Source organism: Myotis lucifugus, unplaced genomic scaffold (assembly GCF_000147115.1).
Source record: "Myotis lucifugus unplaced genomic scaffold, Myoluc2.0 scaffold_345, whole genome shotgun sequence".
Classification (NCBI taxonomy): Eukaryota; Metazoa; Chordata; class Mammalia; order Chiroptera; family Vespertilionidae; genus Myotis; species Myotis lucifugus.
In genome coordinates this window covers 424,860-489,115 of record NW_005871393.1, presented here as the reverse complement: position 1 = coordinate 489,115, position 64,256 = coordinate 424,860, and the positions used below count along the sequence as shown (strand labels likewise).

Here is a 64,256-nt window from a genome sequence, read left to right as displayed (position 1 = left end):
CGAAGAAATAAGTTCCACAATAAATGATAATCATGGGTTTTTTTTCTGGAAGAGTCATCCTCACGGGGGCAAAGAGCCACATGTGGCTCGCGAGCCGCAATTTGCCGACCACTGGCCTACAGCATCCTCCCTCCGAATCGCATACAATGATTAGCCACTCACTGTGCTTCCTTGATGTGCTGGCAGGACATTCGTTCTAGTTTGGGAGTCTCTGGCCCTGCTGGAAAGAGCCTACTCTTGACAGCCCTGCGGAGCACCCCTCTCTCCGTGTGCCCCGAAAGTCTGGTCTTCCCGTGCACTGGCAGAGCAGAAAGCTGGAAGAAACCGGGGCCCCTGCGGTGAAGGAGCTGCTGTATTTTTCAACCCTGGAACTGCTGTGAGACAATAAATTCCCCATAATGCTTAAACCAGTGGTCTCGAGCAAGCAAGATCCACAGAGGTGCAAGAAGGAAACATCCTATATAATAAAGAGCTAATATGCAAATGGTTGTCACCCCTTTGCGCCATAACGACTCAGACACTCAACACTGGGGAGAGAGGAATGGGGACCAGCCAGGCACAAGTGAGCTCGCAAGAGGAATGAGGACTGGCCAGGCTGTGGCCCGGGAGAGGGACAAGCTGCCCACCCCATGGTCCTGGGCGTCTGCCGCTGCGGCCCAGGCGAAGCTGCCCACCCATCGTCCCCTGCAGCTGCAGCTGGCCCAGGTCCTGGGTGCCTGCAGCCGCCAGAGGGAGGGAAGCCTGGGTCCTGGGGACTGCAACCGGCCGGAGGAAGGAATCCTGGGTCCCAGGTGCTGGGTGAGGCAGAGGTGGTTAGGGGTGATCAGGCCAGCAGGGGAGCAGTTAGGGGAGATCAGGCAGACAGGCAGGTGAGCAGTTAGGAGCCAGCGGTCCCGGATTGCAAGAGGCAGTCAGACATCTCCTGAGGAGTCCCAGATTGGAGAGGGTACAGGCCTGGCTGAGGGACCCCCCGCCTGTGCACGAATTTTCTGCACTGGGCCTCTAGTGAGTTTTATATGTTAAGAGTAAAGAAGCGTGGCCCATCATACACACTGCACGTGGTCAGGTAGCACGTAGACCTGAGGGGTCCCGAAAGCACTGGGAGGGGGGACACTGGTCCATTCTTTCAGGACACTGTCATTGGTGTGCCCCCCACAAGGCACTCTTTACAAGAGTTTATGCGACAGGAAAATTTAAACCCCAAAAGTGGTTTGCTGGTTATCTCGACACCAACATTCTTGGTGCTATTAAAGATGTATTTTTTATTGAAAAAAGACAAATGTTTGCAATTTGCCAATCTTTCTGGTGGTGATGACAAGTGCTTAACAGAAATATGTAATCTGGAAAGTATTAAGAAAAAAAGAAAAGAACAGATTTTATCTGATGTTTCAAGGTAAAGATGATAGACTAACAGTAAGTAGCTGTTTCTAAAAAAAACTCACGTTAAGTGCCTTGTGAAAAGGGTTAGCCATGCTTCAAGCTTTGTGAAAATGTCCTGCCAAAGATTGTTGCCTCCTCAAATTCCCCTAAGTGCACACTTAAGCTTGGGAAGTGAAATCCCAACATGAGTTCGGTAGGTCCTGAACCCCTTCTTTACCAACAGTGAACATGCCGCACCCCAGTTACTGAGCAAGAACAAGGCCTGACCGTGAGAGAGATTGACATTTATTATAAAGATTTCAGCAAACACTTTATGAGACTAGCGGATGGAATTGGAAATGAGCTGTTTTTCAGTAGAGCAGTCATTTGGAACCACAGACTGTAATGAAGTCGCTTTTTCAGCTACAACAGGCATGAAAATAAACTTACCTTGGAACCAGACATTAAATTGTCTTCATCATAAAGTGTTAAAACCAGGAGTTGCAAAAATAATGAGGCATATACTAGTATATTTTTGATTTCAGAGAGGAAGGGAGAGGGAGGAACAGCAATGAGAGAGAATCACTGATCAGCTGCCTCTCCTGCATACCCTCCAACTGGGGATCGAGCCCGCAACCTGGGCATACGCCCTTGACTGGAATCAAACCTGAGACCCTTCCGTCCACAGGCCAACATTCTATCCACTGAGCCAAACTGGCTAGAGCAATAATGAGACATTTTTAATCATAAGGCTCTCACTAAAAGGAAATTTTTTTATAAAGAGCAAAAGGTGCTTTTTCAACCATAAATACACACAAAAATATTTTAAAACATTTAACCTCGTCCTTTTTCTATTTTCTTACATATATTAGCATAGTACATAGACATTAATTTTAAAAGGTCCATGTACATGTTACATACACATACATACTGGGGGCGGCGCTCAGCGGCATGTGGTCAGGTGACTGGTTTACGCAGAGTTGTTTGTCATTGCGTGTATGCATGGAACAAACTTCTTCAGCCCCAAGAAAATATTAACTACGTTGTCTCCTAGCTTTTTATAACTTAATTGGCTTTTGTGAATGGTGCAATAGGAAATCAATTTAATTTTCTCCAGTTCTACTAATGCCTTTTCCTGAATAATCCATCATGGCTGCAATTATTTCAAAAAGCCATCTTAAAAGTATTTGGGTCTATTTTTAAAACCGTTTTCCATTAACTTGTCTATTTTTGCACCAGTGTAAAAAATTAATTTTTCTTTTAAAAACATTATTCTTTTGTTTTTGGTACAGCTAACTTCCTTTTATTCCCCTTTCAATGAAGGTTTTCCTACTTTCATGTTTATACTTCCATATGATTTTTTAAAGTCATATATATTTGCTTAAAACACATAACAATGATCTATTTTTTTGAAAAGCCATTCTGTGCATTCCTTTCATAATATTCATCCGATAAGTTCATTATGTAATCTTCTACAAGACCATTTAATGCCACCATTATATGGGCACACTACAATCTAATCCCTATTGTTGGGCATTTAGGTTTCTAATTTTTTTTGAGGTATAACTGACATATTACATTAGCTTCAAATGTACATGGTGGGTTTTAATTGATACTGAAATACTCGTTGGTATTTGTTTTGGCTCTGCACTGAATGCACCGCATTAACTCAAGAACTGACGTGTCATAATGTTCTAATTATCAAGTGCTTAGAGGCCCCCGTGCTCTTCAGCTCACCCCCCACCCCCCACCCCTCAAGGAAACCAAGATCTTGAATGCTGTTCATTCTTTTCTTTACTTTTACTACAGTGGGGCCTTGACTTACGAGTGTCCCAACTAACGGGTTTTTCGAGATACGAGCCGTCTCTCGGCCGATTTTTTGCTTTGAGTTTCGAGCTAAAATTCGGGTTACAAGCCAGCTTCAGATACCCCACTGCTAGTTGGCGCAGTGAATGTCACAGTGAACGCCACAACATCAGCCCAGCATCACGTGTCTCACTCATTCACTTTAAGATTTGACATACGAGTAATTTGAGTTAGGAGCTCCGTCATGAAACGAATTAAACTCGTAAGTCAAGGCCCCACTGTATTTATGAATCCCGAAGCTTTAAGTTTCTCCTGTTTGGGAACTTGAAGCAAAGGTGCCCATGCTGGCTGTATTTCTCCGACATGATTCTTTTACTCAACGTGATCCGAGATTCACCTGTGCTCGTGTACAAAGCTCTCAGCTGCCCTGACTGCCCCATAGAGTTCCATTGCACACATATACTTCATTCACTCATTATACTGTAGATGGCATTTGGCTTTCTCCTTCCCTTCTTTTTGGTTATTACAAATAATGGTGTTGTGACCACTCCCTACACGTGTCCTGGGTATATACACCACACAGGAGTTTCTCTAACAGCATAAATCCTGTACTGTAAGATATGCCTGTGTCCAATGTCATAGAAAATACTGTTTTCCAAAGCAGGTAGTGCCAATCGACACGCCCACAGTAGCAGATGAAAGTTCCTATTGGCACAATCTCTTTGATTGTTGGTATTTTCTAACATTTTAGTTGCTGCCAATTTGGTGGCTAGAAAATGGTATTTATGGCTTCAATATGCATTTCAATGTGCAACTAATGAAGCTGGACATCGTTTCCTGTTTAGGGGCCACTTCCCTGTCTTCTATGAAATACCTGCTGGTGTTATTTGCTCATTTCTCTCCCACGCTGCTTACGTTAGATTTGCACTCAGGTGCTCTCTGTTATGTCCATATGTGATGATCTGTCTCCTACTCCAGTGTGGGCTCATTTTTTCACTCTGTGGCATGTTTGGTAAACCAAAATACTATCAATGTAGCCAAAAAATTATCTCTGAGTTAACGATTTGCTTCTCTATTGCCTTGTAAAAGTTTTACAAATTTACGTTTCCTATGTAATCCTCCGATCCACCTGACTTTTGTCCCTGGTGGAAGGTCGAGGTCCAATTCGTTCTTTTCCTTTGTGAAGAATTTCCTTTCTTCCTCTTCATCTACTCATAACCTCTGTGCCATTTCCATCGTTTTAACCACTATATTTGATGTTACGTTCTACTGTTGAGGGGAGTGCTAGTTTCCTTTCACTCTTTTTAAGGAATGTCCTGGATATCCTTGGTCCTTTGTCTTCCATTTGTATTTTAGGAACAACTTGTCAAGTACCACAATGAAAACCGTTGGAATCACTTATGGAATTGCATTAATTTATTACCCAATTTGTAGACACAGGTGAGACCTACATGATCTTATCCACCACAGTCTCTCCATACATTTAGGCCAGTAAAGGTGTGTTTTTTAAAAATAATCATTTTCACATTAAAAGGCTATACCTTTTATTAAAATTCATTCTTAGGTACTTTATATTTTGTTCCTACTGTAATTTTTATTAATTATGTTTAAAAAGTTTAAAGCCATTATTGCTTGTAGCTGGTACATGAAAACATAATTGCCATTTGCATGTTGCTTTTCTTCTAGCAACTTTGATAAAGTCTCAAGTCTTCTAATTTGCCTTGTAGGCTCTTTGGATTTTCATAGACAATCTGATCATGCAATGTTAATCCATTAATAGATGAGACACATTAATTGATTTCCTAATACTAACCAATTTGCATTCCTGAGATAAATCCAATTTGGTTATATTTTAAATACAATGTTAGATTTGGTTTTCAAAAATGCTTATTTTCTTATTAGAGGGTACAATGGGATATATATATAATATATATATATTATATATATATCAGATCAAATTTAATAACTATGCTATTTAAATCTATGCTTAAATCTATCTATTATCATTAATTTTATCTTCTTCATGATCTATTAATTATAAGGATGTGTGTTAAAAACACCCTTTATGTTGGTAGATTACTCTATTTCTCCCTGTAGTTGTGGTCATTTTTTTCTTTATATGTATTTTGAGGTATATTATTAGTCACTTAGGTGCATACTTTAATAAGCTTAGAACTGTTATATCTTCTGGAAAATTAAGCCCATTAAATAACCTACCCAAGAACATACACAACTAGTTGAGACTAAACTCTTGTTCTCAGATTATATATGTGATATTCTTTCTACTATATCATGTTTTTTGAAATTCAAACGTTTTAGAATGTTGGATTATTGAGAAATAGGCCAATTGAGAAAATAAACAAACATGAATATATACTAAAAACTGGTTCTAGTAGAAAAGTTTTATGCTCAGTTAAAAAAAGAACGCTAATAGAAGAGAGGACTTAAACAGCTCCCTATTTGGGGGGAAAAAACAAAACCTGAAGGAAAAATGTCAGGTGACTTAAATGTAGAGAAAAAGAAAATGTAAAGTCACCGAATCTGGCTCTGCGTGGCCATCAGAAGCAGATACCATTACAGCACAGCCTAGGTTATTCACAAAGAGGGCAAGAGTCGGCATCTGAGAAGACTAGGAAAGGACACTTGCAAAGGGACAGCGAGGGAAACAAAACTGTAAAGTAAGATTTCAAAAAACCTTCGGGGAAATAACTGATTTCATAGCAAGAAAACACAAAGGCTTATTTTTTAAAAAGCACGGTATAATCAATGCAAAAAAACCCAATCAGAAGTTTTGATTAAAAGTCCACAATGGATCCAGGGTCTAAAAAAGAAAAACTACATATATATATGCACATCTGTACATATACTATATATGTATATAGCTAAATACACACACACTGTTTTCCATCACTGGTACGGAGGTCAAGATGGACACTCACTGCAGGCTAATGAACATGGCAGAACAGACGTGTGCTGAGTGTGGTTATCACTGAGGAGGCATGATGAATGTGCTGTGAGCAAAATCATGAAGTTCTATACTACAACAAAGTTCCGGTGAACCAAGTATCAGGAGAATAAGGCCACGGACATCTGTACAAGATTTCATTAACCACAATGTTTTGAGCGACAGTCTACACCCTAACACAGAAGGACTGATTCAAAGCAACCAAGAGTTAAAGGTCAGAACCCAGGTCGGTGGCTTTGAACCCCGGTCAACGGGAGCGTCACCCACCATTTCGTTTTGCTTGATCTATAAAGGAGCTGATGTGCAGGACATCTTGTTCTAAGCTCTACCACGTTTTCCAACCAACAAGCACCACCAGGGACTAGATGTCAATGCTTCACCCTCGCTCTGGCCATGCTGGTGGGCTGCACAGCCCCCTGTCTGCTTTGACCTTCCATTCATCATTAGCATTCCCGTTTCCAGCCAGATCTCCCCACCACTTCACATGTGAATAATCTCCCCTGGACTGCATGGCTGCAACAGTGACAAACAGGACTAATGACCCAATTACACTGCCATCTGTTCAACAAAACGTGCCCTTCTAAGAGAATATCCGCAGTCTTACTGCGTTTAGTACACAGTCACGAAATTAAATGACATGTGGGAATCAATACAAAATATTTATTTTTTTCAAACCACAGAATCCACCCCAGAGCCACACCATAAATTTCCCAGAATTGAAAGCTGTTAACATTTCCCTAAACAATCCAGTCCAACCAGAAATGAAGATCATTCCCAACCAGCAGGGGTACAGGGTCTTAATGTGCCTCTGATCAGCATTGTCTATAATTCTCCCACAGCCACATCAACATAAGCAGAAATAGTGTATGCACTTATGCCACTCGGCTGTGGAGAGATTCAAAACAGGGGCTTGGCCAGTGGAGGGGGGAACATGTCAATGACTTAGTTCATAAACAGTAGGGACAGATGAGGAATCATTTTCCTTGGAAAATAATAGGGGTTCTTTCACATACAGGTGAGGCAAAAGCAAGTTTACAGTTGTGAGTATGCGAAACAGAATTTATTTATAATTAATTATTGTAGTATTTACATACAAACAACGGTAAACCTACTTTTGTCCCATCCTATATTCTGGTGGCCAGAAACTGAGGCAAATGTCAACAAGGTAATAAAAATAATAAGAAATCCATTTCTCCATGAACTACTATGTTTAACTTCCAATAAACATAAACTTCATCTTATGCGATTATATTGAAAACAGTAACACAACGAAAAAGGTCCTATAAACCTCTTACAGGTGTCAGTCACGGAATTCACATTCTGACCTTAAACCTCAAAGTCCCCTTAAGAGGCCTAGACTTGGAGTAAAGTAAACATAATACTCTGAAGCTCAATGAGACACCATAAAAAAATCAACTGAAAACATCCTAACAGTGACTGGACAGCTAATGTGGGTTATCTTGTGTTGGTTTTTTAGTTGTAAAGTTTTTTAATATCTCAGATTAGTGTACACTCCTAAAACAATGTTCAGTTATTTTAACAATAGCTGCTTACTAAACAATTTGGCTTAAGGGCAATAACTCTTGCATGATAATCACGAAAATAATTGTGATAAAACAGAATAAATACAGAAGAAATTACAGCCAGCCTCCATAAGATGATGACCAACCCGGGTGAGTAAAGGGTTTATTAAAGACTATGATACAAGTGCTCCTGCTCACTGCATACCTGCAGAAACCATCGTGTCCCCTGGGTTACCATACCTCTGGCCAGCGCGTGTGCACCGATCGCCACTCCCAAGTTCTCTTTGTGCTGAAGGACGTTCGAATCCCTGTGCAGTGAGTACAGAATATTGCAAGGTGATGTATGTGCAAACTCTTCCTGAGGAATTCTTTGTGTGTGCAAATCTGCAACCCGACGAGAAGCATGGAGCAAGAGGACCGGCAGCTTGAGGGGGCTGCAGTGCTGGGGACGCACGTGCAGTGGTCACCGCCTTGGGCGTCCATTCTTCTGCAATCTCTCTTACTCACAAATAGGATTTCATCCTGTACCCCAAAGAAATGGAGGGGAGCTGCCTCAAACTTGTAAGAGGAATAGGAAAAATGTAAAATGTAGTAACGCACAACTCCTGCATCCAGGTTGGTGTTTCTTCTCACGGATTCTACATAAGAACTATGTATGTCAGGGTTTGCTTTCTGCCCCACAAAAAAACAAAGTAGTTGCTGGGCTAGGGTACAGCTGTGACAACAGAGGGCATCGGATGACACTGTTACTGAAGATTCAAGCCAACTTTAAAATAAGTACCGTCTCTCAAAACCATTATCATCTGTTCACACTTTTTCATGCCATGACTTCAATGTGATTGGACTGGCTTTCTTGTGGATGGTTTAGATTTAGGCTGCACACACACACACTAGTCAATTTAGACAAATCAACTTGTTGACCATCGACCTGCATGTACAATTTTCTGACTTAGGCCCCACAAAAGTCAACTGGTGGAGAAACGATATACTATACTGGCAAGAATACAGGTAAACATGAGAAAATACTTTCTGGCAAACAATGCTTCGTCAAAACAAAAATGGAGGACAAATCTTATTTCTTCTCGTGTTGCAAACTAAGAATTTAGCTAAGAACTCCAATTAAATAAGCAAGGTCAACTTTGGCTTGAAATAAAGAAATGGGTTCTTCATCCTGCAATGTACCTCGGGGGTGAAAATGAGAAACCACAGGTCACGTGCACCAGGAGGACGTGTAGATTCCTCCTACAGCGCCTTCCTCCAGCTTTGCAGGACCAAGCCCTGACCCAGGGCTGGCTACAGTCACTGCCGAAAACTTTAGAGAAACTAAGTTTCGCAGACTTTACTCTGCCCACTTTTTGTTTACACATATATTATAATAAAAAGAAGACAATATAAAATATTTCTCCATTAACTTAATAATGCAAAAACATCCAACGGTTTTAATGCCAATTCACATCATAATACAATGCTTTTATAGGGAAAGTTCTGTTGTTGGCCAAACAATAGTCTCTCCCAGAAAAGCATTTGGGTATATTATTAAATTACTGAAGAACCTATCAACATTTTTCTTAAAAATCCAATTTTATTCCTGCAGAAATATTATTAAAACCACTCAGGAGAGACTTTAGTTGCAAGTGTTATTTATAAGCCTGCAGCAAGCAGTCCATTGAGAAAGTAAAATTTGGCCTTCATGGTAAAATGGAATTTTTCCTTGACACTAGAATGTTACTGGTGCAGCAAATCAAACTATTCAGGGCATAGGGAGAGCCCGTATATATTCTTACAGTAATTCAGTGTTCAGCAATACAATCCAAAATACTCACAGAATTAATGAGTCTAACTCAAGTCCTCCACAAAATCTATCAACTCTGGTTGACAAGTACTTAGAAAAATAAAATCTGACCACCTTTACTTTTACTTCTCTGAGTAATAATTTTACAAACAGAGGACTTCTATTAGATGACTTACTTGCTCCTAAGATCACACTTCTAACTCTCCCACCCCCTAAAAAAAACAAAACTGAATTGGCAGAGGCAACTCTTAAAAAATCCTGCAAATCAGAAGTGTGACAGTATCCCTAATGTCTTCTTTTTCTGCTCCAAGTTCTCTGAAGAGGTGACCATTAGTCTGACACAGCCTAATAGACTCAAGCATAATGCTCAATTTAAAGTCAAGCAGAACTGAGAACAAAATTTTTTCCCGTTTGCCACATCTTTCTATTTTTCTTTGCCTTTCAAGAACAGCTAGAATAAGCTGCAGAGTCTAAACAACTAAATAGCACTGTGGGTGTAGAAAAACAAAACACAGCTTGGCCACAGCTGGAAGGGGGCCTCAAACGCAGCAGTGCTACTTCTTAGATATGTTTACAAGATGCAGACTACAGACTTTTTAAAGAAAGTATTTATCCTGCCCATTTAAAATGAAATGGATCAGGAATCCCACACCACTGATTATATTGGGATGTAATAACCATCCGTTTCCTAGAGCATCACCGGAGCCAGCTTTTACTGTTGGATGACTCTCAACATTGAAAGGGGAGCTTTATTGCTGAAGTGCTGGCCACGCCTGGACCAGTGCGATGCCAATACTACAGCAGCTGGTGAAACCATGTTAAGTGGTAGAGGGAATGGAAAAGTTCTATAAGAGTTGGTCCCTGACATTAACATGAATATGCCATGGTGAGGCAGGGGCAATCTGACCAATATGCGACGTTTCGTTTTCCCACTCACTCGGCATCCTGCTATGAAGCCGCTCCTGGCATCTTGGAGGGTTAATCCATGATACCATAAGCTTTTTCAGGAAGCATCTGTGAGTTTGACAACATGGTCACAGAGTTGCAAAGTGCACAAAGCTCAAGGCACAGAGTAGAAAAAAAGTTGTGAATTAATGGGGAAGAAGGTATAGCAAAAGCAGAACTAGCATTTTCCTTTCACAAGACTTTCTAAATCTAAACAAAGACCAACTCTTTTAAAGGAGTTTGTTTTGGTTAGGGGTGAAAAATACTGTATTGTAATGATCTGCTTGATTTTAAAGCTAAAGGTATCTTGATGTGTGAAACCAATATGCCGAGCGCCAAGTCCACAAATGAATAAAACAGTGCTTTAAAAAATTCTTCTGCTCTTATATTTTTGGAGGAAGCTGCTGATTCGGGCTGCCGGATTTCACTTAGCAACGGTCACTTTTCAAGATGCCTGTTCCTCATGGATTAATAGGTTTCATTAAAAGATTGTCCTATTTCAAAATCATCCCCAAGTCTAGCAGCAACTGACAGTTATTTTGTTAGTTAAAATTTTGTTTTGTTTTTTAAAATTACAAATCAAAGTAAGAAGTCCGACATCCTCTTCTGAGAGCAGCCTTGTGAGAGAGAGCGCCTGAGTGCAGGACCCGCTGTGCTCGGAAAAGTCTCTGCAGCTCCAGTGTGTCCTTGTGGCAGGAAGGAAAGTACATTCAACACAGTCACTATCTGTACCCTCTGGAACTCGCACATGCTGATGAGTTGTCTGCAAAAAATCATCGGAACAGGAAAAAGTATGAATAGCAGAGAGCACTTAATAATGGTAGGTACCTGCCTATACACATATTCCTCACCCCTCTCCCCATCGCCCAAAAGGAGGTTTTTAAAAAAGTGACTGAGTTGAGTGAAAGGGGGGCTAGATCATCAGGAGCTGAAGCTGGGTCACTGTCCCACTCTAGGCCACTACAGAATCTGGCGGCCTCTTGACAAATGCCTGAGAACCACCACCACCAGCTGGACCTCATCTGGGCACAGCTTGCAGAATAGTCTGTCCTTGGTCACATTCCGAGCCTAATGAGCCCCCTATGGGTATCATTATTCTCACTGCATGGCCACTGCCAGTGGCTATCTACATCACAAAACATCCAAGATGGTAAGGAACACACTACTTACTATAAGCCAGCTCATCCCCAGCTCTCTTCCGGGACTGGTCACTCTGGGGGTTAAAAAAGGAAGAGTGAGTCAGCAGAACTGAATGACATCTTCACATACCAACAGGAGAAATAGATTGACATAATTAATAATGAAAGTACAGCAGACATTTCAACTCTAAACCAACAACCTATTTTAACACATATCAAACTTACACAGTAACTGAGTCATTTATAAACTGAATATTCTTAGCTAAAGGGTGCTGCTGTCTTTTAAATATAGAAGGCTATTAAATGAAGAAGAGATTATCTACAAAGATGGTTTATACTGGGTTCTAAAAGTTCAGACTAAAATGTCTTTGAAGACTAAATGGGTTTATCAACATCCCTCGTGATCTTATACTAGGGCAAATTTCAAATATGAAATGCAAAGGATAAATCAAAATCTTACCCTAAAAAGCTCTATTATGAAACTGAAAACTGCTTAAAGCTTTTGAAAAATCTCAGAATCTCATTAATAATGAATATGAATACCCTTCTAGCAATAGAAGAACATGAACCTTTACACACATTAACCAGTTCATCTTCAAACGCCGAAGAAATTCTAGTTCCACTTTAGAGATTAAAAAACAGAGGTTCTCATCGGGTCCTGTGCTACCCATAAATGCTATTTTCGTCTCTCTAGTTTCTCAGACAATAATTCAGACAAATGACTAAAATATCAAAGCAATGAGTATAACGACCATTTCACCAGCTTTTAGCTCTGGCCAATTCTCTGTCCTTGGCCACTTTTCTTTTCCTTGTATATTCTCCTTAGTCTAGAACAGTGGTTCTCAACCTTCCTATTGCCGCAACCCTTTAATACAGTTCCTCATGTTGTGGTGACCCCCAATTTCATTGTTACAAATTGAACATAATTAAAACATTGTGATTAATCACAAAAACAATATGTAATTATATATGTGTTTTCCGATGGTCTTAGGCGACCCCTGTGAAAGGGCCGTTCGACCCCCAAAGGGGTCGCGACCCACAGGTTGAGAAACGCTGGTCTAGAACAATCATCATACAGGTGCTGTGACTTGAAATACTACCTATACCCAATGGGTCCCAGATTTCTATCTCCAGCTCTGATATTTCCCCCTGCACGTCAGATGCAGTTCCAAAGGCCTCATCATCACCAATAATTTACACATACTGCCAATGTACACGGCCAAAACGAACGCTGCTGACTCCACTCCTTCCTCAGTCTTCCTCAATAAATGAACCCAATTCCTCAGGCCAGAATCCAGCTCATCCTTGATTCCCCTCTTTCCCTTACTTTGGAAACATAATCCAAAACAAACCAACCCTCATCTACTCCACAGCGACAACACCAATCCAAGACACTATCACCTCTCCCCTACACAACCGCAAGTCTTTCTATTAGTCCGGACAAGAGCCAGAGTGATCTTATGTAAAAGCATACATAAGATTATTTCATGCCTCTGATTAAAGCCCTTCAGTAGGTTTCCATTACAGTTAAAAATCAATTCACATTCACTTCCCCAGTCCTGTGAGATCTGGCTACTGTCTACCTCTCCATCCTCCTTACCGAGCTCTGGTCACTTCAGCCACTCTGGTTCTCTTTCTGCCCCTTAGACACGTTAGCACTGTTGTACTTACTATTTTCTCTGCCTGCAATACTCTCCCCTAGTTAGCCAATGGCTAGCTCCTGATCACCTCTTCCCTAGCGGGAATGTCTCCTCCCTGGAAGGCATGACATTACCAGGTTAGCTGAATGCCCCTCACACATGCCCTGATCACTCATTCTCTATCCCACACTCTGTTTCATTTTCTTCATAACACTTATTATTTGAAATAAACTGTTTACATGTTTATTATTTATCTCTTACACTGAAGCACAAACTCTGTAGAAACAGGAACTTTGTTGCCTTGTTCACCAGTACCCAGAATAGTGTCTAGCGCACAGCAGAAAATAAGTATCTGCAGAATTAACAAATTAGTAAATAATTCATAAATAGCCTCTACAGATTATTAAAATGCTAGCTCAAGTTAATTATTTTCTGCTTCTGAACAATCTTAGTCCAGACAAGAGCCAGAGTGATCTTATGTAAAAGCAAAAATAATTTCCCATTTTCTTTCTCTGGTTTTTGCTCAAGACTCGGAAAAGAAAACCTCCTGCGGGGCCGGGTGAGGAGCCTTAATGACTGGCAGAAAGAGAGCCCATGAAAGGCCCCTTGTTTTTGTCCGGGCTGAGCACTGAGAGGAAAATGTGCATACGTTTAGCATGAACTAGCCTCAGGCAGCTTAGAGAACTCTGGATGTTAGAACACGAAAACAGATATTTTAATGCCACTTTTCAAAGATCTCTGTTGTGAACACTATACAAACCAGCTGAGTGTCTTACATCATTCCTATTTACACTGGTATTGTCACAGCAGCATTCACCAAATATTCTTCAAACAAACAGTTAATGCTGATCAAAAGGAAAATGTAGAATTTCATATCTGGAACCTCACATTCCCAACCCCCAAATGCCAAATAAAAACTGAACATGCAGAAAATAACAGGAGAAAAATACAGATGTGAGAATGACAGGAGAAAAAAAGGTAGCAGAAAGGCTGCCAAAGACATTATCTAATGTGGCAAGCAGGGAAAGCTGTAAGCTGCGCTCCGAACCAGACCCCTTCTACTAAAGGGAAAAGCTCCAATCTAGAGTAACCCTCTCAGCTAAAAGACCAATACCCCTACCTACCAGGCTCTATTTGATTTCAGAAATCCAGGTACCAATTAATCAGAAAGAACATTTTATTTGCCCTTAAAAGCTATCGAGTAGCCACTTTGAGGAGGACCACAGGCTGGTTTGAATGAGATACTCCATCTCGGGGCATGCACGTTAGATGTTCCCAAATGAGCTTATCTTCTATAATGCAATATGACAACAGCAGATACCAATCGGTCTTCCCTGACAATCATCAATGCAATTATGCAGGTAACAGATAAAAAGAAAATGTTGCTCTTGGCTTATTTGTTCATTCTAGCTTTGAAATAAGTCCACATTGTATTTCCATGCACCTGAATATCTTTCACATAACTCCAGCTCAAATGAGAATCTGCCCATTAAATGCAAAAGAGGATATATTTACAACACTCACACATTATTTCAAAATATTTCAGACTTACTCTGTGCCATCCACATTAAAGCTGTGTACTGCCTATTCAGGACTCCATACATCATGTAAGTGGAACATAATCTTAAATGAAAAAATAGTTTGCAAAGCTGAACAGGAATTGTGGTTGATAAGGCATCCTATCCTATATTATAAAGAGCTAATATGCTAATTAGACCAGAAGGCAGAATGACCTTCCGGAAGGACCAGTGGGTGGGGCTGAGGGGCCGTGAGGCAGCCAGGGCTGCGATGGGCCGAGCCCCTTGCACAAAGTCTGTGTATCGGGCCTCTAATAAACCATAAAATGACTGCTCATATCAGAATAGCCAGTAACAGAATTCTTGTTAAGATAGCCTGTACTATATTCTTTGTTTTTTGTTATTGTTTTTTTGCATTGATGGGTACAATTTCTTCTAAAACAATTCTAGCCAAATACTGATCAAGGAAGGCATCACAGCTGGCGAGGCAAAACGTGGAACAAGAGCTGGAAGTGCAGGCAGACTCCCTCCCAGCGGCTATGTGTAGGGTGCTGCACATCCTTTCTGCCGGGCTGGGCCAGCTCAGCAGTGGGGCGGAGTGAGTCCAAGAAGGTCAGCTTGGGCAGGGCCTACTCTGTGATAGGCACTCCTCAGAATAATTTATGAGGCAAACCTTAATTCTCATAGTAAATGTGTAACGAATTGCTAACTTAATTCTAGAAATGGCCCAATTCAGTCTGTGAAATAAAGCATTCTAATTTTGTCACTCTTGGAAAACTAACATTTAAAAATTTCAGGCAGAAGGTGTATGAAAGAATTCCACTAAGAGAAACAAAAAATCCAAACTCAACTCCAAGGCACTTCCCTGAATATGATCAACTTGGCCTTGGCAAATAGTGTCATGTTAGTCCATGTACAAGGGCAATGTTCCATGAAGCTATTTATGGAGTCAGTTACTCATCCCCAGCAAATTTTACAGTCCAGCAACCTATTGTCTTATACCAGTTCCAAAATTAGGGTTAGGAAATGTCTCTGGATGTGTTTAAATAGTTGCCCACACTGCTCGGAAAGGTAAATTCAAGGTGCTCAGAGAAGTCCACAAGAGCTTACTTCCTAAACTGCTTCACAGAGATAAAAGTTTTCAGAAGGCTATTTGTTAAAGACACCAATAAGTTCATCTCTAAAATTAAAAGCAAACACTCACATAAAACATGAATATAAGCATAAAAGACTTCAAATTTATGGTGATTTCCCCCCACATATTATGGGAGGAGAAGGGGGAACATAAAAGGTATACTCAGATTATTCTGCATTTATTTTTAAATATGTAAGGAAAAACTTTAAACTAGAATTCAAAACACATGAGCCAGAAAAAGACAAAACCTGACAAAGTTAGCTACACAAAAATAAATAAAAACTTCTACATAACTTAAAATTAAAAAAACAACAACAACACCGTAAGTAAATCAAAAGACAAACAAAAAAATAAAGTCTTATCTCAGGCAAAGAATCAATCTTTTCACTATAGAAAGAGCTTCTAGAAACAAAAAAAACAACAACTAATAATCAAATAGAAAAATGAAAAAAGGACATGAACAGGCAGTTTACAGAAAAGGAAATACAAACATGAAACTATGCTCAGCCTCACCCTTAACAAGAAATGCAAATTAAACCAACCCTGTGAGGTTGGCAAAAATCCCAAAGTTTAACAACATACTTCACATGCAAGGCCATGAAGAACAGGCACTTTCAAACTCAGCTGGTACATATGCAAAACAGACAATCCCCTATGGAGGGCAATTTGGCAATATTAATCAAAATTACAACTGCTTTTACTCTTGACCCAGCAATCCCACTTATGGAAATTTACTCTCCAGATATACCTGCAACAGGTATAGAATTATACATGAACAAGGCTATTCATTGCAGCATTCTCTGTAATAGCAAAAGGCTGGAAATAATTCAAGTGGCCATCTACTGGGGACTGGTTAAATAAGTTGGAGTACAGTTACATAATCGAACATGTAAGAAATGAATAAAAATCAAAACTATTTTATATTTTTTGTACATTAAGAAAAACACTGGAAGGAATCATAAGAAATTTTAAAAAATGATTACCTAATGGGGTGGGAGTAGATAGGGAGACAGGTGGGGACAAACCGCTCAGTGTGTATTTTTTATTCTCATTTTGATTTTTGAACCACACAAATATATTAGCTCTTTGAAAATGAATAAGTAAAACTACTATGGCATTAAATGGCCTCATTCTGTGTATGAAAATAATACTGCTGTTAGAAATGTTACAGTCAATGTCAGGAAACACGTAACCACTGAGCATCAGAGAGAGAAACTAGCTGTTTACGTTCTACTAGTATTTCCCACTGGCCTTTCCTTCCCTAACTTGCTCTAAGAAAGTGGTGTTTAGAGGCGTATCTAGCCATACAGCTTCATTGAGCCTTTCCAGTGAGAACTGACAGTGGTTACTCAGTGCCCCCACTACCATATGGGCACAGATGCCACCAGGACAAAATGGGGGAAAATGCCAATCCCTGGGTCAACAAATTATCTGCTTTATTTCCTAACCTGTGCTGAAACCACAGACTTGGTAACAGTGGTCTTGGTCAAGACCAATATTCTGAGATACAATTTGGCCTCAATGATCAACTTACTACTACGTGTGGGCACCACTATGCCTAATGAGGGAACCAGCTGTCTTCCTTCCCACAACTTTCTTCCTTTAATGCCATGGATCCAAATAAAAGAAGATAAATAAAAATGTAAGTAAAGAATAAGGATACTGAAAATACAAGGTATTATGCACCCTTCAGTGATGTGGTGACATATAGGGTATTTTACCATGGGGAATCACAAAGTTTTTATATAATTTATTTTAGTTGAAAAGATGCACTTTGCAAGATTTTCCGGGCTGTAGTCATGATACGGAATTGTAAATTTTAGAGAAATTAGTGAAGTGTATATGTCAAAACCAAAGAAGGCAAACATCTGGCAACATTAAAGAGATACCTTCTTTTTTAAGAAGAAACAACTAGAATTTAGGGCAAAAGTGAAAACAAGAAAAAGAGAATCTAAAGCCTCTTTACACTAGTTTAGTCATAAAAGTACCTATAACTGATCATAAAATTTCTATAATGCTTTTCCAAATGTTCAGAACTAATATGAGGATCAAAGTTTGAAGAGCTCCTGGAGGCTGCCCAGGTAACTGCCCACCCAGTGAGAAATTGCTTCTTCAAAATCCATTTAGTGAAGAGCAGCTTCCATAAAATCAAAACGCAGCCTCAACATTCCACAGACGTAGGCAGCCTACCTCTCCCGGGAACAGCTTGACTCTTAGACAGTTATTTCCGTCTAAGAACCTTGGCATCCCTCCCCTGCCAAGCCAAACTGGCCTAAGGAAACTGATGTTATTTTGTCACAAAGGGGAAAAAACTTGCCTCATAAAACCATTCTGCATAAGTTCTCTTTGAAGTTTCTGATCTTGAGCAGCATATTCAGAAAGTTCAGATTCCACCGCCGGAGGGAGAATATTTGGAATAAATTTAGAAAATAGAGTTGGAGCCATCTGAACCCACTCTATGAAGGAAGAAAACAATTCATTAAGAAAATCATAGAGGCAAATTAAGGTAAATATATATTAAACCAAACTTAGGTGCAATCCCATTCTGATAAAGAACATACAAGAGGTTAAATTTCCTTTCTAAAAAGAATTTACAGTGTAAAGAAAGCAGATGTTTTTACATTTTGCCACTATAACAAAATTTAATGAAAATCTCTAGAGAATTTTAAATGATCCTTATCAAAACTTCTAAACGTGAAGGAAAACATGAACGAGATAACTGAAGAATTCTGAGTGGGGGGCAATTAGAGGGAAGAGACTTGGTGGGAATTAGCCCTAGAAAGCATTTGTTAAGATGGCACACTGGACCAAGAAGAGAATTGTGCGGATAGTAATAAGTAGACATTCAGAATAAATAGACATAGAGAAGTCTAAGGAAATATCTGCACTGATGATTAATTCATATTTTTATTATGGAGCATTTTTACAAATCAGTTAAGACCAGATAAATGAAAGACAGGAATGAAAATAATTTACAATAAAAAATAATAGAATAAAAGCCTTGTTAATATTCACAAAAACTCAAGTAAAATAAACACAATCTCTTCCCACTGCTCACTGAACTCTAACTGTAAGTAATGAGCACCTGTGGCAGGTGTGATGAAACCAGCACTCCTTGTTGGTGGCCCTAACTGAGCATTGTTACCCTTTTGGGTTCTTTTAATCTGACCTCTTCAAATGTTCCCTCTTGGGAAACATCTTAGCTGTGTACCTCAAGAACCATAAAATGTCAAAGCTCTATTTATTCCAGTGAGTTCAATTTAAAAATAATAATCTGAGTAAATGTAATTCTAAATTTGCCAAAAATTACACTACTGCTGTGCAATGCTGAGTCACTGATAAATAAAAAATTCAGCAGAACAGCCAAGTTAGAGATGGTAAAAAAAACCACCAAATAAATAAGGACCACAAATTACACAGGGGCCAATCCACTCATCCCTTGTTCAAACTCATGGCAAAATGTTCTCAATCATTTCCTTCCATCTAGCTCATCTCAAACATGGTTTAGAAAGTCTCAATACAGTGCTCAGGGGAACACTAACCAATCAGGGTGAGCTGGCAGGAGTCAAACAGACATGCCCTTTTATGGAACTCCACGTAGTCATTAAAATATATATGAACAACAACAAAAGTGTGTGTATAAATGAAGAAGGGCAGGATGGCACGGCTACAACCATTTTCAAGCTGAGCTTCTAAAGACCAAATGAAAACACACTTAAAATGATAACAGTCATCAGAATCTCCAAGGATTAGGGCCCAGGAATCTAGAGTTTAGAAAACCTTCTTGGTTGATCCAGATACATTCATTATACAAAGATCAGCATGTGAGAACCACCGTAGTAAAAGAAACTTTTACATTTAAAATTCAACTTTTACTGACGATTCTCAGAGGGAAGGGGAAGAGGGCAGGAAGAGATTAACCAAAGAACTTATATGCATACTAGAGGCCCAGTGCACGAATTCATGCACCAGTGGGGTTGGTCTGGCCTGTGGGATCAGGCCGAAACCAGCTCTCTGACATCCCCCAAGGGGTCCCAGATTGCGAGAGGGCGCAGGCCAGGCCGAAGGACCACCACCAGTGCATGATCGGGGCTGGGGAGGGACACAGGAGGGCTCCAGGGCATGTACGGCTGGTCTCACTCAGTCCCAATTGGCCAGATCCCAGCAGCAAGCTAACCTGCCAGTTGGAGCGTCTACCCCCTGGTGGTCAGTGCACGTCATAGTGAGCGGTTGAGCGGCCTTAGCATATCATTAGCATATTAGGCTTTTATTATATAGGATATGCATAACCCATGGGCACAGACAATAGTGCAGTGAGGACCTGGGAAGGGGGTCAATGGGGGCAGGGAACATCTGTAATACTTTAAAAAATAAAGATAAATTAAAAACTCAAAAATAAATAAATAAATAGATAGATAGATAGATAAAATTCCACTTTTAAAATATTTTAACCTTAATCCGTCAGGTGAATAAAACTACTTTAATAAACCAGGAACAAGTATTTTCAATAAAGAATTATTTTTTAAAAATAATAAAATAAACCATGAACACAATAGGCAAGACATGTAAATGTCAAAATATGTTTAATTGTATCTCAGAAAATGCCTAGGGTTACAAAAGACTAGTCTGTGATACAATTCACCTTTTGAAAAGGACAATTCTCAAATACAGAATTCTCCTCATAAATAGTATGAATCCTATTATAAGAGCTCAAACTTAGATAAAATAGCATTTAGATGAACATGTATCTATGAGTCTTTCTACCCATAGTGATTACTTTCATTCTGCAACTTGTTACTCATGCTAAAAGCCAGAGCTTTTATGATAAAGCTACCTACTTAAGAAGTAGAATTTAGAAATTTGTCAAACTGCACTTGGATGCCTTCCAAACTAAAATAAAATAAATCATTCATAACCTAGTGCTAAAGGACAAATCCATGAGCCATTTCATCACATTTAATAAAATGAAATTCAAAATTCTGAGAAACTACAAAAAGAAAAACATCAGTTTATTGGACACATGAAATAATATATTTTTGCTACTTTATATAAGTACTTTATACACATAATTTGTTTAAAAATTATGGAGAATGGAGCAAGACCTGGTCAAATTTAAGTAACATTAAATTTGAATACTGTAGAAGTCACTAACTGTTTAAAGTAGAAAGAAGTATTTGACATCATACTCTACCTCTAGTATAATTTTCACCAAGTTTCCATTTTTAGCAAGCTAAATTCTGACATATCTTTTAAATTAAGCAAACAATCAAGCCACCAATTAAAACAACCACTGAATCCAACTGAATAGTAATAACAGTTCATGTTAGTATGCTTATTATATTATCAGGTACTGTGTTAAGCAATTTAGATCAGGTCTTATTTCATTGAATCTTCAAACGATAAAAGAATTTCACAAAAAGGTAATTAAAGCAGTCCCTCTTTCCCCAGGGGAATACCTTCTAAAACCCCCAACTGATTGCTTGCAAGTTATATAAGAGGCCAAAGAAGATGGAGTTATGAATTTATATGTCTATGCATAGTATCTGTAGTGTGGGACAGAAGTGAAGGAGAAACTCCCTAACAAAAAAGACAAAGATTAATGCCAGACAGGAGAATCAATTTTATCTAAAGTGTCTCCTACAAATTATTTCTTGTACTTCCGTTGGCTTTCATTAGAATAGAGATAACTGCAACTGAGTCCTGAGTTTACATTTCACAATGATGAGTATCTACTCAATATTTTTTGCCATAACAATCCAAATACCATTAGGCCTCAGAAAACACAGGGAGAAACAACACTGTCCTGCTGGGTAGGCATGGAGCTACCACAAACAAGTCCAACCCCAAAGAAATGATGCATGAGTTTACCTGGTCGGAGAGTGTACAGGCCTTTCACAATATTTGCCATAGTTGAAGGTGTGACCTGAAATGGTGTTGACTGGGCTTCTAAAAGTAAAGCTGAAATAAAAAGATAAAATGGGATATAAAAATGATGTAACACTTATTGTCAAGGTCTCTCTTTCTATTACTATTTCTCCCAAAGATGAAGAGTAAACAAGTGCAAGAAAAGAACGGCCCAAGAGGACAAACCGAAAGTTTATACATTAAAGATTGTTTTTAAATCCAATGCAACAGAGCTTGAACAAGTAAATATGTACAGGTCTGTTGAAATACTAATGGAAATTACTCAACTCATGGAGGTTCTGAAACAAGTAAACCTTTCTAAAAGCACTGGTATTCATGGTACTTAGTAAGCTGAAAGTGCTTCCTATTATGTTCCTGATTCAAAAAATTTACACTTGGGGGATGAAGTGTTCTGTAATCCTCTCAATCATTTCTCTTTCCCCCAAATTACCATAGTTGAGGCTCTTGGAATTTTCCTGAAAGACATGTTATTGGTAATTTCAGTAACTACAATCACAGAGTCAGACTGACTTTCTGAGTCAGTCTGACTTCCCCAAATGCTACAGCTGTATGTACATTTTTTTTTTTTAACTAAAGGTAATGGCAAGAGAGATCACGCTTGCTCATCCTTCTCACTTTCATAACTCTAGTAACCATAAAACCCTGACTGAACATGACAACAGAGTCAGTTTCCTTTCAGGTTATCCACTGCAGGACAAAGATTTTATTAGAACATTTTTAAATGGATAGAAATAATTCTTCTAGGTAATATCATTAACAGACACAAATGAATTCCATTATTTAGTGGATACAAAAGATACTCCTGACACAGAACAGTTCATTTTTAATTTGTCTAAGACCTGCAATTTACTAACCAAAATACTCCATAAAACATGGCATAATTTTACTGTATGCCAGGGTTGTAAAATTGGACAAGCTGTTTCCTTCTGTTCTTGCCTTTTTTATTTATTTTTTTTTGCTAAAAGTATTACAAAGGGTATTACATAAGTGTCCTTTTTTTCCCCCCCGCCCTTGACAATCCCCTGCCCTCCCTTACCCCCCAGTGTCTTATGTCCATTAGTTATGTTCTTGCCTTTTTTAAAATGGAAAAGCCATCTCACTTGGCCAACAATGACCTCACAGTTTCAAACAGATGTGAGTTACACTGAATTTATATGAAGGCCAAAGGTGCATTGTTGAAGTTTATCCTTCGAATTTTATCATCAGTAGACAGTTATAATTTTGAATGGCATAGATAAATTTTAAAGAGACAAATGTTAATTTAAGCACTATAGGAAATGTTTTCAAAATATAATGTTTAAAACTGAAATTCTAGCCTGGCCAGAATGGCTCAGTGGTTGAGCATTAACCTATGAACCAGGAAGTCACGGTTCGATTCCCAGTCAGGGCACATGCCTGGGTTGTGGACTTGATCCCCAGTTGGGGATGTGCAGGAGTCAGCCAATCAATGATTCTCTCTCATCATTCATGTATCCCTCCCTCTCTCTCTCTCTCTCTCTCTCTCTCTCTCTCTCTCTCTCTCTCCCTTCATCTCTTAAATCAATAAAAATACATATTTTTTTAAAAATTAAAAAAAATGACAGAGCTAGATGAGGGAAGGGTTTTTGCACTAAAGAGTAAAAATCAGGGAGGATTCTGTGCTACACCTCATAGATATCACACCGAGCTCCTTCTAGAGTTACCAGTAACAAAGTCAGGGGTGAACCCCTTGATAATATTTACTCCATTGTCGGAAGGGGGAGAGGTAGCAAGTGTCAGGCCAGATATGAAGGCACTGTCCAGTAACGGGGTCAAGCAGCTCCCAGCTCACTGGGTGATCTTCAACTCACATTTTCAATTCCTCATGCCTCTCTCTAGAGAACTGGGCTTCAACACCTTCTGCTGTGCCAGTGCTCTCTGATCAAAAATTATGTATATCATTGCTAGTGTTATCTCACCCCTATAAGCTAAAGTACTTACGCATTAGGCTGTAAATGTGCTTTTCTGCAACATGTTCCGTAAACAGCTTTATAAGGTCATCTTTTAAGTCTCTGTTAAGTTTTGTTTCGATGTAAAACTTATTCTGAAAGGGAAAATAAATTACTTTTCATTACATCATTAAGGGAAATGATCAGTCTAAAACTGAAACACTAAAAATAAATTATTTTAGAAAACAATTCATAAAAGCATCAAGCAAAACATAAAAATGCAACATCAAACAACAGATAGAAAGCCCTGCCCTATTCATATGTCTTTCTGGCATGGGGGTAAAAGCACATAAAGACGAAATGCAATGAACCATACACCTCCAAAAGAACATGGGCGATACCTGACACGACCTAGACAGAGATGATGTACAGACACATGGAACCACTGTGTGACGAGCACTTAGTATGCCTTTTGAAAGGTCCCCATTTATTAGTGACCTACGCTGAAAGCAGGTATTGAACGTGCACTGTTGACTCCCCAACATACGCTCCATTCAATGCTTAGTCTAAACCATTCAGCCTATGGCATTCCTTAGCGATGGTCTCTGGTTCAAAGATAGACACATGACCCAAGATAGCCCAATAACTGAGAGAAACCCAGGCTCGAGTGAAAAGTATCTTACAGTCATCTTACCACCATGAGGAGAACATGGTGTGTTCCAAGATGTTGTGTACAAAAGAAAGAAAAAAGAACCTGAGTCCTTGGTGACACTTAAACCACAGATTCAGCCAACCCTGGAGACTGCCTTATATCTGGATTTCATTACAAAAGCTAATTCTTTCCCTTATTTAAATCACTTTGAATCAGGCCTTCTATTTCTGGCAGCCAGAAGCATCCTGATTAGAATGACTGACAAATCACAAAAGATTGAATTTGTCCATGTGTAAATGTTAACTCAATGTCGAGGAATGGAAAATGCAAAGAGGAACGTTAACAACGTGCTGATTCTCTCAATTCTTAACACAAGTTTTATTTTTCTCTTTAAAAAATTATAAAAATAATATGCACATGGTTAAAAATTAAAACCATGCAAAAGGTTACACAATAAAAAGAACTGTCCCACAGCAGCCCCTCTGTCCCCTTCCCAAAGGTCCCTTCCTACAGTAGGGACGACACTTTGTATAATCTTTCTAAAATACGGCTTACGTAATATGGGGATATACTTTTTTCCCTAACAAAGAAGAAAACACTTGCTAATGGAGAAATATTACACACTGCTTTGTATCTTGCTTTGTCACCTAATGTCTCTTGGGGAAGATTTTTCTCTAAAATAACATGGACATGTCGTTATTTTTAACTGCATAGTTTTCAACTGTAATTATCTTCAATAAATTACTTAAATAATAGTCCCTGCTGATCATAGAAATTCCTCCCAGTGTTCTGTTTTGGGTTTTTTTTTCTAGTTGTTAATTTGTGGTGTTTTGTTTTTGTTTTTTTCAGTAAAGTATATCTTATGGAGAGTACATAATAATTTTGAAGACTGGTATAAAACATGCAATCTCTATGCTATAGAAAATAGGATCAACCTAAACATCCCATTCCTTAAATCTAATAAACAAAGAGGAATTGGGATAATGATTTTACTCCACTGAGATAATGAGCCCCTCCATCCAATAGGAACACTAACATTAAGATTCTACAACTTTAAATATTTAAAGAGGGGAAGGACTAATCAACAGAGTCAACAGACTACAAATTATACTCAAGGCATAATTTTCCAAATGAAAGAGATCATCAGAATGGAAGCAAATTTTATTGTTCTATTTTTTTATAGAATGACTTACTTGGCATTCATGATTTTAGATTCATGTCTTAATTCTCTTTTTTCCTGAGGATAAAAAAATCTTTCTTATACATATTTATTTTCCAAGCACAATATCTTCCATTATGGCAGAAATAAAATAAATGCTAATTGAGTGGTTACTGATATTAATGCCTAATTATCTACATAGCAATGTTTTCTATGTAATTTTAAAACGGAAAATTCTTCTATGCCAACACTATCAAACATTACTAAAATAGATTATTTTCCATTTCTACCATAATATATAGTAAAAGAAAAATAGAACATGCTTCACTCTCGATACTCAGACCAGTAAACCAAGCTCTAACTTACCATATATATGAAAAGAGGCACAATGCTCTGCAATGCTCCCATATACTGTCCAAGAGCTATATTAAATCTTTCAATATAGAGATCTGGAGGGCTGGCCTGTGAGAAAGAACAGAAATGTGACCATTCTGGGGAAACAGGTTTAAAGACCTTCTGTCACAATCTAAAATGCAAAGGGCTCTTCTTACAAGCTTAGAATATGTATAGGGATCTCTCCTTCTAATTCAGCTTCCATTATGGACTACTTAAACGTTTGGTGCACACTAGTGCTTTTTTAACACATTGCGTACCGCTCAGGAGTTTTCTCGTGTTTCGCGCGCCATCTGTTAAGGACTGCTCACGAGTGTTCTCGTTTTCCACACGCCATCTGTTATGGACCTTAGATGTCAACACACTGTCTTGTCCACTGTGGGGCGCGGTTACAGTGTTTTGGCCAGGTTCAAGCCTCAGACTAATGAAAGGACAGGGTCCTCTCACTGCCACGTGCAAGTCCCAGCTGGAGGGCAGGGCCCTCCCAGCACAATCATAGCCATAGTGGTTGTAAACTTGAACCTATGGTCCGAACACGTGGCCCCACGTGCCTTTGTACACCCAAAAGGTTGTCAGGTGATACGAAGCAGCATGAACCTACGTGTATTCCAGCGAGTGGAAAGAAAAAATTTCCTACGAGAGCCTGCAGTTTGTGCCGCCCATGGAAAAAGGAGCGAATCTAGATACTTATGTAAATTTTGTTTGGTCCCTCTTCATAGAGGAAAATGTTTTACGCAGTACCATACGTTAAAGAAGTACTAGGAACTTTAATTGTTTAATTGTTTTTGTAAGTAAAAATGTTATAATTATTGAAAAACAACACCTAAAGTGCATTATGATGATTTAAATAACGTGCAGTTTGCCCAAAAACGTGCGGTCCCTGGCATATGTCTTAGAGATTTCTTTGCGGTACGCAATGTGTTTTAACATTTTCTTAGTCTTCCTAACTGTCTGCAAATTGAATGTTATTTCCACTTTACATATGAAGCAACTGGGGCTCAAAATATTTAGTCCCTTGACTATGGTCCCACAGCTAAGAAGCCCAAGAGCTAAGTCTCAAACTTTGGTCAATCTAAGTCCTTCCATCTACTTACATTCATTCCTACAACCTTTAGAAAAAAGTTCACATTTCCAATTTAGGGCACACTGTTTACCTCCTTCTGTTCATATTCTGCTCTTCCTCTTGCACAGCCCAGCACAGCAAACATATGGAACTGCTAGCAGTTACCAAGTATCAGTGTGCTGTCAGGCTTCCTTGAGTATTTTCTACTTGAACAAAGTCTTTAACACACCCCCTCAACAGATTCACCTGGCTACTTCCATTTATCCTTCAAGATTTATCAGTTCCTCATAAATATCAGGGATATATGGCCTCTCAACAAGGCACCATCACACTTAGTCACTTCTCCCACTGTCCCTAAACTTCAAAGTCCTAGGAGGGCAGGATTTATGTCTCATCTTTAAATCTTCAGTGCTGACCCCAGAGCCTGAAACATAGTAGGTATACATAAAGGCATGTCTTGCAAGAACAGAGCTTTACTTAAATCTAAGTAAAGTTTTACTTAACTTGTTGAAATCTAACCTAGCCTTTTTAAAATCTAAATTATTTTACTTTGTAACAAGGCTGTATGACATTACACAATGCATTTAGTACTCTGAATTTCAATTTCTATACATATAAAATTAAAAAATACTAATTATGGCCGAAATCGGTTTGCTCAGTGGGTAGAGCGTCGGCCTACGGACTGAAGGGTCCCAGGTTTGATTCCGGTCAAGGGCATGTACCTGGGTTGCGGGCACATCCCCAGTGGGGGATGTGCAGGAGGCAGCTGATCGATGTTTCTCTCTCATCGATGTTTCTAACTCTCTATCTCTCTCCTTCCTCTCTGTAAAAAATCAATAAAATATATTTTTAAAAAAATACTAATTATGCTACTTCTAAGATGTGCTTAGATTTAAAAAAAATATTGTGTAAATGTTACATGCATATGCTATATTTGCATGTGCAAATATTATATATGCATACGCAACTAATAAGTAAACTTAATGAATTAACTACCCATTTGTCAAGTACTTCATAATAACCCATTAGCATTATTAAAAGCATTCCTTATTAACTAAAGAAACTGGGGAAATGGTCCTACATTATGGGCAAACTTTTAACTATAACTAATGAACAGAAACACATGCGGTACCTTTCTCTAAAGTGCTTCAAAGAACTCTAGAAATGGTATTTCAGTATTCAAAGATATAAATTTTAGAAGTATTATTTGAAAAAAATCTGAAGAGTTTTTGCATTAAAATAATTTTCCCTTTCCATGAAAGGACACTATTTCAAAGTTAAAAGCATGAACATTGATCAAAAGCCATACTTAATAGCAGACAGAATAAATAAAATTGAATTCCTTAGCTATTCTTTTCAAGAATCCCCAAAGGTTATGAGTAATAAAAAGCACTTTTTGTACTGAATCAAATGTCAGAACATTTACTTAGCTTCCACATTTCATGCAGCACTTATTCAAAACCTTTTAAATGACAGGACTATAAATTATAACAATCTCCTAAAATAAATTTAAACTCTTTACTAGGAACCTAGAAAAAAAACTATTTTTAAAAACTAATCAAATGGTTCGTCCTTAAAACTTACATTCAGTATACTTTGGGCCCTACTGGGAAAATTGCTACCTATTTGATTTACGTTATTTCAACATGAATATATTTGGCTTGGACATAAAATAAAATTTTTTACCCTTGAAACAAGCAAGCTTCATTTTCTTCTCAAACAAGAAAAAAGCAAGCTGCCAGAAAAATAACTGCTTCTCCAAACTTGCTCCAACTTTTCCTAACAGACCTAGATTCCCGGAAATGTATAACATGGCTGGTAGGAGGGGTGTTTTAAAATTTGTTTTAAGGAGTAATATAGTCATCTGGTTTAAAATTCAAATGAGTTCAAAAAGGTTTAGAGAATGTACCTTTCACTCCTTCCTCACTGAGCCAACACTTAATTCCTTTATATCCTTCCAGAAGAATTTTATGTATATACAAAAAAACAAGTATCCCATTTATACTCCTTTTCACACAAATGCTAACATACAATCAAACTGACTTGCAATTGTTCTAAAAATGTACCTTGGAAACTGTTTTATCCTAGTGGTTCTCACATATTTTGGTCTCAGGACTCTTTACACTCTTAATTGTTACATATGGCTAGGCAGCCGTGGGCTGACAGTTAATTTGCATAAGGATACGCTGATTAGCCAATCGGAAGGGTAGCGGTCGTACGCCAATTACCATTTTTCTCTTTTATTAGTGTAGATGTTTACTTTGAATTTATATTAGTTCACACAAACACTCCATCCATGCTTTTGTTCCGGCCCTCCGGTCCAGTTTAAGAACCCATTGTGGCCCTCGAGTCAAAAAGTTTGCCCACGCCTGGGCTAGAGGCTACCAAATTGGACACCACAGATGTAAAATGCAAACAAGTTCCACAATTTCTTATTTATATCCCTCCTCTACCTGCACCCCATCCCCATCCCACCAAAATGAAACAGGAAAAAATAAGAATATGTGCTTTTAAGTTCACAAAAACATTCTTGTTTTCTTTAAATAATGACTTTCCCATGTTAAAATGAAATAGGGGAAAAAGGGTGGGAAGGATCTAACAAACACTGCAAGGGCACTAACATCTATCTTTACAGAAGTAATGCACGCTCGCTAAAATTTTTAAAAGTTAAAAATGAAGTTATAGGAAAATAACCACTACTAACATTGGATAGATAATTACCATGAACGTGTTCTTCTATTCTTGTGTCAGTGAGTGTAACCAATATGGAACTCCATTATTTTGTAATCTGCTTTTATCACTCAGCTACATACCATCATTTACCAGGTCAAGTATATTTCTACAACATAATTTTAGTAACTGTCTGGACACACCATTGTCTATTTCATCAGTCCCTCTTCATTAGATTCTTAAACTGTGATTTGCTGTTTGTGTTACCCAGGTTTGCCTGGATACTTCTAGCCCAGAACACTTAAGGGGTGCATATGTGAGTAGCTTCAGCAACAACACAGTCTTATACTTAAACATAAGATGGCACCACTCCGAGCTTAAGAGCAGACCAGCTTCGGGATCAATGGTTCTTCGATAGCCCAGTGACTCTCAAAGACTGCAGCTCTTAGCTCTCCAAATCGTCTGAAGAACTTGTAAATGACAGATTCCTTTGCCACACTCCAAAGTCCTGACTCAGAAACTTTCCAGAAGGTATATTTTTAATGAGAACTTCAGGGGATTCTTTAAACAGCTGCTCTGGCAGCTGTTCAGCATTTAGAAATGTCCACTTCAACGGAAAGAGGAGCTCTAAGGGAAGGAAGTCTAGAGAATTCAAGAAAAGGTTGAGCAGCAATTACCATGCAACACAAGGCATTGACTGCATGACAATAGTGACAATTTAGCTGCCAATTATACTGAAATCAGTAAAAATACGATACACTAACATTTCAACATTAGTATTAAGACTATAGGTGAATTTTTTCTGTAAATTTAACCATTTCTTGACTTATCAAATTCAGTGATTATAAAGTTATTAAAATAGAACAGTGAAGTGCCTCCTCCACTTAGAATGCAAAAATTCATGAGAGAACATCAGTCCCACACTTATGATTATACTAGAGGCCCGGTGCACAAAATCCAGCCTGCACCCTCTCCAATCCAGGACCCCTTGACATCCCTCTCGCAATCCGGGACCACTGACTCCTAACTGCTTGCCTACCTGCCTGCCTGATTGCCCCTAACCACCTCTGCCTGCCGATCTGATGCCCCTAACTGCTCCCCTACCAGCCTGATAGCCCCTAACTGCCTCTGCCTGCTGGCCTGATTGCCCCTAACTGCCCTCTGCTGCCAGCCTGATCGCCCCCAACTGCCCTCCCCTGCCAGCCTGATCGCCCCTAACTGCCTTCTGCTGCCAGCCTGATCGCCCCTAACTGCCCTATGCTGCCAGCATGATCGCCCCTAACTGCTCTCCCCTGCTGACTTGATCACCCCTAACCATCTCTGCCTCGGCCCCTGCCACCGTGGCTTTATCAGGAAGGACAACCGGAAGATGTCTGGTCTAATTAGCATATTACCCTCTTATTAGTATAGATTTTTTAAAAAGTCTTGTTAACCTACTACAGAAATCTATTTTTTGACCTGAAGTCTCTGTATTTTCCATACACCCAACCAAGTGAAATGAATTCTAAAGAGTGACAAGTTCCTCTAAGGAAAGAAAAAATACCTGAACTGCTTGGTGATGGCAGCCATAAAAGCTGGTGATGGCAGCCATAAAAGCTGGCAAGAAAACCATAGGAGTTGAATGAATCATTAACCCCTAGAGTGCCGGGGAGCGGTCTTTCGCCAAAAGTGCCGGGAGCGCTATCACGCTCCTCCTGCAGTGTCCAGTTCTAAGTCTGCTTTTATTAGTGATGATGATATTGCTAAATATGTCAATTCTTGCTGTGAAGATGACGATTTTGTGGAAGGTATTGAATATGTAACTTCATTTACTTGCGATTCATAATTTTTTTCCTAAACTGCTGTAAAATCAGCAAAAATGCCTTGGCAATTTTAGCATAGTTCCTAGGATATTGGTTGGCACTCAAAGGGTTAAAGGCCAAGTGTGAGCTAACAGCACAGAATCCCCCAGAGCAGTCCCCACCTAGTCGCCAGCTCTTTTCCATGGGTTTCCACTGGGTCTTTGAGAGAAGAGTGAAGGCAGTGAAAGAGATGTGAGAGCCACCCTCTGTGGCACAGAGGTGCCAAGGTTTGAGGATGGGGCAGAAGTACCTGAAGAAGCCCATGCATGCTCTGCACCCTACTGGAGTTGAAAAGGTGGTGATTAGCTGCCAATGGAAGACATAGACAAAAGCTGCAAGTACCCTGGACCCTATTCAGATACAAAGCAAACGTCATTTGCTGAAGGGAAGAGGTGACCCACCTACACCTGGTGACCCTTCTCTGATCTAAGGCAAAAACTGTCTACTGCTGGAGATCCTCCAGCCCTCCTGTCACCAGCAAAGGTCAGTTACCAAAAATTAAGAAACACCGAAAAATCGCCCTAGCCAGTTTGGCTCAGTGGATAGAGCGTCAGTCTACAAACTGAAGGGTCCTGGGTTCAATTCTGGTCAAGGGCACATGCCCAGTTGTGGGTTCAATCCCCAGTAGGGGACATGCAGGAGGCAGCCGATCCATGATTCTCTCTCATCATGGATGTTTCTATCTCTCTCTCCTTTCCTCTCTCTGAAATCAATAAAATTATATTTATAAAAAGAAAAAAAAAACACATGACCTGGCAGAAAAGGTGTACAACATGCACAAAAAGGTGGGGAATTTCAGCAAATTGAAGGTTGTGTTTTGTTTTTTTTTAAGTCAAATGGAAATGCTAAAAATTCTCGAATTTTATTTTAAATCTTTTAACATTAATTCCTATATTACCAAATATGACTTTGGCATTTTGGACACACAACTGAACCTGATTGCTCTCTCAAGGATCCTTAATATTATTTTCTGAGTCAAACTAGAAATTCCTTTTTTAAAAACCTGCCTCTACATGACTAATTTTAGCAAAACAATGTGTAATATGCTTTTAGTCTAACTGGCTTATTCCATGACTTTCCAGAACAAGAGCATTCTGCCAATGGACAGATGTGTCAAGGCTCCAGAAGCAACATAAATTACACCTGAGGCTGACAAAGTTGCTACATAAAAATGGAATTCCCTCCCAGATACATCTGACATTCCATTCTCATTCCTGCTGCGAAGATAGTGTTTCCATAGTAGACTACCCAAAAAATGGTAAATTCTATAGAAGGTAAATGAACCACAGGAGCCTTAAGCTATAACATACATATTAGATGCTCCTCAGATAAGTTGTAAGAATGCATTTCTAATTAAAGGTAACAATAAAGAAGTCAAAGGGAGTCCAGAAGGCACTTCTCTCTTAACTCTCAAAGTTAACTGCTCCTATTATTACTACTAGTATGATATGGACATTTCTTCCTCATTTATTTCTAAAATACGACTTTCCTCAGTTTCCAAATAGCTTAAACAATAAACTGAATTAAAGTCTAGCCTCTGTAATCCAGGATTCCTTCAGCTTACCCATATAACAATGACATAAATCTAGGTTCTAATCCTAGTTTTTAAACTGGCTGGCTAGATGACATAGAGCGGTTACAAAAGGCCCAAGAATTACTTAATACAGAAAATATCCAAAGCAGTCGGGTGGACGAGGATAACTTCTCACTTTCCTATATACTTCATCTCTTAACACTTGGCAAAATTTACCACCTTAACCCTATTTGCTTATTTTTTAAAGAAAACTTTTTCCTTATACCTTTTCCAATTTAGGAATATAACTGTCTCAAAACAAAAAGTTTTAGAAAGAGCACAACTCATAATTGTATTGTGTTCACTGTGACAATAAAAAAACAGCAAATAACTGTTCTTTAAATGATCTGACTCTCTTGCTCATCCCAAATTTCATTTTCTGAGTTCAGGATGCGTTTGAACTAACCAAGTAGAAGGTTCTAGTAATCTCAGCTGTAAAGCTAACAAATGCCATATATCAACTAGTAAGTACTTTTATAGACTTCTCCTTGGGATCTGGCATTATGTTAAGCCTATGAGGAGAAAACACCATCCCTTCTTTCAAAAGATAGTAAACTTATAGGGTGCCTCACTGGCAAATTTTGAGACAAGAATAATTTTGCTGTAACAACTGCTTTTAATCAAAGGCTAGTTTTGATTAATAAATAGATCTCCAAATAACTTACTCAGAAAAAAATTTCAGTAGAACATGCCTGTGAAGAGTTGGCAACAATGTTTATTTTACTAGAAATCTATGTAAAAAGGATAACAGGCAACTTTCTTATTATCTAAAATCTCCCTCACTCTAGCAAGGCATAAATACCATATTTGGGGGAATGAACGTTTTTAAAAATACTCTTTAGTTCAACAGGTATAAATATTATAGCCTTTAAAAAATATACAAGTTGAGTTATGCTGCCACCCACCGGACAAAACACAAATAGCAAAGCAACCCTTGCTCTGATTTTAAACACCTAGAGAATCTGGCTCAGTTTGTTGGCAATTTGGAGGTGTCTCTGAATAGTGAATCAAAGTTAACTAATACTGACTGATTGTGGTTTATTTTCTATTAATTTCCATTAATATAATAAATAATAAACTGGTTTGAGAGTCAAATTACATTTAATTCAATCAAGATATATTTATCTTTAAACACATAAAAATACTCCAATTTTTTTATTAAATGAAAGGTTAACGTAATTAGTTAACTTCTTTTTCATTAAAATAGTTGACAAATACTCATTTAAACTATTCTAAATTCAGCCCTATTTGAGAATAAAAATTGCAACGTTTTCCTTTTCCACCTGTGATTGTGGTCTGTCCCCCTCAGGATCCTGAACTCAGGTTAGTCCTACTGGTGCTATTCCTAACACTTTAATGTTACCATCCCGGCCCGGGAACCAAATCTCTGAACACTGTTTATTGGGGATAAACTATTGACAAAGAAACTGTTGCTAGTGGATTCCTAACTATAAAGCTACTGGATCAAAACATCAGAACATTTTCATTTGGTAAAAGTAAAAATATAGTCTCAATTCAATAAAATGCATTAACATACACCATAGATTTATCAACATTATATGGGGAGAGTTGGTCTCACAACTGCTCTAGTGACTTCCAAATTCAGATGTATGCAAAAATAATAAAAATGTGGAAGTGTCATTTAAGATAGTTTTAAGAGTGCAGGATGCTATTTATATTCATCAAATTCAATTACCCAAATGGTAGTTGGGTAAAACAAGATATTCTAAATATTGTAAATTCTAATATTTATTATGTCAATCAAAAACAACCCCCAAAATCTCAGTGATTTAAAATAACATAGCCTGGATAAACAAGATGTGGTATGTATAATAATAAAAGCATAATATGCTAATTAGACCAGACATCCTTCCGGACAACCTTCCGGAACTCGCAGCGGGCAGGGTTGAGGCAGAGGGGGCTGCCGCAGGGGCGGAGGCTGAGCCCCCTTGCACAAATCTCGTGCATCAGGCCTCTAGTAACTATATAATGGAATGCTATTCAGCCATAAAAAGAAATGAAGTATTAATCATGCCATAAACATGAATGAACCTTGAAAAGTTAATTAAGCCAGACACAAAAGGCTACATATTGTCTAATTCCTTTTCTATGAAATGTCCAGAATAAGCAAATCCAGAGACAGAAAGAAGATTAGTGGTTGTCAGTGGCTATGAGGAGGAAAGAATAGGGAGTGACTGCTAATGAGTACTGGGCTGTTAGTCTGGGGTGACTAAAATGTTCTGAAATTAGTGGTGATGGTTGCACAACTTTGTGACCATATTAAAAACTAATACTGACTGATTGTGCACTTTAAAAAGGTGAATGTGTCCTGGCTGATGTGGCTCAGCTGGGTGAGTCGTCCCATGCACCAAAAGGCTGAGGTTCAATTCCCAATCAAGGCCTATGCCCAAGTTGCGGGCTTGATCCCTGGTAGAGGGTGTGCAGGAGGCAGCCGATCAGTGTTTCTCTCTCATATGAATGTTACTCTCTCTTTCCCTCTCCCTTTCTCTCTCTCTAAAATCAATAAAAACTTACTTTACAAAACAAAAAAGGTGAATGTCAGGACATGTGGATTATACCTCAATTAAAATAAAAATTTTAAATGAACTAAAAAATTAAGAGAAAATGTATAGCAAATCTTTCTTTCCCACTCATGTTACATGCCCATCTTGAGGGTCTGCTCCATGTCAGACTTATTACTCAGAGATTCAGGTAAGGGAGACTCTACCAACTAGAACACTTGGGAGGTTAAGGAAACATGGAAAATTGCACAGAAGAACTCAAAGGCTTCAGATTTTGGGATATATACTTCCCTTTCACTCACAATTCATAAACAAAGTAAGTCACTTGGCCAAGTTTAAATTCAATGGGATAGAGAAGTACTCTTGTCATGTATCCAGAAGGAAGAGAATTAGAAGCATTTGATCAATAGTATTATGACTAGTACATTTATCAGTGAGTTCTTAACTTGGCTCAAAACTACAACAGACCAAGGGAAAACTATAGAGTAAGTCAGGATCCTTACCCTCGAGAAGCTCAGTGTGGCAAAGGTGACATCCTGCTTGATAACTAAATATATGCCAAAGTGCTAAACTAAGGACTATAGTAGCAATACAAATAAAGTAATACAGAAGCAAAAAGGAGAAGGTGATTAATTAAGCCTATCAGGAATAGTGAAGTTAAAAGCTGGGCAAACCCTAACAGACAAGTAGAATGTCCCCTCTTCAAAGAGGGAAGGGAGGAAAAGTAGAGGCAAAAGAAACCACTGTTTCCAGTGGCTATTCCATGCAAACAGCCTGTCTTGGCACATGCTTCAGACTTTCCTAAAACTTCTCAATCAAGCAACACCTGGCCTCAGCAAGCCAAATACCTCTTGTAAATGGGCCCAGTCTCAGCACTAGTGGCAGTTGGCCTCCGTTTGCAGCTTGATCTCTCCTTAGCACCTCAGAGCCAAGCACAAGCAGCAGCCATCCGGAGATCACTTTGTAACTCATGCCAGGTGGATCCTACAGATGACCTTGGCCTGAACCTACCAGGAAGCCCCAGAACCAGCACAACTGATGGATAGCTTCAGACCACCTTCCAACCTCCTCCACAAGGGACACACTCAAAGGGTGGACACAACAGGAAACAGAGCCCCAGTGAAGCTCCATGGGTTTGACCCCTGCACAGCTGATCCTCCATGGTGGTTATAGTCAGTCCTGGGAGCCAATCTAGCCCAAGGGAAAAGCCCTCCCACTGAGATGCCAACAGCAATCAAGGCTTAACTTCAACAGGAGAGTGTACATAGCGTACAGGGGGACGGGGGAGGCAGGGGACTTGGAGTGCCCAGCTCAGGTGACTGGGGAGGCTGTGCTACTAGACCCTATAGGACAACTATTATATAAAGCCACACTACCAAGCACAGGAGACATAGCAAGTCTACCTAATACACAGAAACAAACCCAGGGAGTCAGCCAAAATAAGGAAACAAAGAAACATGTCCCAAATGAAAAAATAAAACAAAACTCCAGGGGGGAAAAACTAAACAAAATGTAAACAAGCAATCTACTAGATGCAAAGTTCAAAAACACTGGTTATAAGGATGGTCAAAGAACTTCGTAAGAACTGCAATAAAGATAGGAAACATAAAAACGGAAATAGAACACATAAAGAACCAGTCAGAAATAAAGAATACACTAACTGAAATAAAAAATACATTACAGACAATCAACAGTGGATCAAATCAGAGATTTGGAAGGAAACAGAAAACACCCAATAAGGATAACAAAAAGAAAAAAATAATCCCAAAAAGTAGATAGTATAATGAGCCTCTGGGACAACTTCAAGCATACCAATATTTGCATAATGGGGATGCAGGAAGGAAAAGAGAGCAAGACACTGAAAACTTATGTGAAAAAATCATGATGAAAAACTCCCCTAACCTGGTGAAGGAAATACACATACAAGTACAGGAAGCACAGAGAGTCCCAAACAAGATAAACCAAAGAGGCCCACACCAATAGACATCATAATTATAATGCCAAAAGTTAACGACAAAGAGAGAATCTTAAAAGCAGCAAGAGAAAAGCAGTTATCTACAAGAGAGCTCCCATGAGACTGACAGCTGATATCTTAACAGAAACTTTGCAGGACAGAAGGGATTGGCACAAAATATTCAAAGGGATGAAAAGTAAAGACCTACAACCAAGATTACCCAGCAAAGCTATCCTTTAAAATGCAAGGACAGTTAAGAGCTTCCCAGACAAGAAAAAACTAAAGGAGTTCATCACCACCAAACCAGTATTACAAGAAATTTTAAAGGGTCTTCTTTAAGAAGATGAAGAAAGAATATAAAAAATATGAATAAAAAATATATATATATGAATAATAAAATGGCAATAAATACATATCTATCAACAATTACTTTAAATGCAAATAGGCTAAATGCTCCAATCAAAAATACCTATGGAGGCTGAATGGATAACAAACAAGACCTTTACATATGCTGTCTACAAGAGACTCACTTCAAAAGGGATGGAAAAAGATATTCATGAAAATGGAAACAAAAAAAAGCTGGGGTAGCAATACTTAGGCCAAAATAGATCTAAAAAACAAATTAAATGAACAAGCATAACAGAAACAGAGTCAGAGAGGGAGAACATTTTGACAGTTGCCAGAGAGGAGGGAGTTGGGGATGATGGGTGAAAAGGGTGAAGGCATTAAGAAGTACAAATTGGTAATTACAGAATAGTTATGAGGATGTAAAGCACAGCACAAGGAATATAGTCAATAATCTTAAGAGGTAATATGCAACTAGACCATCACACCCTCACAAGATGGCTGCCTACAACCAGGCTGGCAGGGGGGTTAGTGAGGGACGACCTAATGACTGAACAAGCAGGCTGCGTGGGGCAACCAGGCCAGCAGGGGCGTTAGTGAGGGATGACCAAACGACTGAACAGTAGGCTGTGTGGGCAACCAGGCCGGCGGGGGAGCAGTTAGGGGGCAACCAGGCTGGCAGGGGGGGTAGTAAGGGGTGACCAGGCCAGCGGGGTGGGGGGGGGGGGGAAGCAGGGCAGTCAGGGCATGAGGAACCCCCCTTCCCGTGCACGAATTTCATGCACCGGGCCTCTAGTATTGTAATAACTATGTATGGTGTCAGATCAGTACTAGATTTATAAGGGTGATCACTTCTTAAGTTATATAATGTCTATTCCCTAGGTTGTATGCCTGAAACTAATATAATAGTATATGTCAACTGTAACTGAAAAATATAAAATTATTTAAAGTAAAAAAAGAATTAGTAAACCTTTCAAAGCTATAATGCACAGATCAGGGGTTTCATCTGCAATTTATATACAATACCTCGGTACTAAATATATTTGTTAAATGAATAAAGATCTTGTATTTAGTGGCAAAAAGATGAAGAAAACACTTTACACTAACAACAGGAAAAGTACATATTTGGCTATGATAAACAATGCTCTGGCTATAATTAAAAAAAAAAAAAAGCTACTTAGTACAACAGTTTGGGCTAAATAAGACTAAGATAACTCAGCACACAGGTAAGTAAAGAACAATATCTAAGCCCAGAGCACACCCCAGCACTTTCTAGAAACTGTAGCTATTTCAGAATTGCTGGAGTACTTCCCAACTGTGGTGTGGACCATAATTTATTGCTGAGTGACTTTCCTATACATCATGTTACTTCTACTCCAGAACTAAAATGTGATCTGGCCCTGGCATAAAAATAGTACTCGACCTTCAAGCACTGGAAACCTTACTGAGGCAGAGAGGGATGTTGGGGGGATCAAGAGGCCAAGTGTTTTTTAAGCAGAGTATTTTCTACAACCTGCCCCAGATTTTACAGCCAGGATGATGTTTGTCTAAAGAGGGTTTATCAGCAAAATTCTGACTTCAGTTGCTCATAATTAGCAAATTTTAGAAACTGGTAGGCAAATCACTCTTCAAAGATAATTTTTTGAAAGTTTCAGAAAAAAATTAACATATACACATTTATATTATAAATGCCACCAAATACCAAAGTGCACCAGAAAAAAAATAAGGTTTTAAATAAATATTCACATGGTAATAAATGAATCAGTTAAAGTCTGAAATACATTCAATCTAAAAAATTTCCACAATTTATGTCAAAATTTTTAAATAATAATCTATTACAAAATTAGCTGCTTTGGTCAATATCCATCTGTTTATAAATTTATCTCATACTCAAATTAACAAGCCTCCGGAGGTATATTATACAGGCTAATTGCAACCAGTCAGAAAATCCCAAGGAAGCAGAAAGCAATACAATCAGTTCTTTACCTGCAGCTCCTTTGAGACTCTCTCTAAGTGATTAGTTATCTTCTTAATCAGATCACTATACATCTGTTCTGAGTGCTGCTGGCATACACATTTATACACACAACTGTGGGGGAAACAAAACAGAAAAACCAGGTTAATGATGAAGCATGTAATTCAGCCTAAGGTTAAAGCATACTCTGTATATACAGCCACTGGTCAAATAACCAATTCAGGCCTAAAAACAGTGACCAATCACAACTTTTAAATAAAAAATTTACTCTGCTCCAATCAGTGTTCAGATGGGAGAAGTATTACCACCAGCAACAAACAAATCTTTATGAGTACTCTACTACACATTTTATCAAAACTAGAAAATCTAATACGTGATGATAATCTGAGTCTGACTATGGTAACTACTTATAGACCAGCTTCTCTCTCATTTTAATGAATGTCAAAATAAGGAAGAGAGAGTGATAAGGGGTAGAAAGTTTCTAACTCACAAAAACATGTGCAGTGTAACCTCTTTGTGCCTCACTTGTTTGGAACAACCCAGTTGTCACTTCCTCCTCTTGTGACTGGGCTGATCTCATACCCACCCCAGTTCCTCACTAATTTGCTGCTTCCATTTACCAGGAGCTGGGAAACAAAATAACCAGTGTTAGAACTGTGTGTCATAAACATGGACAGATTAAGCTAAAGTCTCCCTGTGAGACTAAAAATATATATTTTTGCTGACCTCCATCATTTCTGCATTATATATGGCACGGATGGCAGGCTGAGGTGGAGTTAACTCTATCCTGATTTGAAAACCAAGTCTGAAGCAAAAAGTATAAAGCAAACCTCCAATCCACATGTGTGTAACATATAAATAACTTAGAGCCTCATCTTATATATTATATAATTATATGCATACATACTATCATAATCAAGTTGCCATGAACCTCAATATACCCTCTCAAACCCAGGCAAATTAAATCCTGACTTACCTGTATATCTGTTCATAGGATATGGGGATATAGTCACCAGGACTCTGGGTTAAAAGCTGATCTATGGCACCATCCAATTTTGGCCAGTATGTGCTCTTATAATCTTCAATAGTTATAACATTCATTACTAAAAGTAAAAAGTAAAATAAATATTACTATTACCACACGTAAAGTAAACAGGAACTATAGCAATTTTGTATCCTCAGTCAAATTCCTTTTAGATTTCACACAGACACTTTATCACCTAAATAAATACAACTCAATTACTATCCCATTTCAAAAACAAAACAAAACAAAACAAAAAACACCAAAACAGCCTGGTCAGGGATTCTAAGCAACCATTAATGATGATTTTAAAAGGAATTACTATGAATTTGTCCATCTTTAAAAATAAAAACAAAACAAGCAAATATCACTGGTTTCCCTTCCTGGTTTCTGTAAGCTTCCGTTATCAGTGGAGCCACTCAAACTTGCACTGACCTTCAAATACCCATTTGTCAATGATGTAAAGATATCCTACCTGTGAACCACAATAAGGTTATGGAACACCCCTAGGAAAATCTACCTAAGCATGACTATGAAAATTAAAGTCCAAATTTTACAGTAATGCCTGGTCAGCTTGGCTCAGTGGTTGAGTTTTGACCTATGAACCAGGAGGTCCCGGTTCAATTCCCAGTCAGGGTATATGCCTGGGTTGTATACCCAGTCAGGGTATACGCCCCCAGTGGGGGGCGTGCAGGAGGCAGCTGATGATCAATGATTCTTTCTCATCATTGATATTCTATCTCTCTCCCTCTCCCTTCCTCTCTGAAATCAATAAAATCATTTTTTAAAATGCTATAGTAACAAAAGAAGTTACTGAAAACCTGCAGAGACTTACTAGTGCCTCCTAGACATTACTATAACTCTGGTGGGCTCTTGCTACCTTACACTGTGGATAAGACTAAGAGAAAAAAGCATTGATGAACTAGAGCCTTACGCTGAGGCTTACCTCATGCCCAGTGGCTAGCTTACTCCTTCACTCCAGGTTTAATAAAGCATTTATCACGGTGTCCTAACAACTTTGATATCCATGGTGACCGCTATTTCACAACAATGAAATGAAGCTAGTGTTAAAAAGAACTACCCAAAGCCTCTGAGACAGCGGTTCTCAACCTGTGGATCGCGACCCCTTTGGGGGTCAAATGACCCTTTCACAGGGGTCGCCTAAGACCATCAGAAAACACATATAGAGAGAGACCAAGATGGCGGCATAGGTAATCACCAGAGATTGCTGCCGCAAACAACCACTTCAAAAATACAACTAAAAGACTGAACCGACATCACCCAGAACCACAGGAAGGCTGGCCGAGGAGAGACTCTTCAACTAGAAGGAAAGACAACAGCATACCGAGGCTCAGAGGAGGCGCAGTGTGGAAAATACAAAGGTGCAGAGGTGCGCGCGCAAAGCGGGCTGGTGGCTGAGGGCGCGGTTGTCGTTTTCAATCAGGAGGGAGTCTCAGACTCTGAGCTCCAGATCCGGGCGAGTCTCTAGGGACTCAGACTCAAATGGGAGAAGCGGGATTGTCTGGCATCAGTTGGAACGTGAGGGCAGCTTTCTCTCCGAGGTTTGCAGCGGTTGCTGGGGTTCTGAGAAGCAGAGCCTCTGGGAACGGGACTGAGAGCAGCCATAACTGCTCCCTCCGCCCGCCCTGTTGATCCCCTGCGACCCACCCCGCCCAAGCCCTGCGCAGAGCCATTTGCCGGATCGCCTCAGGCATAGGCTAGATTAGCACCTCTCCAGAGGACAGAAGTTTTCCCAAGGCAGACACAGCTGATTCTCACAGCCAGTCGGCCTGGTGGTCAAATCCCTCTAGTATTAACTACAACAATCAAGGCTTAACTAGAACAAGACTGTGCACAAAGACCACAAGGGGGTGCACCAAGAAAGCATAAAAAATGCGGAGACAAAAAACATGACAGAAATGGAGGATATAGAGCTAAAAAACGCAATTTTGAGGGCTTGCAATAATGTGCTAGAAGCTTCCAATAAACTTGATGAGATCCTCACGAAATCTAATGAGACCCTCGATGCTGTGATAAAGAACCAACTAGAAATTAAGCGTACACGGACTGAAATAAAGAATATTATACAGACACCCAATAGCAGACCAGAGGAGCGCAAGGATCAAGTCAAAGATTTGAAATGCGAAGAAGCAAAAAACACCCAACCGGAAAAGCAAAATGAAAAAAGAATCCGAAAATATGAAGATAGTGTAAGGAGCCTCTGGGACAGCTTCAAGCGTACAAACATCAGAATTAAAGGGGTGCCAGAAGATGAGAGACAGCAAGATATTGAAAACCTATTTCAAGAAATAATGGCAGAAAACTTCCCCCACCTGGTAAAAGAAATGGACTTACAGGTCCAAGAAGCGAAGAGAACCCCAAACAAAAGGAATCCAAAGAGGACCACACCAAGACACATCATAATTAAAATGCCAAGAGCAAAAGGCAAAGAGAGAATCTTAAAAGCAGCAAGAGAAAGAGACTCAATTACCTACAAGGGAATACCCATATGACTGTCAGCTGATTTCTCAACAGAAACTTTGCAGGCCAGAAGGGAATGGCAAGAAATAGTCAAAGTGATGAATATCAAGAACCTACAACCAAGATTACTTTATCCAGCAAAGCTATCATTCAGAATTGAAGGTCAGATAAAGAGCTTCACAGATAAGGAAAAGCTAAAGGAGTTCATCACCACTAAACCAGTATTATACGAAATGCTGAAAGGTATCATTTAAGAAGAGGAAGAAGAAGAAAAAGGTAAAGATACAAATTGTGAACAACAAACATGCATCTATCAACAAATGAATCTAAGAATCAAGTGAATAAATAATCTGATGTACAGAATGAACTGGTGATTATAATGAATCAGGGACATAGAAAGGGAATGGACTGACTATTCTTGGGGGGGAAAGGGGAATGGGAGATGCGGGAAGAGACTGGACAAAAATCGTGCACCTATGGATGAGGACAGTGGGTGGGGAGTGAGGGCGGAGGGTGGGGCGGGAACTGGGAGGAGGGGAGTTATGGGGGGGGAAAAAAGAGGAACAAATGTAATCTGAACAATAAAGATTTAATTTTTTAAAAAAAAGAGAATTGTCTCTCAGGATAGACTGGTTTTTTCTTCCTGGAGGCAGAGCTTCACAGCCTACTTACAAGGTCTATTCTTCCACCCACACCCCAGTCACAACTTCCGAGACACTGTCCTATATAAACGCCAACCTCCTTAAGAAATTTAAATGCCATTTCTCGTTTCCAAGCAGTGTCTATATATTTACAGGACATGTATCTTAACACTCTTTTAAAATAGGGAATGCCATACCCTGTAATGAAGTATGGTAGCAATCATCTCAGGTAGAAACGATAGTTTAACTTTAACCCTGCTGTTTGACTTCTGTACTTATTTGCTTTGTTTAACAATAGAAAGGTTATTTTGATTTTCTGAATTATATAAATTATCCCATTCAATTAAATACCCTATTGATTGTAATATGACTATCCCATTGGTTGTGGTCATACTGGTCTTAGAAAGCACATTTTCCTTTACCTGGGAAGGACAGCACAATTATCCCAAGGTCAGAGGGCTCCAGTTAGCAAACCAGGTTCCTCATTCCAGATCGAGGGCTCTAGATAATGTGTTTCAATTCAGTGATCTAGAGACCCAAAACTATAATTTAGATAACATGCTGCTTCTGCTTCTGTAAACTGCTTTTTTGCAAACCAGGTTCCTCATTCCAAACCTTGGATGTAATCAATACTTTTGTGATCTTTGCCTATATAAATCTGGTGTTGGGGCTGGGGCGGGCACTATAAGATCTGGGAGAGCGAAAGGCCCCCTCATAGTCCCTGATTTGCAATAATGTGACACTTTAATTCGACTTCTGGAGGCGTCCTTGTGTGATTTGCGGGGTACATTACAACATGAATACTTTTTCAATTGTGAACATTTTGAATATTAATCAGGAAGGCCAAATGAATGATTTTACTAATATATCCAAACTTTGGGGCAAGCAGTTTTACTAGAAATCTGTCATACAAAAAACTTAAACAGTTAATAAATATGTAAAATGAAAAAAAAAAAGAAAACACATATATAATTACCTATTGTTTTTGTGATTAATCACTATGCTCTAATTATGTTCAATTTGTAACAATGAAATTGGGGGTCACCACAACATGAGGACCTGTATTAAAGGGTGGCGGCATTAGGAAGGTTGAGAACCACTGCTCTAAGACATCTTACGTCTTGTGAACTACCTCAGAAGATCGGCGCTAACAACTACTACATCCAGTATTTTATTGTTTTACCAGAAACTGGGGCGCTCAGGGATTGACCTCCCCAAGGGTTCATGGCTAATTACTGGCAGAGATACCAGGGAAAATAAAGCCTTTACCTAGCTTCTTTCTATCACATCAATGATTTCTAAATATTAGTCACTGAGGTTCAAGATGCTTCTCATCCATTATTCTCCAACTCCGACCTATCTAAATATTCAAATCAGAAGTATCTGCTCAGTTGAGATGACACAGATGTAAACCACACTAACTGCATGCAGGTCTGCCATAGTTTTAAAATTCTGTGATTTCCTGCAAGATTTAAAAATAAGTCATCTTTCCATGGCATTAAGACCAGGAAAGTTTAACTTTGAAGCAGCAGCGTAGGGCAGGTGTGCTGAGGTAGAAACACCAGTAAGTGCACTAACAGGTGTCCTGCAGGCCTCTGAGAAGTTCAGGACTTGAGGACAGGATACAATGAGTGTGGACTAAAGGCAGATGCTGGTGGGTGAGAGGTAAAGATTGACTGGAAGACTAAACAGTAAAAAAGAGAAGTATTGTTAGTGCAAACACTGAAAGATAAAAGCTTCAGACTCTAAGACAGATTCATAGTAGGTATGTGTGTGGGGTGTGTGTGTAGGGGGGGGTGTCATAGGGCTTGTGGATTTTAAGTCAACAGTAACATTAGAAATGCTCAAATATCTAACCCTGCTCTTCTCTTTAATTCTAGAATGCCATCAGCCAGAAGAAATATACTTTTTTCCTGCTCCACCTACCCATCCCATCCTTCTCCCTTCGAAAGGAAGATCCTTCTTTATGGAAACTGAACAATCCCAGAGAAAAGACATTCACATACTATTTGGCACTTCCTGCACAAAATAGCAGTTCTGCAGAGAAGCCCACACTTTTACTCGAAAAGGCTCCCCTCAAACACAGAACTACCAATTAGCCTTTTTCACTTTTAAATATGAATAGAGCTAAAGATCATCAAGATTTGCAAAGTCTCAGACAGGAGAGATCAAAACAAACAAAAATTGATATGATAAAAATAAAGATAATTAAGAAAATAAAACTCTCTCAGAACAAAGCAAAAACTAATGAACAAACTTAGAGAATCAAAACAGGAAATCAACATTTGACTAACAGTAATAATTCCAGAGAAAAGGGAAAATAGAGAAAATATAAAGGGAGAAAAATATTGACAAATATAAGAAAATATCCCAGAAATGTTCAAGGAAAAAAAAGTCACATGGCATCTGAACTCTCCATTCTAACACTGCAAGCTTAAAGTCAATGAAGCAACACTAAAAAAGTCCAAAGAAGAAAGATTTTCAGTTAAGAATTCTATACACATACTGTCAATCAAGTGTGAAAAGCAGCATTTTTATATATACAAACTTATCCACACACACATTTTCTCAGAAGATACGTTCTAAATACAACACACACATACACACAGAATACACCAATAAAAAGGAAGACATCAAGTAACTATTTGGGAAGTCCCTGAGTAGCAACTGTGCAGAGACCTTAAAGAATAAATAGGAACAGGAAGACTAACAGCTTCACAAGCAGACAAGAAAAAATACTGATTAACTGAGCATTGTGAAAACACCAGTGACAGATATATGGTGAATCTGAGGAAGCTGTTGCAACATTTTTAAGATGAGTTTAACAAAAATCATGGAAATATAAATAAGGCAACTAATACCAAAATTCTTTCTATGTGAAAGAACGTGTAATCTGAGTATACTCCTGGCCCTTGAGTGACTATTTACATAGTCATAATGTAAATATGGTCTATTGACTGAACCAAAAATTGTGTTATTAACTGAAGAGATGAGGTATGTGAGAACTAAATCCTCACCTTAATGGGAAGTCAATAGGTAATATAAAAATGATAAATTAAAGAATAACAATATTAACACATTAAAATGAGTGGATAAATATCAAAAGAAACATCTAAATGCATTGAGTAAAAAGTCCAGGAATGAAAGAGGCAGGGGATGAAACCACTGATTTTAATTATGTGTCTTTTCACAGTTTGAGTTTTCAAATTACAAACTTTTAATAAGAGCAAAGTTTTGGTTTAAGTCCAAAGAGTTTGCTGAATCTTAAATCCTCAGAAATGGAAAAATAAATCTAATGAAATTAAATTTTCATCTTAGTATTTCCAATATTCTAAAGCACAGAATGAGAAAGCTCAGATTGACTGATTGCCTACTAATTCTCACTACCTTAATGGTCCACAGACATCTTTTAAAAAGAGACAGACACACACACACAGACCTACCTATACTCCTCCCACATTCAGGTCAAAGTAGTGCCAGCTCCCAGTCATCCAAACCCTCAATCTTGAGTCTTCATCCTCCCTCCTTGACCCATAAATTTTGTAGAGTCTAGTCCCCATATATTTCCAAAATCTGAAACAACCTCTTCCAATGCTGTATGTCAAGCACGTCAATCTCACAGCCCACAGGCTGCATGCGGCCCACAATGAATATTTTTGCAGCCCAGTCAATATAACGGTATGTAAGAAATGTTTTAATAAAAATCAATTTTTACAATATCCTGTTATACATAACTAGAAGCTCGGTGCACGAAATTCGTGCACAGGGAGTGTGTGTGTGTGGGGGGGGGGGGGGTAGGAATCCCTCAGCCCAGCCTGCACCCTCTCCAATCCAGGACCCCTCAGGGGATGTCCGACAGCCTCTGGCAATCTGAGACCGCTGGCTCCTAACCACTCGCCTGCCTGCCTGATCACCCCTAACCACCTCTGCCTGCCTGATCACCCCTAACCATCTCTGCCTGCCTGCCTGATTGCCCCTAACTGCTCCCCTGCTGGCCTGATCACACCTAACCGCCTCTGCCTCGCCCCGCACCCGGGACCCAGGATTCCCTCCTCCGGCCGGTCGCAGGCAGCCAGGACCCGGGCCGGCTTCGCCCGGGCCGGTCACAGCTACAGGGGACCGTAGGCAGGGGGGCCTTCACCCGGGCCACAGGCACTGGCGCCTGGGACCGCGGGGCATGCAGCTTGTCCCTCTCCTGGGCCGCAGGCACAGGTGCAGCCACTGGCGCCCAGAACCGCAGGGCGGGCGGCTTGCCCCTCTCCCGGGCCGAAGCCTAGCTGGTCCCCATTCCCCTCTCGTGAGCTCATTTGTGCCTGGCTGGTCCCCATTCCTCTTTCCCCAGTGTTGAGTGTCTGAGCCGTTAAGGCGTTACGGTGTGAGGGCCTGATGACTATTTGCATATTAGCTCTTTATTATATAGGATTATTAATAACAAACTACAACATTCACTAATGACTGATTACTATAATCGTGTTGCATTCATTTCCCTTATGTGCCTTATGCACAGGCGCACTATTTCTCTCCACTAACACTAGCAGCGAATATTTTAGCAGGCAATTGCCACGTCATTAGTTTGTACTGACTTGTTTAGTGTGCACAACAGGAAATATTTCACTTTCAGAGAACAAGAAAAATAGGTTTATTTGTGTTATGCTTATTTGTGCAGTTATTCAGTGTCTGGTAAGTTAATGTTCAAGAAAATATATTAATTTTTATTAAAATGTTCTATTATTTTATGTTAACAATTACTCATTTATTTCAGCCCTTTGTATTCAGCATGTCTCTATCGAAATAAACCTACGTTTCTATGAAAATTGAAGCTTTTGTTTTTTTGCGGCCCACATAAACTTAAACCTTGTTTATTTGGCCCATGTTAGCCTTTGAGTTTGACATGTTTGCTGTATGTGTTCAAGCCTTCATCTCTTATCTAGACGATAATAATTACAACCCACTAACTAGTCTTTAGGTCTCCAATCTCTCTCTTTTCTCATCTAAACTAACACACTAAGACAAATTTCACTAGGTTGACTCCCTTGACATCCTTCAGTGGCTCCTATAGAAGAAAATCCTACCTCTAACATGGAACGTATGCCTGTCACTCTCTAGACCTTTTTTATTGTTGTTAATACACACCAGAGGATTTCGATTCCCTTTCAAAGAGAGAGGGAGGTAGGGAGAGAGGGAGGGAGAGGGGGAGGGAGGGAGAGACAGAGAGAAACATCGATGTGAGAAAGACACACTGACTGTTGCCTCCCGCACACACACCCCTGACTAGGAGACAGGGAGCAAACCCAAAACCCAGGTACGTGCCCTTGACCAGGAACAAACCCGTGACCCTTTGGTGCATGGGCCCACACTCAAACCACTGAGCCACACTGGTCAGGCCTCTCTCTAGACCAGAGGTTCTCAACCTGTGTGTCGTGAATAATGAAAATACATCCTGCATATCAGATATTTACATTACGATTCATAACAGTAGCAAAATTACAGTTATGAAGTAGCAACAAAAATAATTTTATGGTTGGGGGTCACCACAACATGGGGAACTGTATTAAAGGGTCGCGGCATTAGGAAGGTTGAGAACCACTGCTCTAGACCTTTCTATCTATCCACGTTTAATTGTGCCACTCCCTATGTGCCTCACACCCTATGTTCCAACAATAATTTCAACTCTGGGTCTTAAGCACAGCCTGCTTCCTCTGCAAGAAAGTCTCTTCAAGTCATCCTCAATTCTCCTGACAAACTTCTATTCATTTTTATAAACGTTCTGTTTCCTCTATGCTACCATATACATACATAACTTTACCATTTAATTATAATTACCTGTCCATCATCTCCTACACTAAACTGTGTCTCCATTCATCACCAGAGGCTATTCTGTTACCTTGGCATACAGAATAAATATTTGTTGAGTAAAATGCCATTCAGATGTCTAGACAGCACACCTGCAACTACAAATTACATATCTCTGTAAGTCTATCTACAGAGGTTAATAGCCAAATGTCCACAAAAGTGAGAGAAAAATTAAAGGCCAGCTTGCCCTGTCAAGACATATTACAGAAGGCTATCAACAGTATTTTTTTATATAACACTTAACAGTTTAAAATGTGATTACAATGGTCTACAACTTATAGTGTGACAGCTTAAAGGGGAAGTAAACAGCATTCATTCTCTTTAGGGATTTGAGACTGGCACTTACATAAACGTTACAATGTCTTTCTCTTACAGTTTCATCAATGCCACTTTGTGTAATACATATCAAAAAAATGGCAAGACAAGATCCCCAGTAAGATTCCAGAATGCAGCCAGTCGATCAATAGCATCGGGATGCTTGCTGCAGCACAACTCCCACTAACCCGGAAGGCAAGATGCCGAACCACCACAGATGCTGCAAACAGTGTGTATTTTAAGACCTGAATATATTAACTGATCCATTGTAAAACAATCTACCAATATGAAAACTGGCAGGGCCTGATCAAGTAAAGGGCAAATTTATTTATGATGTAATAAAAATCAGTTAATTTCATTCAATTCAACAGTCAATATTGAACACATTTTTGAACCACAAATTTAAAGAAATAATAATTTCACTGAGTTCAATTTAAAATACTGGAGAATAGAAATTTTTGGTGCACTGAGTTAATAATTCTCAAGAGATCACGGCACAGTATGATCGATCAATCAATGCAAGATCCTTCCTTCCTTCCCGCCCTTGCTCCCTCCATCCATCCATTCTTTGCCTTTTATCCTCATACCCTAGTCCCACTGCCCCCACCCCCCAACACATTCAGATGGAACCATTCTATTCTGTTTCATGTTTGGACAAGAGCACATGTGACATTTGCTACATTTGAGCAGAAGCTGTAAAACCCATTGTGTTTCTGGCCACTCTTCTTTGCCAAGAACGACAGGACCCAGAAAAGAGCTGCTCTTCAGAATGAGATGACTTGTGAGGAGCCACAGTCAACTGTCAGCCACTAACATAACATGAGCAAGAAATAAACCTTTGTTGTTCTGTACGCTCCTGAGATTTGGTGATTAAACTGACTAACATAGAATGGAAAGTTAAACTAAATAATTACACCTGAGTGAGATTTGGAAGGTCACAGCAACAGCAAGGAAAGGATATACTGCCGCTGCTGCTGGTTCTGGAAAGTCATGTTAGAGGTGTGAGAGCTTGTAGGAGCCAAACCCCAAGTTCCAGGTCTCATCTCCAACTTCAGGGGTGAGTTAGGGCCATCAGTATAGGAAGGGACAAGTAAACCCCCCCAGATGTGCCCCCTCCTACCAAATAATAAACCTAAAGTATATCCCTGAGGAAACTGCAGAGGAACCATCTTCCCAAGACTTGAAAGATACAGGGGTGGTGACTGTATGGCATTCTGATTTCACTAGCCTATTTGGCCAGCGCAGAGGAGACAGATCTTGAAGGATGTATAGTGAATCAAATCAGGTGACTACAATTGTAGCTGCTGTTCCAGGTATGATCTCTTTACAGAAACAAAACACAGTAACTGGCATCTAGTCAGCATCGACCAAGCTAACACATTTTTTAAAAATCTATTCCAAAACAGACCACCAGAAGCTGTTTTCACCTAACAGCCCAAAAGTACACTTTCACCATCATAGCTCACAGCTACACCGGCACCCAGCGATCTTTCATGACCTAGTCCACAGTGACTCTGGCCACCTCAACACCTCACAGGTCCACTACCCTGTTATCTCCTCTACCCGCATATCCCGCCCACACTTGATATTATGTAGCTTTCTCATTGGTGCCAACCTAATAGGTGAAAAAAAGACATGGCGTTACTATTTCTGTTTGCATTATTTGATTAATAATTTCAAACATCTCTTTCTATGCTTGTTAGGATTTTCTATTCTGGAATCTACTTATTAACAGCCTTTGCCCATTTTTCTACAGGTGTCACTGCCCTCCTTTTATTGACCCCCTTGTTAACTTTAGGCACTGCTAATATGTTCTCTCACTCTTTCACCTCTTTTGCTTAATGAAAATCCTTAATTTTTATATAATCCAAGTCATTACTTTTTCTCTTTTATAAGTCTGTAAAGGTTTAAGAAGTCCTACTCTGTCATTGGGTAAAGACCTTCAGCATTGTCTTCTATTAATTTTACAGTTGTTCCTTTCGCATTTAGATCTTTAATTTATCCAGAGTTCATCCTTTTGTGGTGGTAGGTTTGTTCTGCATGTAGTGAACCACTCTCCCTAACAACATCACTCCTTTCTCCAGTGACTTACAATGCCACCTTTAAGTTCTGAACATATATATACAGAAGTCTCCACTGTTCCCCCAGTCCATTTTGTTGTTGTTTTGTTCTTACACTAGTTTTTATTGCTACAGCTTTGAAAGAGTATTTTAAATTCTGCTAGGCAAGTCCAATTAAAGCACACCTTTAAGACTGATTTAGCTATTCACAAGCTTTATCCTGCCTGCCATATAAATTTTAGATTTGGAGGACTGAGTTTGTCAGATAAACCAACTGGAATTTTGACAGCACTTTAAATTTGTTAAAAATATGTTAAAAAATATGTTAAAAATGGAGAAAACTGACATTCTTATAAGTAATCTTATCTCAAGAATATGTAAAGTTTTTCTATTTATTTAGGTCCTTTTCTAGTTCCTTATTAAAGTTTCTCCTTAAAAGTTTTATGTATTCTTGGGTTAATTCCTAGAGACTTTATAATTTTGTTCCTAATATTTTATACTATATTTACCTTTGATTGCTAGTGTAGTAAATGCTATTAACTTTTGTAGGCTAATCTTTAATCCACCAACCCTGCTAAACTCCTAATAGTTTCTCTCTTGATTTTAACTCTTCTGGGTGATATTATCTGCAAATAATGAGTTTCATTATTTCCCTTCCTATCCTTATACCTATTTTTCCCTTTATAATAGTGTTAACCAGGACCTTTCTTATCATGCTAAACAGTAATAGTGATGGAGGTATCCTTATTACCCACCTTGAAGTGAATGTATCTAAAATTTCTCTATTATTTGTTGTAGCTTTTTGGTAATGACATTTACACAGTTATCTTGTATTTTGAGCTGGATCTTATTAAATAATTTTATGGTATCAAGATAATCATGATTTTTCTCTTTTGGCCTATTAATGAGATAAATTACATTAATAGATAAATGTTAAACCATGCTTACATTTCTAAAACAAACTCTACAGATTATTTTTTTAACACACTGTTGGACCTCAACAGTGTTGAAAGCTAGTATATTGTGTAGGATTTTCATATCTTTGCTAATAAGTGCAACAGATCTCTAATTTTCTCATACTATCCTTATCTAATTTTAGACCAAGATTTCACTAACCTCATAAAATGAACCTGGCATCTCCCTTTTTTTTTCTATTTCCCAGAACAACTTGTAAAAATGAATTAAGTATTAGTATCTAAAAGTTCAATGCAACTCACTTATAACATTACCTGGGTCCAGAGTTTTTGAAAGGGGAGGTCTTTAGCTACCATTTCAGTTTGTTAAATATTTATTAAGCAGTTCAAGCTATCTTTTTCTTCTGTTACCAACTTTCAGAGTTTATAGTTTTCTAAGTATTTATACATTTCATCTAGGCTTTCAAATTTATTAACCTATAGAAATTCATAAAATTATGTTTTAAATGTTTGTAGTTATTTCCACTTTCACTTACTTTATTTGCAATCTATTTTCCTTGATCAATCTTGTTAAACACAGGTCTGTCTAAGCTTATTAATCTTCAAAGAACAATCTTTTGGTTTGGCAAGTCATTTGTTCCTTAATTTCACTAATTTCTGCTTTTTTTATGTTGTTTTCTGAACTCTTCATAGAACTCTGTGTTCGCACTAAAGCAAGCTTCCTCCAGCATTTAGGTAAGTCACCCTGCCACTCTGTCCAAGGTCTACTTTCACCACACAGATTTCAACACACAAACTGTACATAAAAGTATTATTCTCGTGCATGCACAACAGGGAAACATCAAACACAGATCTTACCAACCATACCTACACATGAATGCCTTTGATTAAAGCAGTATCTTGAAGAGGTAAGGTTATGAGCTGTTCCCACACACACACACACACAAGTGTAAGGCAGTGATCATCAATCTGAATCAAGGCAATCCTTGTCTGCAATGCTACCTGGACAATTCCTGGTGCAGTTTGATAAAATTAGTAACTAGAAACGCAATCTCCGGCTGCTTTACCAGATGCCATTCAAAAACTGCAGTTATTAATAGAAGAGAAAAACCTGCCTGTGATGGTCAATTTTCACATTGACCCTCTCAAAGCAAAAACACTTTTTTTCCCCCCAACTCTGTAAGTACACCTCCCGACTGGGGGCAGTTTCGGATTCCAGACTTTGGTCTTAATGTTCCCTGCCTGCAACAGCACGGGAAGGCACATCGCTACAACAGAAGTCCAACACGCAACCGAAGTTTGGATCTGGACACATGCTGGGCGGCTTCCTCTTACCAGTGTGGACTCGGGCCATAATGCTATCGATTACCAGCGGCGGGACGGATGCCACCGCGCCCGCTGCCCGGGCTCACTCCACGAGCACCTCCCGCATCTCCTCCTCGGATGCAGAAGGTGCACAGACACCGGAGGGGAGAGGACGGGCGCGGGTACGGTCCGCTTCCTAACCCCCAACTTGTTTAACGCAGACTGGCTACCAGCACAAGAACACAAGGTGCCAGATTTTCCTCTCTGGCTGCAAAAATAATAATAATAATAATAATAATAATAATAATACGGAAGGCCTCCCCCTACGGAAACTCAAGCTGCCTGATCTTCCTCTCCCGTTTGAGGGTGAAACTTCGAGGGAGTACGGGAGGAGAGAAGCGCTTCCTCGCGCTGAGTGACAGCCGGCGGCGGGAGGCTCGCGTCCGTGGAAGTCGGGCTGCGCGCACCGGGCTCTGCTCTCGGCCAGGTAACCCTAGACGCCGGGGCCGCAGGCACCCAACGAGGGAGGGGGGGGGGGGGAGGCGGGGACGGGAGGGGAGGGGAGGCCCGGGCCTGAAACAAAGGAAGCGGGGCTGCTCCCAAAAGGGTGGGCGCGGCGTCCGGGGGGGGTGGGGGGGCGGGACTCACAAAACTTGGAGGTGGAGGTGTTGATGTTGATGGTGGAGCTGGGGGTGGGGGCGGGCACCGCCTTGGCCGCGGCGGCGGCGGCCGCGTCGCAGCTCTTCACCATCATGATCACCCCATTGGCCTCCGGGGGGGGGGGCCCCAACGGGAGCCCCTCCTTGGGGCCTTTCCTGTCCGCCGAGACCGCCGGCACCGCCAGCAGCTGTCCCCCCGGCGGCTCGCGGGCCGGGGCCGGGATCGACGAGGGGGGCGGCGGGGGCTGCCGGAAGCCGTCCACCGCAGCCTCCCAGTTGTTGTGGTTCTGGTCGTCCATCATTGCCTCGTAGCTGCCCCCCTCCTCCTCTTCCATGCTTTCCTCCATCCTGCCGGCCCCCAGCACCCGCCCGCCTCACAGGCACCTGCCGCCCGTCTCGACCCCCGGGCCAGGGGGCAGCGCCGCCTCCTCGCGGTCACATCGCCGGGGGCCGGAACGGGCGCGGCGGGGAGGGCGGCGGGGCGCTGAGTCGCTCACTCTCCGCCGGGCTGGCTCTGGGAGACGGGGCTGCCGGCGGTGGGCGCTCCCGGGCTCTCGTCTGGGAGAGGCAGCCGTAAAGCGGCAGCGCCCCTCACGACATTTTGCAGCAGCTTCCAACAGGCAGTTGGGGAGGGCAGCTGGAGGCGCGGCCCGGAGAGCACGTGGTGCGAGAAAGCAAAGCAAAAAGGGGCGGGGGCTGTGAGTCACCCCCGAGCAACAGGGCAGAGGTTCGCCCCGCCCCCGCCGGGCTGCTCTCGGAGGGGCGACGGGTCGGGGAGAGCATTCATCCGCCCCGCCCCCGGCCCCGCCCCCGCCCCCGCCCGGCCTCTCGTCATAAGGGAGTCTGGCTGCGCACGCGCGTTCGCCGTCTGGTTGCCCTGACGACCGAGAGCCGGGCCGCCTCCTACAGCTGAATGCCAACCCCAGCCGGCTGTCTGGTGCCGTCCACCACCCTCTCGGTGGTGGTTTTGGGGGGCTCAGCGGGTTTACCGGGCCCTCGCACGTCCAGGGCCTCGCAGCCCGGCCTTGGTTTGGGGACGAGCTAGGGAGCCACCACAGTGCTCGAGTCGCACATTGACAACGTTCTTTTATGGGAGTGCTCGCAGCCTTAGCCCACACCACCCAAACCTCAAAACCGAGAATAAAAGCTGAAACTTAGCAGGGTGACTAAAAAAAAAATGCATGCGTTTGAAATATTCATGGATTTTTTTTTAAGTTTCTATCTCCTCCATACATTGAAGCAAGAAATTTTAGCGAACTTAAAATACCAAGCTTCATGCACTATTTCACAAATCAGACTACAAGTTTGAGAGTAAGAGTTTTGAGGGTCAGAGAAAGATTATGTAACTCCATTTTTTTTTATTCCTCTACATTCTCAAATTATAGTAATAGCAGTAATATCAAAATATGTTACAATTGCTTATTGTGGAATTTGTTCTAACTACTGGTGCTAAGAAGGAGTGCCTAGAAAAACCCTTTAATACATTTAAGCTAGCAGATACTCTTTATTTCCACAAATATGTAATTAGCGTGAAGTGAAGAATCACTTCAGCCACTAAGAAACTGTCTAATGTACTTCAGTGTCCACATTTGTTTCAGCTTCTTTCCATATAGTTTCCCATATATTCTGCACAATCCTAATGGAATGCTTTTTTTTATCAATAACTTAGAATGAATTTCAGACAATGCTCCCCTATATGAAGACATTTTTTTTAAATTAGCACATGTTTTTAATTCTCTGGGCCTGGACATTTTGGGAATACAAAATAAGGGGGGACATTTTTAAGTAAAAGACAATTGACTGGAATACTAAGGGGGGAAATGTAAAATTCTATGCCCAGCAACAACAACAAAAATACTAGAGGGAGAATTAGTCTTTTCAGACTAATAGCTGAGTTTGTCACCAATAGACTTTCTAGGTAGGTAGATGGTTATGTGACTGGAGATGGAGGTCTTCACATAATCAAAGATTCAATACACAAGGAAGATAAAAGGCCTAAAGGTGTCTCTGATAACGTTCACAAAAGACATAAAACAAAAATTGGCAAGTACAAGAATAAAGAGAAATCTACCATCACAGCAGATGATTTTCACACATCTCTCTAGTAGATTGGAGTGGGTTAATAGTCACCCTGCATAAGATAAATTCATGTCTTAATCCCTGGAACCTGTGAATGTTACTCCATTTGGAAACAGGTTCTTTGCAGATATAATTAAAGATCTTGAGAAGATCATTCTGGATTATCCAATGGCAGGAGGCCTCAAAAGAGGAAGGCAGAGGGAGATCTGAGACAGAAGGTGAGACAGAGAAGAGGAGGAGGCAATGTAACTACAGAGGCAGAGATTGGAGTGATGAAGCCACACACACACACAAATGCTGACAGCCACTAAAAGCTGGGAGAAACAAAGAATGGAGTCTTCTCTAGAGACTCCAGAGAGAATGCAACTCTGCTGATACCTTGATTTCGGACTTCTAGCTTCCAGAATTGTCAGAGAATACATTTCTGTTGTTCAAAGCCACCCTTTTGAATTAATACATGGATCAAGAGCACCAAAAAATCTTTAAGGGATTTAGAAGATTTAAATAACAATACAATTACCAAGCTTGATTTGATGAATACATGTAAAACATTTCACTCAATAACTGCAGATATATACATTCCTTTCAAGAATATATGAAACATTTACAAAAGTTAAACATAGTGAGTCATAAAGCAAGTCTCTCTACATGACTAAGTATTGGCATCATTATTCTCTGACCACTAGGTAGTTTAGTTAGAAATCAACAACCAAAAGATAATAAGTAAACTCCCATATTTCTACTCTTCCAATCAACTCATGGGTCAAAACATCAAAATGGAAATTAGAAGACATTTAGAACTGAAGGGATTGGTACTACTATAGCAATTCGTGCACACATGGGGTCCCTCAGCCTGGCCAGCAATCGAAGCCTACCGGGGGGGCTGGCCAGCCAGGGTGACAGGCCACAGGAGGTTGGCCAGCCGCCAGCCGCCCCCCGCATCGGGACTGATGGGGGGGGGGCGCGGCCAGGCAGGGGAAGAGCCACAGGAGGTGAGCATTTCCCCCCTGGTGATCAGTGCGCATCATAACAGCTGGTTGACCAGTCGTTCCGGTCCTGATGGTCACTTAGGCTTCTCTCTCTCTCTCTCTCTCTCTCTCTCTCTCTCTATATATATATATATATATATATATATATATATAGACTGGAGGCCTACTGCACGAAATTCGTGCACGGTTAGGGTCCCTAGGCCTGGCCAGCGAATGCCGGCTGGGGCCTTCCTTCATTATGCGCCACCCCCTGGTGGTCAGCGCATGTCATAGCCAGCGATTGAACTCCCAGTCTCTTGGTCAAACTCCTGAGGGAACAATTTGCATATTAGGCTTTTAGATAGATAGATAGATAGATAGATAGATAGATAGATAGATAACTTCCATTCTAGTAAGGCCCTACTTCAGCACACTGGTGAATGCTAAACCCTTCACATGTGTACTACCAAAATGATCAATATAAGACATTCATTTTTACTATAATTGGTTAGATACACCACTATGGTGTCAGAGTTCAGAACAAGTCACCCTAAGATGTCTCTTTGTGGTAAGTGGATTATTTTGAGCTAAAGCAACTGAAATCCTGTAGGCTCATAAGAAACTTCTGAAAAAAAAAAAAAAAAAGAAACTTCGCCCCCCCCCCCCTTTAACCACCTAGAATAATTAAAATTAGGGCCTTGCCCATAATAAGAGTTATTAATCAAAAATAACTTTCTACGCCAGAACCGGTTTGGCTCAGTGGATAGAGCGTCGGCCTGCGGATTCAAGGGTCCCAGGTTTGATTCCGGTCAAGGGCATGTACCTTGGTTGCGGGCACATACCCAGTGGGGAGTGTGCAGGAGGCAGCTGATCGATGTTTCTCTCTCATCGATGTTTCTAACTCTCTATCCCTCTCCCTTCCTCTCTGTAAAAAATCAATAAAATATATTTTAAAAAAAATAACTTTCTATGAACTGTCCATAGGGCAGGGCAAATTACTAATTACTGAACATCTGCTCTTATCATTTTGCATATTACCTTACTTCCCCCTGAAGCCACAAGGCATCTTCATCCTCAGCTCAGGGACTTTCTGTCCCTGAACCTCTCATGTATGTGGTGTCTCTGACTCTCTTGTGTGTACGTATGTAATTAAATTTGATTATTTTCTCTTGTTAATCTGTCTCATGTATATTTCATTATTAGATGAGCGGAAAGAACATTGAAGGATAGAGGAAAGTGTCTTTCTCCTGCACAATGAAAAAAAAATCTAATGATGATTGGGTCAAAGCAGTGACTGACAGGGTGCAACCTGCCATAAGTAAGAAGAAACACCATCTACTGAAGGGAAATCAAATGAACATATTGATAACTGGTTGATTTTATGGACATTCTGAGACTTTATTATTTTACACTTAAAAACATAATATATCTTAATAGTTATTATTTAAAATCTTTGATGATTTTTTTCTGGTATGTGGAGATAAGGAATAGCATTACCAGCAGTCATTGACTCAACAACACAGGTAATAACTGTGCATAGTCACAGATATTCATCTGTTTGGCTTTTTGTTTTGTTTCCCACTTCCTACTAGGCTATGAGTTCCTCTAAAGCAGGATAAATGTATATGTAAAATATATATGTAAGTTTGTTTATTTAAAGAAAAGACTAATTCCAAACATTAATAGCAGGTACTAGGGTAAGGAGATGCTGAGTGGATTTAATGGTTCTTGGTATCTGTCAACATTTTCTATGTTCTCTACAATGAGCATGTATGTATTAGTTTTACAACCAGAAAAATATTCCAAACCTTATAGTTTAAAAAAACAAACCATAAACAACATTAAGGAAGTATAAATTGGAATCTTATACGGCAAGACGTTTGTTTTGGCTTCCAGAAATAGAAACCTCAAGTAAGAATTGCTTTTAAATCAAGGCTGTTTATTGGCTCAGTAGTAAGGTGTAGGAAGGGCAAAGGGGAGGGCGTAGTTCAGTCAGGGCTCCAGCTCTGTTCTCTGTCCCCATCTCCCCTTTTGCAGGCCTTATCCTCAGACTGCCAGCAAAATAGCTGCATAGCCCCAGGCCTCTTATACCTAGTCAACAATGTCAAGATGAAGTTCTTTCCCAAAAACTCTCAGTAAACTTCCTCTCAATGTCTCAGTGGCCTGTTCCTAAACCAATATTTAGACCTGTGTTCCAGAGCCATTTACTGGCAAGAGCTGGGATTTATTCCAATAAGGCCGACCCCTGGAATTCAGGGTAGATCAGCTTCTCCTTAAGGACACTGGCTGAGAAGGGAAGATGCAAGAACAAAAACTGGGGTTAAGTTGGGAAGTTTAAATGAGTGCTGGGTAGGCAACAATGTCCATTATAAGCCCAAGTACCTAATCTGTTGGAGCCTGTCCATCACACAACCCCATGCCAACCTCTCCACTCCCTCCCCTTCAGAAATACCTCCCTAATCAATATATTTATGCAAAATTATGAATCATCAATTGATAATTATGAATTATCAATATATTTATGCAAAATTAGAATCAAGAAAGACATAACTTGTGGGTTTTTTAAAAATATATTTTATTGATTTCAGACAGGAAGGGAGAATGAGAGAGAGATAGAAACATCAATGATAAGAGAGAATCATTGACTGGCTGCCTCCTGCACGCCCCCTACTGGGAATCAAGCCTGCAACCCGGGCATGTGCCCTGACGGGGAATGGAACCGTGACCTCCCAGGTCAATGTTCAACTACTGAACCACACCAGCCGGGCAACTTATGTTTATTTAACTACAAAATATATATGGGGTTAATTGTCTAAAAATAGTTAAAACTTGGGGTGAGGTGTGGCACAAAGACTTTGTCACTAAGAATTAGTCTTTGTATGGCTTTAAATGCCTTAATGTCACCTTTCCCACAGAATATTTCATTGCAACTGTTCAATACTTTTAAATGAATAAATGCATAACTAACTCAAATCTACCTTAAATCTTATTTCACATCAACAGTCCTTTTTTCTTTCATCAGCTCTTAAAACATAGCCTGTACTATGAGATACGTTTTTCCTTAAGGAAAAGCAAAGTTTGTTATTGCCATTTTTAAATCTTTTCATCTCTCTAACCCTATCCCACATAATTCTTTTCATCTCTCCTATCCTATCTCACATAATTCTTAGTAAAGTGCAATTGCTCAGAGGAGAGCGAGAAGAGGGAAGAAGAGAAGATAAATGTTATGAAAAAATCCAAAAACTGTACATGCCTCTTCTAAGCAGTCACGTAAAAACTAATTAAATCAGAGAAGATTATGATAGACAACATTCAGACAGATAGGTGATTTATTTTCATTACTATTTCATTTTAAATTTACTATTAATTGCATGAAGGCATTAGCATGGAAAACTTAAAAATGTAGCTCTGATAGAGCTGAACCATATTAGACATTTGAAGAATGAAGACTTGTTTAATCCCTAGGAGATTATAATGGTACCAATACAGCACCTGACAAAGACATGCCTGTGAATGCATAACGCAATTGAAAGTCTAAATGAAAAGCTATTGGAATGATCTTGATTAGAAGGTAAGAGGATTAGAAACATGTAAATAACTCGTCTCAATAGCTGAACACAGAGATTACTGCGCACAGTGAAGATGTGTAGCCACTCGGGGGAGTATTCTCTATTTGGTATTTCTTTACATCTTGGATTTTGTTCCTTCCTTTTATAGCTTATCGTTCGAATCCTAAATTCCATCCTAGCTGGGGAACAGAGATAATGATGCAGATTTTCTCCAAAACTAATGAAGTTAGGCGCTGAAGGAAATGATTTTAGGCTGAAGGAGGCTATAGAACAAAAGCTTTTCCCACCAGCACCCTGTTGCAGGCCTGTCCCTTTCACTCTGTCATTCACAAATATTTGTGCAGGCACTGTGCTGGGGCTGCAGGAGTAAACAGACAAAAGGGCTTCTGCCCCTCATGGAGTTTCCATTCCACTGAAGTGCCAAGTATTAAGCAACTAGAGTCCCGGTGCACAAAATTCATGCACGGAGGGGCGAGTTCCTCAGCCCGGCCTGCACCCTTTCCAATCCAGGACCCCTCGGGGGATATCCGACTGTCTATCACAATCTCAGACCACTGGCTCCTAACCGCTCGCCTGCCTTCCTGCCTGATTGCCCCTAACCTCTCTGCCTGCCTGCCTGATCATCCCTAACTGCTCCCCTGCTGGCCTGATCTCCCCTAACTGCCTCTGTCTCGCCCCACACCCAGGAACCAGGATTCCCTTCTCTGGCCGGTCGCAGGCACCTGGGACCCGGGCTTCCCTCCCTCTGGCCAGCTGCAGGCATCCAGGACCCGGGCTGGCTTCGCCCAGGCTGGCCGCAGGCGCTGGCACCCAGGACCGAAGGGCGGGCGGCTTGTCCCTCTCCTGGGTCGCAGCCTGGCTGGTCCCCATTCCTCTCTCCCTAGTGTTGAGTGTCTGAGCCGTTAAGGTGTGACGACCATTTACATATTAGCTCTTTATTATATAGGATTAACCACATTAGGCAAACCCATGACAAGCATGATGAAGGAGATTACTATTGAGAGGGCATAACAGAGAAAATTATTTTACTTTGAGTGACCAAGGAGGACTTTTCTAAAAAGTATATTTCTGCTAAGATGAAAGGATGGTTGTAAGTTAGCCAGTCAGCAAGTTAGACGAAGAACTTTTCACACAAAAGAAACATGACAGAAGGCATGTGGCATCCCCTCGCAACTGCAAGAAAGATAATGAGACTGGAATGGAGTGAAGGAGAGAGGAAGGGGCATGGCTTATGAAGGAAAGGCAGGTAAGAGCCAGGTCATGCACGTCCTTGTAAGTCCAGTTGAGGATTCAGTGTTTCTGTTTGAATGGAAAAGAGGTCAGGAAGATGTGACTTACAATTTATAAGGGCAACCAACTGCCCTAAGGAAAGTGATCTGCAGGAAAGAAAAAGTAAAAAGAAAGACCAATGTGAGAGTTATGGCAATACTTCAGTCAAGAGATGATGGTGGTGTGGACTAGTGGGCTGGTAGTGGGGACAGAAAGAAGCAGTAGAATGCAACTTCATTTGGGGGTTAGGGTGGGCAGGACTTGATGCCCTAAATATTGAAGGTGAGGGAAAGAAAGGTTTAAAGGATGACTCAGCTGCTCTGATATAGACCGGAATAGATGATCATGTTCATACAAAGCCGGAGTTTTATCAGATGGCGCAATGGAAGGAGAGGTGGACGAGTGATGGAAATAATGAATATGCCATGAACTCCAGGATGGATAAGAAAGTAAAGGCATATGGGGCAGAAGGCTAGAGAAAAGGTAGGGTTGTTTATGGGTGAGAAGCCTCCATGAGGTTGAAGAGGTATTGCAAGGACGGCTGTCCTTAATCAAGAAACCAACAGGATAGGTCCACACCAAAAGGTAGAATGTTTGAGTTAGCGACCAGGATTGCTTCTCTACACCCCAGGTCCTCACAGCAACCGTGTTTCTAGGTGGCATCTACCACCCCCACACAAGACAGTGGCATATCAGAGGGCAGGGAGGATTTGAGCACAAAAGCACTTAACTGAAAGAGAAAACAAATTACCTTCTGAGATCCTTTCCACTTGGCATTAATGCAATAGATTCTCGCATAACAAAGTATCACTTCCCAGTTGTGCCAAGTGTCCATTTGCATGTTCTAATTCATGGTCTTGGAGCTACCCTCTGTGTTAAAGCAATTTGATTTCATTTAAACAAGATAGATGGAATGCACTTGAAGAGTTAAGTGAAACATTAGAAGATCCTCAGACACAGTGAGTAATAGTCTTCTGTGGAAAATGGAATTACTTTTATATTTGCATTATCCACAGCTAGTTAGTATGAACTGTTGCTTCCAAAAGAAACCCATATAGAGTTAAGTTTGTCTATTTCACTTTTTAAAGCATATTTTTTTTAATATTAAAATTTTAAAGGAAACAAAAATGTTTGCATAACTATGAAGAAGACTCATACAAAATTTCTCAAAATTAATTTCTATAGAGACTATTTTTGGCCGGTATAGATCAAAACCATGATGCTGTTGTCAATTTTCTTATTGTATCCCATCACTGAAGGATTTAAAAGGAAAATCATTTAAAATACTGTATGGATCTTGATATTGCTTTTAAGAGACAGTG

The 64,256-nt window shown here is 40.0% G+C and overlaps 1 protein-coding gene across 3 annotated transcripts; it reads right to left on the bottom strand.

Annotated features, from left to right (window-relative positions):
• Positions 1 to 7,161: 7,161 nt before the first annotated feature.
• Positions 7,162 to 55,625, bottom strand: CACUL1 (CDK2 associated cullin domain 1). 3 transcript variants are annotated; one of them, XM_014466568.2, is made up of 10 exons: positions 55,039 to 55,625; positions 40,777 to 40,903; positions 39,812 to 39,914; positions 25,831 to 25,926; positions 23,706 to 23,808; positions 21,690 to 21,779; positions 18,139 to 18,277; positions 14,722 to 14,792; positions 11,561 to 11,603; positions 7,162 to 11,153 (listed from the first exon to the last, which is right to left on the bottom strand). In XM_014466568.2, exons 1-9 carry the CDS (start codon positions 55,394 to 55,396, stop codon positions 11,599 to 11,601), a joined length of 1,092 nt encoding a protein of 363 aa, XP_014322054.1. In that variant the 5' UTR covers positions 55,397 to 55,625; the 3' UTR covers positions 7,162 to 11,153; positions 11,561 to 11,598. The 3 variants fall into 3 exon arrangements, with proteins under 3 accessions (XP_014322054.1, XP_006101279.1, XP_023620489.1); XM_006101217.3 differs by lacking the exon at positions 14,722 to 14,792 and having other exon boundaries at positions 18,135 to 18,277; positions 55,039 to 55,624; XM_023764721.1 differs by lacking the exon at positions 25,831 to 25,926 and having other exon boundaries at positions 55,039 to 55,624.
• Between the last annotated feature and the right edge of the window lie 8,631 nt (positions 55,626 to 64,256).

Bases quoted from the DNA above. Each gene is read 5' to 3' on its own strand.
- CACUL1 (XM_006101217.3), bottom strand. From the start codon at position 55,396: ATGGAGGAAAGCATGGAAGAGGAGGAGGGGGGCAGCTACGAGGCAATG. The intron at 18,278-21,689 runs GTAAACTCATGC...CTTCCTTCATAG, and splicing joins CCTGTACACTCTCCGACCAG to AGTGGGTTCAGATGGCTCCA. The intron at 11,604-18,134 runs GTTTTTTCCCCT...TTTAACCCCCAG, and splicing joins AGAATGGTTTTATGAGGCAA to AGTGACCAGTCCCGGAAGAG.